At 44.1% G+C, this 72,089-nt stretch overlaps 1 protein-coding gene across 2 annotated transcripts; it reads right to left on the bottom strand.

Annotated features, from left to right (window-relative positions):
- Window positions 1-41,984: 41,984 nt before the first annotated feature.
- Window positions 41,985-51,161, bottom strand: SUB1 (SUB1 regulator of transcription). 2 transcript variants are annotated; one of them, XM_075587659.1, is made up of 5 exons: window positions 51,009-51,161; window positions 47,308-47,380; window positions 46,936-47,064; window positions 43,945-44,053; window positions 41,985-43,401 (listed from the first exon to the last, which is right to left on the bottom strand). In XM_075587659.1, exons 2-5 carry the CDS (start codon window positions 47,377-47,379, stop codon window positions 43,322-43,324), a joined length of 390 nt encoding a protein of 129 aa, XP_075443774.1. In that variant the 5' UTR covers window position 47,380; window positions 51,009-51,161; the 3' UTR covers window positions 41,985-43,321. The 2 variants fall into 2 exon arrangements, with proteins under 2 accessions (XP_075443774.1, XP_075443783.1); XM_075587668.1 differs by having other exon boundaries at window positions 51,021-51,086.
- Window positions 51,162-72,089: the final 20,928 nt, after the last annotated feature.

The following is a 72,089-nucleotide window of genomic DNA, read 5'->3' as shown; positions in this document are numbered from 1 at the left end:
TCACCTGTGTGGTACAGAAGGCCTGAGGGCTCCGCTGGTGTCATTTGGGAGCAGCAACAGGGCAGGCTTTCTCTTAGTTCTACTGTGCAGCGCCTCCATTTAATAAGGATGCAGGATGGTCCTCACGGGGAATCCTTCTCTCCAATAACTACACATCATAGCGGGTCCAACTCCTTAACCCTCTTGCAGGGGAAGGGTATCACACTGTCTCAAAACACACACAATTTTGTAGAGTGTCAGCTTTTATAAACGGGGGGAAGGGCTTGTAACCCCACCCGATAACAGTGCAGGTCTAGTTACTGACAGGCCTCACACCATATATAGGGTGAACCGATTTTCAAATGTAAAAACCGGGACACATTAAAAAATATTTATAAAACAAATTAAATCAAACTGCGCCCCCCCCCTTTTTTTTGTGCTTTTTTCCCTCTACCCCCATCCTCTCTCTTCCCTCCTTCTCCCCCCATCCTCCCTCCTTCTCCCCCCATCCTCCCTCCTTCTCCCCCATCCTCCCTCTCCCCCATCATCCCTCTCCCCCCATCCTCCTGCTCCCCTCCCTCTCTCCTCCCTCTCCCCCATCCTCTCTCCTCCCTCTCCCTCCTTCTCCCCCATCCTCTATTCTCCCTCTTCCCCCATTCTCTCCTCCCTCTCCCCATCCTATCTCCTCCCCCCACTCCCTCTCCATCTTCTCTCCCCCCAACTTTCTCCATCCTCTCTCCCCCCACTCCCTCCATCCTCCCTCCTCACTCCCTCTCCATCCTCTCTTCCTTCCCTACTCCCTCTGCATCCTCTTCCCCCCCACTCCCTCTCCATCTTCTCTCGCCCCCACTCCCTCTCAATCCTCTCTCCCCCCACTCCCTCTCCATCCTCTCTCCCCCACTCCCTTTCCATCCTATCTCCCCCCACACCCTCCTCTCTCCCCCCAACTCCCTCTCCACCCACTCCCTCTCCATCCTCCCCCCTCACTCCCTCTCCACCCTCTCTTCCTTCCCTACTCCCTCTGCATCCTCTCTCCCCCCCCCACTCCCTCTCCATCCTCTTTCCCCCCACTCCCTCTCCATCCTCTCTCCCTCCCACTCCCTCTCCATCCTCTCCCCCCCCACTCCCTCTCAATCCTCTCTCCCCCCAATTCCCTCTCCCCCACTCCCTCTCTATCCTCTCTCCCCCTCCATCCTCTCCCCCCCCACTCTCTCTCCATCCTATCTTCCCCCCCACTCTCTCTCCATCCTATCTCCCCCCCCCCCCCCCACTCCCTCTCCATCCAATTGACTTGAATGGGAGTTTTCAGATGATAACAGTGCAATTGGCCACTTCATCGTTTATTAAACAAGCCCCTTCATGTTTCCTGTATAAGTTCTGTTGTCTTGTGATCTTGAATACAAAAGAAAAAGTACACTGGACCAACGCACATTCCTTTATAGCCCTCTTTCACCTTTTTTTTTCTTTTCTTTTGCATAATGTTAGATATATTGCATATTAGATAGATAGATAGATAGATAGATAGATAGATAGATAGATAGATAGATAGATAGATAGATAGATAGATAGATAGATAGATAGATAGATAGATAGATAGATTGACCCAGAGTGTAGGTTCTCACTAGCAGGGCCCTCACTACCTCCTGTAGCTGTTTGCATCTGTTTGTCCTTATCTGTATCTCATTCTGTGTATGTAATATAAATAACTCTGTACCCCCATTGTACCGTGCTGCGGAATATTTGGGGATTTTACAAATAAACAATATTAATAATAGTCAGTGGTAAACAGATTAAATAGCTGACAATATCATATAGATCATTGATGCTGAAACCTCTTCTCAGGACCTCAGCAGCTTTTAGGAATAACCAATGCACTTGCACATTTCCTGAAATCCTTCATTCGTTTTTATTTTTATTTTGGTGGACTATTGATGTAAAAACATTAGATCCTAAAATGACAACAGAGACTGTACATAGTACAGAGTATAGCATGCTGCAACCCATTAACAATATTACTCGCTTTGGTGTCCAGAGACTTTCACTGAACACTATGTGAGCCTTATGACGTTTAGTGAATGTCATTACTTTTTTGCTTGTTTTCTCGATGAGATCCCATTCACTGCTGCACAAGAGCAGGACCGTGCATCACCGCTGAGAAGAGATCACCTGGTTAGAACTTGCAGGAAACGTGTTAACAGTAAAAGCAGATTTATGTCCAGTCACAAATGGGTCTTTTGCTCTTAGGATAGATGGAAGGTAAGTGGAGGGAGATGTTGTTATGCACTGCAGAAAATGTTCAGTGCCATACAAATGTAACAGTGGTTCTCCCACCCGGTGGGAGATTTGGCCATTACTGGTCGTGTGATGCATGATACCTGCTGGTAATCGGAGGGCTGAGTCGTCCGCCGATGGTAGTGGGGGCACAGGACTAGACATATTCTTTAGAAGTGCAGCGCCTCCATCTGCCGTAGGCTCCAGGGAACTGAAAGTGATCTCCCACGGTAGAACGATTACCTCAAGTAAGGTCACACACCAGGCAGGAGGTATAACAACAGGAAAGGTTTATTGTCTTCACTGTACAGCAGTAACAAGGCAGAGTCTCTCAGCTACCACTGAAGGATGGTCCCTAGACCTTAACTACAGGCCAAGGACACCCGCAGCAGTCCCAGCTCTTCCCTCCCCCGTGTGTTTCAATGTCTTGCTGCTGATAGAAAGGTGTCAGTATGGGCCATCCTGCTGCTATCACAGAGGATCCATGCTGACTGGAGGCGCTGCACCAAAGAACTAAGGTAACCTGTAAACCTGTCCTGTTCTCCCCACAACACCGTGGAGAACTCAGCCCTTCGGTTGCCAAACAGGTACAGCACACCACCTAAATGGAGTAGCAGAGAAACAGATGACCCCAATCTCACTTGGGGGGACATGTGGGAGGGGGAGGGGTGTACAAGGGCTACACTATAGTATAAGGAAATGATTTAAATTGTACATTTGTGTAATTGGCATTGCTTCCTCTCTGCGTGAGTTAAATGCTCTACATCTGAGATGGCGGTATCCTGTCCCTTTCAGAGCTTGGAATCAAACATAAGAAAAGACATTAGAAACTTTGTGAGCTTTGATGCCTGAGCAAATAGATGTTAGAGGAAACTCGTGCTTATGTGCAACGTGCTTATATGAGCAACTTGTCAGATGTGTATATTGGTGTTCACGGGAGTGCATGTCCGGAATCCATTTTATGTCCCTCAGTGCCAGACTAGAGGTGCCTACGTAACTCCAGAGCAGTTCAGTTTCAGGTTCATCAAGCACTTAAGGAGTTAATAGAAAATCATTACAGGAATAGTGTGTCCAACGTTTTCTTCCATTTCTTGGAATAACAGTGACATCTACTGAACATGTTAGGTAATTGCAATCAATACCGATAATACAGGTGTGTAGCAAATAGAAAGCAGCGATTTCTGCTGCTCACGCTTTTTTTTCGAACCTTTTCCAAACGGAGGAATTCCCTGAGGCATTAGCGCAGGAATGTTTCAAGGACTCACAGTTCCTGACAAAATGAACACTTATTTCTCCTGAGAAACAACCTTAGTGACAGAAGGACAATATGGCTGAAAGGGTCAGTTGAACTCCGGCGGCCAATAGAATGCCATGACTTTATTGTCACATGATGTGGCAACTTTCTGTTGGGGACTGTGGCAGCCATTCTTTTTTTTTTTATCTACTGGCAAGCAAAAAACTAAATGTCTGGAGCCAGTAGGCCCCTGAGAGCTGTAAGCAGCCCAGAGGGCTCCTGTAGTTCAGCGAATGGTGGTGTTTTAATTCTATCCAGCACTGGTTGTAAGTCTCAGCAATACTTATGGAAAATTTGGACATTTTTCTGATAAACAACCGTTTGTGACAACAATAGTTAATAGTTATTTTTTTATTATATTATTACTATCATTCATTTTTATGTGCTGACACATTCTGGGGTGGAAAAGTAATAACTCATAATTATTTATTAGCAATGTAAGCAAATATAGAGTATAAAATAATACCACACTGCGAGGTAAATTCAGTCTTATCATGAATTAATGCACATTAAGTACATAAAAAAACGAGTTTAGTCCGATAATCTGCATTATAAAGGGAATTCTTACATATAGTAGTAGTCCTCCCTGTGTACATAGAGTAATATTTTAAATACTAGGTATTATTAATTCTGAGGAGCAGGGAGATAAACTGTTTGCCAATAAGATAGCATGTACATAAAAAAAATCATGGGTAAAAAGTGACAAAACAGTACCATACAAAGTACAGTAATAATGAAGTACACTTATAAGCACATTCCCATGTCTCAAACAGGTCCTCCAAACTTGCCTAATCACACACCATATAGTGCTTCCACTGCATCCAGGGGTTCTGGGTAATGACATGCAAATGAGCACTGTTAGTGTGCCATGTTTTGTTTTTAAGTCCCTTTAACTTGGATCAGTTTAAACGAATGCCTGCTATTTCACACAGATTTTAAAGCAAAGACTGATTCATAGAAGTGAACGGCCAGTAACCCCACTCACAGACAGCTATTTCGACCATATGGGCCTTGTCAAGGCCCAGTTCTAGCCATGACGGGTTTTGAATCAGTGTCCCTGGATCTGGTTTCAGTTGCACTATCGGAGTTTGCTCAGATGCCCAGCACCTCTACTGCTGCACTTGCTGCTCCATCTTTGGCACGGGAAGCATCATCAGTTGGAGATGTGAGGGTTCAGGAGGTGCAACCACAGGCAGGAGGAGTAGGTATCAATTGGCAGCACTTCCAGCAATGAGGAGGCAGCGATTGCTGTAAGCCCGTCTAGGCCAAGGAGTGCGTCAGTCAACGTTGGAGAAGGTGAGGGTGACATTGGTGATGGTGGCTCTTCTGCTGAGCTTAGTGAGGAGCATCTTGGAAAAGGTGAAACAGAGGAACGCAGATGTGTCTCTTGAGGACGTCATGGTGATGGACCCAAGGTTGGCATTCCACCCTCCTCCCCTACCTCACAGGGATCACAAGGGTGCAGTCGTCTGCCCAGAAGATCCACATACATGGTGTGGAAATACTTCAAATTGCCTTGCCATGGGTGTAGCAGTGAGTGACTGAGGTGGTACAGTGTGTTGGGGCAAGAGTGGAGTTCACCTGGGGATGAGTGGCCTATGGCAACACTTGCAGAGCAACCACTATGACGTCTGTAAGAGGCAGTGTCAGTTAATAACCTGTGTTCATTCTAAGAGGTCTCCAGACATAATTATCATGCTCTGGGTCATCGTGGAGTAGCCCTCTTTCCTACTGCTCTACAGTGACTACTGGTACTGCACACACCTGCTGGCTCAGGGAGATCTGAGCCTCCACTAGCAGGGAGCCTGGGGTAATAATAATAGTCTTGGCAGCGCCTCCACTTACCCAGGATACCCAATAAGTGAGATTCCCCTAGGCAAGAACAATGGTAACACACATCAAATTGTAACTGTTTACTCATACGCATTGGTAGAACCTTATCTTATAGTTATAAGCAATAACACACATAGATATAGTATTAACCGAATGACATGCAATATAACAACTGTGGCTCGGCCACTCTCCTAAAGAGAAATGTCACTTTCCCGTCATTGCGTGCACCCCACACCGTGTCCACATATTTCTATATATATAGGCTCAGTCCTTTGGTCACTCAACCCAGTGTCCCCAAAGAGTCCTCCCTCAAGGCGGGATCAGCGCCTATTGATACCGGTGTTGGTGCACTTAGTAAATACCTTCCAGTCACTGCGGTGACCGGCAACAAACTTCAAAAAGGATCCGCCGATCTAGCGCAGTCTCTCACGAGTGGATGATGTCCAGCAGCTTGGGCCCAAACAACTGTCACCACCGCAGCTCCGCGACACTGTTTCTCTGTCTGTATATACAGTAAGTGACTAGGTGTCGCTATCGATATAGGGCGTCCCTGCAGCACCACAAGCTTATGGTGACTCAGGGTATACACTGGGGCTTTAGCGGAAATCTGGCCTACGCAGGTGGGTCACTGACACCCTGCACACACACTACCTCTCCCCTTGCTCCTCCAGTGCCTTCTGACTAGCGTGGTCTCTCTCCCACGCTACCCTTTCCTGCCTGTCAGCAATCCTTGCAATCCTATTTGCTCCCTAGCATCAGGTGACTTCGTTGAGGCTCCTGTGGGTTGTAGTTTACTGCCGAGCCTCTTTGTGATTGGCCAGCCATTCGCGCGCTTTGCACTGCGCATGCGCGAACTCTCTCCACTCTGACAGTCGCTCCTGACTATTGTGCAACAACATGGCGGCACCCTGTGCTGCCTGGCCGCTGCGGAACCTTCCGAACACTCCCTCTAGAGACACGCTGCAGCGAAGGTAGAGAGGCAAACCAAGACATCCCTAAATTCTCCCCCTCGTAGAATCCAATGTCCCCGCTTGGGAACGTAACTATACACATATTTACACAATAAAAATGCATACTTGCGAAATACATCTTATCACTGTATACTCAACATGAGGTTATACATTTCATTGAACATTCCAATTACAGATCTCACTTTATGGCGAGCCCACTGCTGAGCCTCATAATGGGGTGCCCCAAATTGATCGTATGCCATCCTCATGGGAGGTTGACCAGTTCTTTGGCTTCTGTGCAGGTGCTCTTCTGTTACTCCCTCTGGAGAGTCAAAAATCTCGCTTGGCATTTCAAACTCTGCCCTTGAGGGGCTCAATGTTTCTACACAGTCTCTTTGGGGCACAAAGTATGGGCTCTGTGGATCTAGCGGCTGGCTCATTGGAGTCAGCGTATCTGTCGTTGGTCCAAGGGGCCCTTTACCCATAGCTCCTTCGGGAGATGCCCCCGCGGTCGAAAGGCCCCTTTGAGTGGTTCCTTCCATAGAATCCTCAGAGGTGGCATTTACTACAGTCTCTGGGCCATCCTCTGTACTATCAGATTCTCCATCGAAACAGTGGGCACTTCCAATTCATTATCCCCTACTTGAGGTATGGGAAGGAGATGATTTCTATGCCATACCTTTACCCGGCCTTCTGAGTCTTTGATGCGGTATACCAGGAGGCCAGGCATCTGCAACTCCACTTCATACACGCCATCTCTCCATCGGTCGGCCAGTTTGTGCTTTCCAGCGACACCCAGATTGCGAAGGAGGACTGCATCCCCTGGACGAATCTCCATGTGGCGCACTCTGTGATCATAACGTTTCTTATTGCTCGCATTTAGTTGCGCCACCTCCTTCTCGGCCAGTTTGTATGCCTGATGCAAGCTGTCTTGTAATCTCTGCACATACCGAAAATGCATCCTGTTGGATACCCCATCGGTAGATATCCGCAGTCGCACGTCCACTGGTAGCCGAGCTTCTCACCCAAACATTAGGAAGTATGGTGTATAACCTGTGGACTCGTGGCGAGTACAATTATAAACATGCACTAACGTCTCCACGTGCTTACTCCACTCAGTCTTCTGTGGGCCCTTCAGGGTGCCCAGCATGTCGAACAGCGTTCGATTGAAACGTTCTGGCATAGCATCCCCTTCCAGATGGTATGGGGTAGTTCGTGACTTGAGCAATTCTCGAATGAGGTTACTTTCAAAGTCCCTGTCTTGCTCAGAATGCAATCGATTGGGCAGTCCATAATGAATGAAGTATTTCTCCCACAGCACTTTAGCCACAGTCACCGCCCGTTGGTCTTTGGTAGTTAAAGCTTGAGCATATCTTGTATAGTGGTCTGTGATTACCAGTACATTCCCGATGCCCCAGGTGTCAGGTTCGATGCACAGGAAATCCATACACACCAGGTCCATGGGGCCTGAACTTTTCAGATGGGCCATGGGTGCCGCTCGGGTGGGGAGTGTTTTCCTCTGTATACAACGGGTGCACTGCCTACAATGTATCTCCACAGACTCTCGCATTTTGGGCCAATAGAATCGATCACGGAGTAGACCGAACGTTTTGTCAATGCCAAGATCGTCATGTAATGCCCAGAGTACCATGTTTTGCAGAATTTTGGGCAGAAATAACTGTCGCCTGTCGGATGATTGTGGTACGGTATGATCCGGTACAACAGACAATTGTCCGGTTCAAATTTTCCTAGCTCCTTCATTAATAGGGCCACTAGTTCTTTGGGAGCTCGTTGAAGTATGGAGGGGTTCTCTTGTTGCAATGCTTGCCGAACTAGTCCAACTACTGGATCCTGAATTTGATATTGCACCAATTCCTTCCATGCAATAATCTTATCCTCAGTGATATTCATCCCTTCTGGATGTCGGTACGCCCTAGGAACTGCTCTGGACTGACACCTAATAAGTCTACGATCCTTAACTCCGAGAAAGCTACTCGATCGTCGACCACTGCTGCTAGGGAGCACAATGCCCATACGCCAGGCCCCGGAATCTCCTCCCATACTTCCTCGTCAATAGTAGGGTTGAGCCCAGGTCTTCGGGACAAAGCGTCCGCCCCTATGTTGGTAGGCCCCGGTTTTTATTTAAGATTGAATCGATAGTTCGACAGCGCCGCTGGCCAATGGTGGCCTGTCGCATCCAGCTTCGCAGAGATATTGATGTAGGTCATTGGGTTGTTATCAGTCCTGACCACAAACTGAATACCATACAGGTAGTTGTGTAGCTTATCCACTATAGCCCACTTGAGGGCTAGGAACTCCAGCTTGTGGACTGGGTAGTTTTGTTCGCTTGGTGTCAAACTTCGACTAGCATACGCCACCGGTCGGAGCCCAGTGTCATATTTCTGATGTAATACTGCTCCCAAGCCGTTGAAGCTTGCATCCACATGCAGGACGTACTCTCGGTCAGGATCGGCATACGCCAACACCGGGGCCTGGGTTAGATTGGTCTTCAACCCTAGAAACGCCTGTTCACATGCAGGAGTCCACTTGTCTCCAAATGGTGCTTGGGTGGAGGTAGCTTTCCTTTCCGTGTCTTCGGGGTATATTTTTAAGAGATTAAGAACTTTGGCTTTACCCGAGTAGCCTTCCACGAATCTGCGGTAGTACCCGCAGAACCCCAGAAATGACCGTAACTCTTGGACGTTATTGGGTCTTGGCCAATTCACCACAGCTTGTATCTTCCCGGGATCGGTAGATATGCCTTCAGCCGACAAAATGTGGCCCACATGCGGCTGAACCGACACTTGTCCATAGACAGCTTAAGCCCTTCATTGCTGAGTCGATCCAGCACCTTCAACAGCCGTTCCTCATGCTCCTCCAGTGTCTTCCCGAACACTATGATGTCGTCAAGGTACACCAGGCATTCCCGAGGGTTCATATCCCCGATGGTCTTTTCCATCAGACGCTGGAAAGTGGCTGGGGCACCGCATATGCCTTGAAGCATACGCGTGAACTGGTAGAATCCCAAGGGGCAGATGAAAGCTGTCTTTTCTTGGTTTTCCGAGTCCATGGGCACCTGATCGTACCCGGACCTCAAGTCGAGCACGCTAAACCACTTATTCCCGGATAGGGCGTTCAAGAGGTCCTCAATTCGCGGAAGGGTGTACTGGTCGGGTACAGTACGATTGATCAACCTTCTATAATCCACACATAGGCGTACAGTCCTGTTCTTCTTGCGCACTACCACGATAGGCGATGCATAGGGACTACGCGATCCTCAGACAATGCCGGCCTCCTCCATTTTGGCTAACAGCTTCCTCACATCTTCCACATCCCTCGGTGCGATGCGCCGAGACCGTTCGCGGAACGGCGTCGTATCGTTCAGTCGGATGGTATGCTGGGCACTGCGACTGCACCCCACATCCATATCGCTGGTGGATAACACTTCACATCGGTTTTCCAGCTTGGTCTGTAGTCTTCTCTTCCAATCTTCGTCAAGGGTGAATCTCCGAACTCAAACGCCAACTTTGGGGTTGCAGCGTAGACGGTAGTGGCCGGCAGCCTAACTTCTGTCCTCCCTTCCGGCATCACTGGATATATCCGGCCCAGCCGCTGCCCGTGATCAATAGGCACGGGATAAGGGGAAAGATTTCTAACATACACCTGCGTTCTGCGCGGAATTCTAAACGGCCACTCCTTCATGGAGGCCAACACCTTGTAGCCGAGCTGTTGGTCGTCAATGGCATTACTCTCCAAGGAGAATAGCTGGTCCTCCTTGCGTCTCTCCGGGTAGTAACATTCGGCGGCCATCATCCGTCCTTCTCCAGGAGGAATTTCCAACAAGCCACACTCCAAATTATACAACACCCCGTGCTCCTCTTCGGCCGCGATCCTACCGCAGGCCTCTTGTAATGCTGGGCATGCGGCTAGCGCCAGCAACGGTAGTTCACCCGCTTCCTGCAAGTACATACGGATCACGGCTTGTACTATGTCCGTATTCGTCCCCATGATTATAGGGGCGCTGGGGTGGTCTTGAGGTTCCGGACACACCAACGCCTCCACTTCCATCGGGTGATGCTTGCCGGTATTCAACTGTGGAATGTCCAGGTGTACTCTTATCACTCCATCGATAGGGTAGTCCTCATGGCTTAGCCCTCTCAACCTCATGGATTCGGCGGACAGTAGAGGCAACCGATGTAGATGCTGGTCGTAGAAGGGTCGATACACAATGGTTACTTGGGAACCAGTATCCAGTAGGGCCGAGGCATAGGTACCTTCAATAACAACCTTGACGATGGCCGGCGGCCCAATGCGGCTACTCATCGGGGATGGGACCGGCGCTTCACTGGCCTGGGGAGTACACAGCATGGATTTGGCCGGTCGGGGCGCCGTTCTTCGTTTGGTAGGACATTGCGACAAGATATGCCCCATCCTGCCACAGCCGTAGCACTGGATGTTACTTCTTAGTGGGCTACCCCGGAATGCCGGGGGAGATCTCCCCGAGGTGGAGCCTCCACTTCCATCGTGTTCCTCAAGCTCGTTATTTTCTAGAATCGCATCCCCAGCAGGCCCTGCTTTAGCCTCTGGTTTCTTGGCCTCCTTGGGGGAAACCCCCGTCTTCTTGGCAGGGTTCAAGTCCCGACCCAACAGCACGATCTTATGGGCCTGTACTCGGTCCATCGGTTCGTCGAAAGACAAGGCTTGTCCCGGTACCAGGCAGCCGCTGACTCTTACGGACACCGGATGTAGCGGAAGAAGTCCCCTCAGCAGTTGTGTGGTTCGCAGTCCATCTGCATCCGCCTTCTGTACCACCTTCCTCCTCACCAGGGTCCAGAGATCCAGGTGTAGACGCCTAAGGAAATCAGACACCATTTCTCCTTCTTTCTGGGTTAGTGCATGGAACTTGGCCATCAGTGCAAACGAATCCACCGTAATCCCATAGGCTTTTGTGAGTGCGTGAATTATGCCGTGCGTGTCGGCCTCAGGGTGGTCGTCTCGGTACCAATGCACCATATGGGAAGCGGGCGGTCGTAGACATTCAATTATGCGCTGCCACCTCACGGCGTCAGTTCAGGACCATTCAGGGAGTACCTGTTCAGCATGATCCAGCCATTCTTCAAATCCAACTTCTCCCAGGGGTGTCGGTTTGTCCCCGGAGAACGCCCACTCCTTCTCTTCGAAGGCACACCACTCAGGCGGGCTACATTGTGTGAACCTGCTGTGGGAAGTGACTCTATTGCTTCTCTGTTCATCTCCCCACTTGTGGAACCTGTTCCTTCTCCCCCAAATCCAACACCCCGGAGAAAATAGTGCCACGGAGTGACAGAGAGATAAAAAGTAGGCTTCAGAGTGGGACAGGTTCCGGTACCACAAAAAAGACATGGAATCCCTTCACGTAGCATTGTGTGAGGGTTCATTACCTATATTGTAGGTACATTGTTATTATTGGTGAGGTACTTGTCTGCTCTCCCCCCTGTCTGCTCTCCCCCACTGCTCGCACCCCACTGCCTGCTCCTCTCCTACCTTTTGTCCATAGTCATCTGATGTCACGACATCATGTGAAGTCGCATTGCCATAGCAACGCGGCGTCATGTGACCCCACAGCGACATTTGACGCTTCGTTGCCATGGCAACACGTCGGCAGAAGCCACCAGAGAGAAAATAAGTAAGGCAAACAGAGGCCTTGCACGCTCACCCTAGCATGTAATTTAAAAGCTTTTGGGAAGATGGCGGGGCCGATCCCCCCAGAAAATGTCATGCCCCCCAGTTTACGCACCCTGACATAATCTATAACCCTGTTCATTTAATGTAACCATGTATTGTTACCATAATTCTGTGCCCAGGACATACTTTAAAACGAGCGGTAACTCTCAATGTATTACTACCTGGTAAAACATTTTATAAATAAAAGCGCCATAATAGCAAAAATCAATGTAATTTATTTATATTTTGAAAAACATTGAAAGGATACAGAAAATAAAAGGGAGGGGGAAGAGGAGGGAGGAGGAGTGAAGTACCACAAAGTATAATATTAACATCGTAGTATAAAAGTCAGGCAATAACAACCACAACAACCCACAACCCACAACCCACAACCACCAAATCTTTAAATATGATTTCAACTCTCTACCCAGTTCTACTCATGTATATCCCCTTGAGGACCATGGTTCCAAGACTTTGTGGACATTTCTAGTTTTATATCTTAAAAACGCTGTTAATTTCTCCATTGTTTGGAACTCATTTAATCTCTGGATAATCTCTCTTCTAGACGAGGGTTGATGTTTTTTTCCATGCCCCTGCTATTGAGCGTCTTTCCGCGGTCAGAATATGCAACAGTAGTTTACTTGTGTTTCTGTTTAAGTTTTTCAGGAGGTTTCCCCAACACCAGCATAAGTGGGTCCAGAGGGATCCTTAACTCAATAATTTCTTGTATTAGGTTCTGTGCCATTACCCAGAATCTTTGGACAGAAAAAAACAGATATGGGCCATATCCCCCACACCTCCACATCCTCTGCAACAGAGATTTATGGTCCATGGGAAGATCTGTCTTAATCTTTGAGGGGTGTAGTACCATCTAAAGATAATTTTATATATTTTTTCTTTTGTTATTGTGCAAATGCGTGTATTTTTTACATTATCTCAAATATCTTCTCAGTCCTCCCTCGTAATCTCCACCTGAAAGTCGTGGGTCCACAGTTCCATATACTGATGAGTGAAGGAGACATTTATATCCAGGGGGGAGAAATCTCAGTATAAAATTGAGATAAGCCCCCTTTGATAGTTACATCACCCTTCAAATATTGTGCACTCCGAGAAAATCCCGCCCGGTGACATCTGCCTTACAAAGTGACAGACTTGTAAAAATTCTAAACAAATCCGATCCCGTAAAATCATATTTATGACAAAATTCCTTGAAATTCATTAGTTTACCTTTGAGTAGCAAATCCCCAAATTTTTAATATTCTTAGCCTTCCATAGGTCAAAGCCATTAGTATGCAAACCCGGACCAAAATCAGGATTGTCAAAGATGGGGACTGGTCTCGAGGGAGCTGATTTTATTTTATATTGAGATTTGCCCTTTGCCAAATCTTAAGAGCAAATTTTATAACCGCCGAGTCAAAGTGGCCCGGTCTAAAATATTTTCCAAATTTTCCATTCCATAAAAGAACGGTAGTGCCACTGAATTGTTGACATTTTCTTTTAGCTCTACCCATCTGTATTGATTTGTCCGGGAGTGCCAAAAAATAACCTGCTTCAAATGGGAAGCCAAATAATATTTTTTAATATCTGGGACCGCCATTCCCCCTCTTTCTTTGGGTGTGAGCAAAATGGATCTCGCTATGCTTGGTCTTTTATTACCCCATATTAATGGCATGATTTTATTTTGTAAATCCTTAATAATTTGTATCGGTATAAGAAACGAAAGTGTCTGGAAACAGTACAACAATTTCAGCAGTACATTCATCTTGACCGATATAATACAGCTCATCTGAGGTCCATTCCACATTAAGAGATCACGTTTGATTCTCGTGAAAAGCTCTGGGTAGTTATATTTGTATAATGATTGGTAGTTTTTGGTTAAAAAAAATACCTAGATACTTTCATCTTGCTTTGTTCCAGTGGTAATTTAAATTTCGTTTGATTAGTTTTACTTCAGAGTCTGAGAGAGTTCAATTAAGAGCTTCTGATTTAGCATTACAGTATTAATTTTATATCCAGAGAGGGAGCCAAATTCAGACAGAACTTCTTGTATGTTGGGAAGGGAAATCAGAGGGTTTGAGATAGTTAGAATGATATCATCCGCAAACAGGGATAGTTTAAAATTATCTGGGACGATTTGGATGCCTTGTATATTTGGGTTCTTCCTGATTGTGGAAGCAAGTAGTTCAATCATCAAGGCAAAAAGATGTGGGGATAAAGGACAACCCTGTCTGGTACCATTTCTAATTTTAATATGATTTAGTTCCCCTCTTGGCATTTTCAAAGTAGCTGTTGGAGAATCATATAAAGCCTGGACCCCTTTCAAAAATGGGCCTGTGAAATCATACGCTACCATTGTTCTATCCAAAAACACCCATTTAATTCTATCAAATGCTTTTTTAGCATTTATGCTCAATAGCATCGCTTTAAGTCTAGAGTAATTTATGTCATTTATCATATTAATGATCATTATGTATTAATCGGGGGAGAATTGGGTTTAGTCTGTTCGCCAAGATTTTACTATAAAAAAACTATTAAACCAATCTAGAAGATGTGGAGCTAGAGTCTTGTGGAACTTATATAATAAATATTTGAGAGCCCGTCCGGGCCTGGAGCTTTAGAGGGTTTCACACTGTTAATGGCCTCCCCTAATTCTGATATATTTATCTTGGCATTAAGACCCTTCAGATCTTCCAATGACAACCTTGGAAGTCACAGTCCTGTAAATATTTATCCATTTGTCAGGTCCATTTTAATGCCTTTTCCGTGTCTTCTAATTTTAGTCTTTGTAATTCATCTCTGGCCTGATGTAGAAGTTTGTTAATCATTTTGCACAGTGGCTTTTATGCTTCTGTTCAAATTCGATTATTTTTGCAGTTAGTTTTTCTTGGTTAAGGTTTTTAATTGTCTTTCTATGTGAAGCTATTGAGATAAATTGCCCTCTAATGGTTGCTTTATGAGCTTCCCAAAGAGTTATCGAGGACTCAACTGAGCCCTTATTTATTTTAAAATAATCTACTAGCAAATTTTCTATATCCTTCCTAATGTCAGTCTGGATCAAAAGTGAGTCATTTGAACGCCACTGAAAGAGTTTAGGACTATAAAGGGGGGGAGGGGGTTCAGTACCCTTTCTTCTGGGGCCTGGTCAGACCAAGTTATAGGGCCTATATTTGTTTGGGAGACATGCTCAAGAAGATTTGTTGATACAAATATATAATCAATTCGAGTACGTGTCACAAGGGGAAGAATAAAACGTATAGTCTCTTTGATTTGTATTTTTTATTCGCCAGGCGTCCTCGAGTGGGAATTCCTTTGTACGGTTCTTAAATCTTTTTTGCTTTCTGAGATATTTTCTTAGTAGAACTTTGGTTTGATTATGAGGACCTACAGTAACTAATTCTGCATTCTGAACCATATTAAAGTCTCCACACAATATTATGTCTCCTGGTGGGGTGTCCCCATCGCTTCTAATCTTGATTTAAGAAATTCAGTCTGCTGATCATTGCGGGCATAGATGTTCTCTAAAGTCAACCTCACTCCTGACAAGAGTCCTCTTACCATGAGAAATCTACTTTCCTCGTCTCTCTTAATATCTTCCATTTGAAACGATACATCATGTTTTATTAACATACATACTCCTCTTTTTTTCTTTGTAAAGGAAGAATAGTAGGCCATTGGGTATGTACCTCGAAAGGTATTAAGTGGATCCTGACTATTATATCCACCTTCATCTTCTTAAATTCTCTAAGTGCCGGTCTTTCTTTTTTTATTTGCATTTAGTCCTTTAACATTTAATGTAACTATTTTTATGAGTAGTTGATTAGTTTAAATGTTAGACCTATCTTACTTCTTGTGATCATGTTTATTTTATTGTGTGTGTATGTTGGTGTTGCTGGTGTTGTTACCCGATCTTGCTTACAGACCTCTTTAAGAAAGGGGAGGGAACTCCTCTTTGTTGATTAATGGTGGTACTTGGGGAAGGAGGACTAGAAGGGAAGAAAAAGGTTAGGGAAAAATACAAAAAATAAAAAAAGATTATAGGGGGGATGGACCTTACTGTCCATCCTAACACTTATTAACTATTGGTCCTTGATGACCAAACTATAGGGCAAAAAAGCCCAAATAGGGGGGGGGGCTCGAGCCTCGGAGTCCAAGGGGCATCCGAAACTCCACCTAATCCGGCTGCTTTTTACTCCCTCCTCCAAAACTCTTCATTTCTAAAATTCGGCACAATATAAAATTTAAACCCTGGCAGTTATCAACCTATATACGAGAACCATTAGAAAGGAATATATCAACATGAATAAAATTTAGACCCTCGCAGTTATGAACCTCTATACAAGATCCATTGGAAAAGAATACAGAAATATATAAACAGAGTCATATCAAGTCTTATGTTGAAAGTTAAATTCTGGAATTCTTAAAGTATCCCTGATTCTCCTCTTAGGCCCGTGAGGCCTCAGAGAGCCAAAGTGACTGACAAAGCAGGCCTCCGGGGGGGAAAGTCCATCGCAGACCACCTCCTTTGGTAAGCCACAGCTTTAAATTCAGCCACAGCTTTGCACAGTGCAATCTAAAAAAAACCTGTGCATCGCTTTAAATAAATCTCTTAGAGCTTTTGGGGTGATTTGAGTATTTTCTGGGCTTTCTTAAGACAAGAAAAAAGAGGGTGTATATAGCGCTAAAAGAATTGATAATTAATAAGTGATAATAACGTGATAAGAATGTGACCCTACACACAAATTAATTAATAAAATAATTAATGACTAGTCTGCCAGGTGACACTAACTCCAAGACTCAGTTAGTAAAACAGAACACAAAAAATACAATACAGACCGGCGCCGCTATAGTCCAATGGTGAAAAAGGTGATGTCCAATATTGAAATGTTCTCACATGTAGGGTAGCTGTAAATGTAGTTTTCCTGCTGTAACTTCACAGTGTGGACTCCATCAATATATGCAGGGAGAAGAGAAACAAGAAAAACACATCATAGTGCAGAATGCAATGATATAACATAAAGTACACACAACAGACAAGACAAGACAACACTACATAAAACAATTAAGGCTGTAATATGATAAATTTATTAAACACAATTAATTGTAGCAGATGTGGGATCCGGTTGGTTAAAACCAGAATCCTACTTACAGCACTGCCACAGATCATAAGCAGGGGTTCTCAGGTAGCTTTTTCGCCGGCTGCAGCTCCGTTAGACACGTGACTTTCAGGGATCTCTTCCGTTCCGAAACCGGAAGTGCGTCGCTCCGCGCGACTCACTGATGCGCCTGAAGCCGTCGGTCAACCTTCTGCCCGCAATGTACTCCTGGGGGCGGATGAAATCGCCAAAATCCTTCTCCAATATGCTACTGCGGCTGTGGATGCAAGTCTCTGCCAAAATGCACGAGTGATAATAAAACTGCCCAACGCGTTTCGTGCGCATGCGCACTTCTTCAGTGGATATTAGTCACTCGACATGGATTACTTAAATACTGTTTAAGCCATTACTATTGGATGATATGACCTAGAACTCACATTTCATTGGTCTATATGGCTGTCAGTCATGTCCATTATACAATCAGCCTAAATACATACATAACAATACCTACAACGAATACACTACATACAAGACATGATAAAAAATAATAACAAAGGTATATCTTAACTCATATTACAATAATAAACATACACAATTAGTTATAACAAACAGATATAATTTTCCTATACGTCATTGTAACGTATAACCAAATGTCTCAAATTCAAAGTGACACAGTATTTAAAATACTATTAATATATGTACATAAAAAATATTCAAAAAATATTTAAAAATAATAACCTTTTATTTTTGATAAGGTAAAATTTAAATTTAAATATATCTAAAAAAATTAAATATGATATATTAAAATTTCATCTTAAAAGTATAAATTTAAAAAAAATGTTTTCTTAAAAACATTTTATTTTGGGCTTTCTTGTTCCTGAACTGAGTCTGAGGGTTTTCTTACTTTGTCTGTTCCTGTACCTGCTCCTGTGCGTGCACGCCTACCCGCAATCCACCACCATTGTTGGGTAAGGGACCATCATGCTACTTCTGGCAAAGTATCTGGTTAACTCTGGGGGCTGAATCTTCTTATCCTTCTTCAGCGGCATCTCCAGTGGTTCTCGCGGTGATCGCTGTGCCTTTAAATCTTTTTAGTTTTATTTTGGAGGATATTTTCTTGAATCTGTAGTGGAGTCGGTGGAGCTCCTTCAGAATGCTCCCATCCATCCGACGCTTTGTGCGTGCACCAAAAATCAATGTTATTAAACAAAGCCTTAATCAGATTTGTGACGGAATGTCATTGAACTTGAATAAGCCAGAGATTCCTATTTGGAATCACTAAGCCATCTGCAGAAATCAACAGCAGAGCACGACAGAATCATTTCTGCACTTAAAGATCACATAGAGGATCTTGAGAACAGGGGCAGATGACAAAATCTGAGTCTTAAGGGAGTGTCAGAATCCATCACAGACACAAACCTGCAACCCTTTCTTCGGATTCTTTTGCCTATCTTTTGGGGGATGCCAACTTTGAGGAGCTGATGCTTGATAGAGCACATCATGCCCTTTGCCCAAGACCTGGCACTGATAATCTGCCAAGGGACGTTATATTATGGCTATATTATTATACTGATAAACAACTGACCTTGCAAGCTGCCAGAAACAAAGATTCCATCAAATTTCAAAAACAGAAGATCCAATTATTTCAAGATCTTGCACCAGAAACCCCAAGAAAACTGAGAGAATGAAAAGTCATCATCTCACATCTCACTGCTGATGGAGTAAAATATCAGTGGGGATTTCCGTTCAAGCTGATCAGCACCTGTGAAGGAGTGATGGCCATTTTGCGCACAATACAAGAAAAAGGGGCCTTCTTCCTCCGACTACAACTGGGAGCGCCGCCACCAATGGAGATAAGAAAACCCCTATTACCTATAGAGACTGTGATGACAGATACAACAGATATCTTCAAAAAAGGGTTGGACATCTTCTTAGAAGGGACAGGTATATAGGGATATACCAAATAAGTAAACATGGGAAAGATGTTAATCCAGGGATAAATCGGATTGCCATTATTGGAGTCAGGAAGGAATTGATTGTGTTTGATATGCTTGTATATGGTTATCATATCCCCTCTTAGACGCCTCTAGTTTCATAATGTCTTTTTAACGGAGTGGTGCCCAAACCTGTACTCCATATTCAAGGTGTGGTCTTACTAATGCTAGAGCTGAGCCATAGAAGAGCAGTGGTTGTGGGTTCTAGTCCTGTTGGGTGTGACACCATTCCAGTCATTAGGTTGGTGCATTAGGCTCAAGTCTATATAGTTGGTATGGAAATCCTTTTAGGAAGTACCTAATACTCACAGGGAACATAGAAGATACCCAAATAACCCTAGTTAATGTGTACGCACCGAATGAAAATAAGAGACTATTTTTTACAAAATTGTTCCGACTGTTGGGTACAAGCTTCCGGGGCCGAATAGTCTTAGCGGGATATTTTAATATAGCCTTAAATGAAAAACAAGACAGATCTAAACCCGCTCTAGCTATGACTCTGGTTGCCCAAAAAGGGGAGGGAAAAGCGCTAAGAGAGGGACTTAAAAGTTTGATTTAAGGGATGCATGGAAGGAGATGAATCCGCAGAAAAGGGACTTCTCTTTCTATTCAGCACCCCACAAAGTATATACAAGGATAGATTACATATTTGTAGATTCTCTACTAATCCCAAAAATCACAAAGGCCACAATACACCCAATTACCTGGTCAGATCATGGTCCAGTTGAAGTGCACATTGAAGACATACATAAGAAACCAAGTAAAGGGACATGGAGATTAAACGAGTCACTACTAAAGATGCCAGAGGTCATAACGGAGATCAGAAACGAGGCAACCAATTACTTCCAAATAAACGAAGGTAGCGTGGAGTCACCCTATATTCTATGGGAGGCCCATACGGCTGTGGTGAGAGGCAAACTTATAAGTGTCGCAACGCATAGAAAGAGGGAGGGACATAAACAAACCTTAATTCTGCAAGAAAAGATAAAGACCCTAGAAGAGGCACATAAAGCAAATCACAGTATAGCAATTGAGAAGGAATTGTGGGATCTAAGAGGGAAATTAAATTTATTACTGACTGATAAAGCTGAAAAGGCCATAGCTTGGACAAAACAAAACTTCTACGAGAAGGCCAATAAGGCTGACACAATGCTGGCCACAAGATTGAGGAAGGATAGAATGCAATCTAGAATACATAGCATTAGTAGAAAAGATGGGGCGTGTACAACAAATCCACAGACAATAGCTAATGAATTCACCACATATTACAATATTGCGCGACCTCCTGCTCCACACCTTCTGCGCCTGCGCCAACCCTCAACATGGTGGCGCCCTGATATCGCGGAACCTCCGATATACCGGAGCGTTCCCTGCCGTGTTGCAACCCTCCCACCCGACAACAACAAATGCGGGCGAGGGGAGCCCGGCTACATAGATAAAGGGAACACCACCAAGGAAAAACAGAGAACATTTCTCAGAAAAATGAATTTGCCTAAACTCATAGTACAGGAAATAAAAACACTATCCCAGCCAATAACCTCGACAGGGGTATTAGAAACAATAAAGGGGTGGAAAAATTCCAAAGCCCCGGGACCAGACTGTCTGTCCAATATATACTATAAAAAATTGGCCCACATATTAGTTTCCCAACTAGTAAAGATATTTAATAAAGCTCTTGAGGGAGAACAGTTCCCACAAACAATGCTGGAATTGAAAATAATATTAATACATAAAGAGGGAAAGACCCCACACAATGCAAAAGCTACAGACCGATATCCCTGATCAATAATGATCTAAAAATATTCTCCAAAATACTAGCCACTAGATTGAATAAGTATCTGCCACAACTGATAGATGCAGATGAGGCTGGATTTATACGAGGTCGACAGGCAGTGGATAATACACGGAGAACAATTGACTTAATCCAGATAGCCAAGCAGAATAAAACGCTGTCAATACTACTATCTCTAGACGCAGAGAAAGCTTTTGATCGCATTGATTGGGGATATATGTTTGAGACACTTAGGGCTTTTGGAGTGAAAGGCAAATTTATGAAAGCTATTGCATCATTATATGGAGAACCCACAGCTAAAGTATCCTATCTTAATATGCAGACCGAGAAAATCCACATCAGAAATGGTACAAGACAAGGATGCCCTCTGTCACCCCTATTGTTCGCACTGGCGATAGATCCTTTAGCAGCCCAAATCAGGTCGAACGTAGATATCGGGGGGATTAAGGTAAAACAAAAAGAATACAAGCTGTCATTGTTCGCCGATGATATATTATTAACAATTTCAAAACCCTTCACCTCACTCCCAAACCTATTTAGTAATTTGTCAGAGTTCCAAAAATTATCAGGGTTTAAAATAAATAATGAAAAATCCGAAGCCCTAAATATAAATCTACCTTAGGAACAAATAAAGTTAATAAAAATAAACTTTGATTTCGCATGGAAGACAAAGGCCATAAGGTACTTGGGAATCTGGTTGACCAACACAACAGACACTATATATGAGACAAACTACCCAGCACTAATAAAAACACTGAAAAAAGACTTAGAAGAATGGTCTAGGTATCATATATCCTGGATGGGTAGAGTAAACGCTATTAAAATGAACCTACTATCAAGAATCTTGTACCTATTCACACACTACCAGTGCAGGTAAGAGCTAGGGATATACACGAGTTACAGAAAAGAATCACAAAATTCATATGGAATAACAAAAAAGCGAGAATAAAGTTGCTCACACTCTATAGATCCAAGCAGTCAGGAGGGCTAGCCTTGCCACACTTACGGCAATATTATCAAGGGGCCCATGTAAGCCAACTGGTTCCCTGGCATGCTCATAAACAGAGGAAAAAGTGGGTAGAAATTGAGTCTGATATGATCTCAGGGTCATCTATAGAAATGATACTGTGGTTAACAAAGAAAGAAAGACCAGCTCTGATGGTGCCCCTGGATTCTATCACACATTCACTAAACATGTGGGATTCATTGAAACTTAAACATGGGCTGACCAACTTAAAATCTCAGATGACACCACTATTTGAAAATACTAGCTTTATCCCGGGCACGGAACCAACAGCGTTTAAAGATTGGAGCAAGGCAGGAGTCACAAGGGTAAAAGATCTATGGGCAAACAAAGAAATTAAAAGGTTCGAGACAGTAAGGAGAGAAACTGGGCTTCAGGAATCAGCCTTTTTTAGGTATCTTCAATTGAGGGATCATATACGGAGGAAAGGTCCATATAGTGACTTCACAGCATTTGAGAATTTGTGCCTCATGGGGGAGGACAAAAAAGGCCTGATCTCCAAAGTATACAACATACTTGCAGAGGGTAAAATGGGACCCGAGATAAAACCCAAATTGATGACAAAGTGGGAAGAGGCGTTGGGAGAACAACTAGATCAGGAGCAGTGGCACAATATATTTGAAGGAATAGCAAAGAGTTCCACATGTGTATTAATAAAAGAAAATGCATACAAAATGCTCCACCAATGGTATTACACCCCACTAAGATTGTCCACATTTTTCAGAAACATGTCCTCCCTGTGTACAAGGGTGTGTGGTCAGTAAGGATCGTTTGTACATATGTGGTGGACGTGTCCAAAGGTTACAACGCTATGGAGGGCTACACATGATATGGCTCAGGTAATTCTTGGGTATGCCTTCCCTCTAGACCCCTGGAAGATACTGCTATGCAGGCCAATTGAACATATGGAAAAAAATGACGATAAACTACTGACACACATATATACAGCCGCCAGATGCGAAATAGCTAAGGCCTGGAAACAGGAACAGCAGCCGGCTATAGACGCAGTAAAAGCGAGGCTATGGAGGGTTTGTCTCGTGGAAAAATTGACTGGGATACAAAATGATACAGTTCAGAAATATTTACAAGTATGGGAACCATGGAGAATCTATATAGGAAATAGATATCTTACGAGGGGTACTCTCCAATTCTGAAAATCACAAAATAGGTGAGGTAAAAACACACTAGCTACTGTAGGAAAAAAAAAAATAATAATAATAGCTTCACTATTGAGGTAACCCTGGTGTGATATGATTCGTAACTGTATAAAATACAGAGGTATGCCTGGAGGATATTCAGTATCTTAATATTTCACAAATGCACGTCTGTTAAGCTGTTATGATATACCAACAAATGAAAAGAATATTCTAAAAGCAATGACATTTCTTCTTTTTCTTTTCCCCCCCTTCTAAGTCTTTTAAGTTAATTTTCTGTATTAATTACTTTAAACACTGTCATAAAAGTGATGTCATTATGGTCTCCCCATTGAATGTGTTATACACATGATACAAATGTATGTGATTCAAAAGTAACATGTTACCCTTTTTTATGTTCTGTATCCCACTCCCCACTTTTCTTAACAAAAACTCAAATAAAGAATAAGTTTACAACAAAAAAAATGTTATAGATGTGTTTACATGAACACAACCAAACAAATAAATCAATTCACAAGTCACATTCATAGATTTTCAATGTAATACCCAAACCAAGAGACAACAGCAAATATATTAAATATAATCAAATATATCAGTCAATTTGAACATAGAATGTTTTAGGGATGGCACTAAAATCATGTACCATCCCTAGAAAGTGTAGTAACTAGTAAAATACAAGTTAACTGATATAGAAACAATTGTCCATCGTATAATTACCAATCTAGCTAAATCAGTAGCAAATAATCACCAAAAAAGTAATAATAGTGAATACGGTGGCATCATAACCACCTAGTGTGTATAAGCATAATCATGAACCAATTATACTAAAAGGCTGTAGACCCGGCAAGTACCATGCATTGTACATATGATTAAAACCACAGTCATTGGTGTCATCACAAATAAGGATAATGTGAACACCTGTTTGAAAAAAAGAAGAAGACAATAATGCCAGCAGACCATATGTATCTAAATATAAATTAAGAAATGCCATTGTGGACTATGGACCGGCTCTGAATCACTAAATTGCTAGACACAATGTCCATAAGACTATATAATATATTAACATATTATTATATAGCATTGTTTCAAATGAATTATTTCAAAGGAATACCCAAAACAAATATATTCAGATTATATCAAAGAGGAATAAAGTATCAGACATATCCGTACTTGTTAGGAATAATTAACTTTAAAAAATAATAAATTCAAACCAAAAAATGTGTGAGTTCCCAGTCGGTATTCAAACACCCGGGTGCCATAGACCCTATGAAGATCACGATCTCCAACAAGCCTTTGATAGAGCCTTTCATACAAATACAGGCATACCCCGGATTAACATACGCAATGGGACTGGAGCACGTATGTAAAGCGAAAATGTACTTAATGTAAAGCACTACCTTTTTTCCACTTATTGATGCATGTACTGTACTGCAATCGTCATATACGTGCATAACTGATGTAAATAACGCATTTGCAACAGGCTCTATAGTCTCCCCGCTTGCGCACAGCTTCGGTACAGGTAGGGAGCCGGTATTGCTATTCAGGACGTGCTGACAGGCGCATGCGTGAACTGCCATTTGCCTATTGGGCGACGTGTACTTACTCGCGAGTGTACTTAAAGTGAGTGTTCTTAAAGCGGGGTATGCCTGTAGATCTAATTTGTTAAATATTAATACAAAGGAAACCAACCAAAAACATACTCCATTATTTATAACAGCCCACAGTAAACAGGCAAGTCAAATCAGATCTATTGTGGAAATACATTGGGGGGTCTTGAGACTTGATAGAGACCTTGCAGAGTACACTAGATCTAACCCAAGGTTTGTTTTTAGGAGAGCAAGAACTATTGAATCTCATCTTTCTCCTAGTCTTTATCAATCGGATGTTGGACTCAATAGGAACAAAAACAATTCAGAAAGGCTTCTACAAATGTGGTAATTGCACACTATGTAAATACGCCACCCAGATTAAGTCAGTTACATGTAAATACACTAAATACAGGCATAAATTACAAATCTGTATAGCCCTTTTTCTGAACACCTTCCTAAGGGACTACTGGTCGCTGTCTAACACCTGTGGCTCCAGGAGATCTGAGCCTCCGCTAGCTGGGAGCCTGGGGTAATACTCACACATTTACATAGCGCAGCGCCTCCACCTGCGATGGCTCCCACCGACGGGGGAGTGGTTCCTCGCAGGACACTCAATAAACACATACACAGTATAGATAATAACTAATACTTTACTAACGCACATAGAAAACATAACACAACCTTATACTAGAACTGTATAACCTTACACACAATATCAGTGTTCCCACCCAGTGTCCGGTAATCCCCCACCCAATGTCCCGCACTCCTACGGAGATCGTGGATGAATGCGCAGTCACAGTTAAGCTAAGGGCCCGGTGGTGCACTTATAATTCAGAGTTACCTGCCGAGCACTCCAGTGCTCGGGCCTGCAACGATCTTCACAAAGGGTCAGACGTGCGATGCATCCGTCTGATCCTATCCTGGTGATATTCTCCGTGGACCCCAACGTGGGTCCGAACTCCGTCACTGGAACAGCAGCAGCCGCAGAGTCCCTAACTATCTAGGTGGCATTAACGTGACACGAACCCTAACCTGTAACGAATGTCAGGCCAGCTCTAGCTGCAGTGATGGTTTCCCAAACAGATCCCTTGAACTCAAATATCATCACAAACCTAGTTTATAGGACTGATAGAATCTAGCGATAAGGGCATCTTTTTTGCCAGAGGGGATTGAAATATGACTTCCCTGACACTAGAATAAACAGGACACTTTTAAATGTACAATGAAAGGCACTCTTTGGGGGATTCTGCAAAGTTTCATTGGGAGTGACTAAGCTGGTATTCCAAAAATAATAAATTTATTAAATATGAAGATATGATGAGCCTGATACCTATTCTCAAGAATAACGAATAGACATTCATAACCATTGAGATTAGATTAATCAAATGATGTCGAACATTTCATGATTAGGAGGTGCCAAAACGTATATCTGTTTCTCATGCAAAAATAGAAGTTATATGGTCATATTTCATATGCAAACGACGTGAATATTAAGTACACAGACGATACATGTCTAAGTATTATAGAAACAAACTTACGAAGTCTTTTATATGTAACCCCGGTCTCTTTTCAGCCCCAGAGACCCCCCATGTAGCGCTCCGAGGCTCTGCTGCACACCAGGCTAGTGGGGCCCACCATGACAGGTTGCGCGAGTGTGCGCGTTGGTCGCGCAGGCGCAGTAAGGGTAGCGCACGCGGTACCAATGCTAAAGAGGTCCTGAGTGGACTACAATTCCCAGCAGCCTCTGGGGATTGCCCTTTCACCCACATCACATGCAGCCAGCCAGCAAAGAGGGTTTTGCAGCTTCTCCTGTGGAGGAAGGCTACAATGTTGCGGAGACCACGTTTGGCAGTTGAAGCTGGGAGCAGGAAGGGGGAGGAAGGGTGTAAGGAGCAAGTGGCTCCTGCACCAGGTAAGGATCCCCAAGTCCCAGGCAGGCCCCAATCCCCAACAGGGTAGTGGGTAGTACTGAGGGACAGCCCCTAGGTTAGGGACTCTGCCCTTAGGTGTGTGAGGGTGCAGGCTTGTCAGTGTCACGGCTGGTAGTGCTGTGAGCGCTGACAAGTAGGCACAGTGTGAGCAGCGTGTGCTGTGTGTTGTTGCTGCAGGTTGCCTGTGTGTATGCAGTGTGTTTGCTGCAGGCGTTAGGCTGAGTTAGCAAACAAACAGTAGATGGCGCTCTAATACTAAAATTATTTAAGTGAATAGTATAAAATATACAAAAGTGCAATGTGATAATAAGATAAACATCAACAAGTGCAAGTAGGGGTACAAAATATCACTCAAACCCTTAGATGGACTGTTTCAAGGTCCAGAAACAGTATGCACAGGAAAAACCAGGGGAGCGGTTGCAGTGTGACCCTGAGACTGAGAGAGAGAGAACGTTGAGCCCGTGACGTCATCTCCAACCGGCCGGAATTCCGGAAGTGACGTGACGGCTGTTCGAGACACAGTCGGGTGGCGTGCAGCAGCAGCAGTGATCGGTGATCGGTGATGTGCAGTAATCGGAAGATTATCTACTCCCTATGCTGATTATCCTTTTGGATCCTGTAAGCCTCCAATTCTTTCGTTTGTGGATAAAAGTGTTTGTTTTATCCCTGTGTTTTGTCTCTACTTGAGATCTCAAGCTCCTCCTGTGGTTTTACCACACTGTTTGGTTGGTTATATGTGTTATAGCCTCCTCATTTAGTTTTCTAAGTTTCTTAGAAACCACTTCATTGTGCTAACAATATTACACCATGTAGATTTTGTTTTTATTTTAAGGTGCAACCGCTCCCCTGGTTAGGCTGAGTTAGCCAGAGGGGACCCGGGTGGGCACGGGAAAGGTAGTGTGGGTGCAGGGGGTCAGTGACCACCTGCATAGGATAGGCTACCCCGTAGGCCCTAGGAGTTTCCCTAAAGCCATCTAAGGGTGCTGTCCTGAAGGGACGGCCTATAGTGCAGCGAATGTCACGGTAGTTCACGGAGTCAGATAGGGACTCCGTTGCAGTTGCGTACCCGTGCAGAAGGTTGGGCGCTGCCCTTCGTTGCGGTTGCAGAGGCCATCTTGTTGGGGTCTTCACGGACGGTGGATCCTGGATGTCGGGCCGGAACTCGACGGATCCTTTGTGAAGCGGTTGCAGATCCGAGCACTGGAGTGCTCGGCAGGTACTATATCATCAAGTGCACCAACACCGGTCATCAGGCGCTGATCCCGCCTTAGGCTAAACCTTTGTAGGAACACTGTGCGAGTGGTTACAAGACTGAACCTATACCATATAGTACCATCACATTAATATATGAACACGGTGTGTGGGGCACGCGGTGAGGGGACGGAGACGTTGCCCTGAAGAGGGGGCAGCCGCTAAAGTTATACCGTTAGAGTATATGTATATGTATGTGTATTGCTACGTTGCATTATCATTAGTAAAAACCAGTTACAATCATAGAGTGTTGTATGTTTGTTGCCCAGGGGAATCTCACATCACGGGGATCCTGGGTAAGTGGAGGCGCTGCGCTAAGTGAATGTATGAGTGTTACCCCAGGCTCCCAGCTAGCGGAGGCTCAGATCTCCTGGAGCCACAGGTGTTGTACAGCGACCAGTAGTTCCTTTGGGAGGGTTCAGAAAAAGGGCTACATATATATTGAGGCAAACTTTAAAGGCCAAAGAACGTTTGTTTTTTTCAAGTTGCAAAATGGTCATTAGCTGATTGACGACAGGGGTGAGTTAATGTTGTTTTCAATAGAAGGATTTGGGCATAAAACTTGCATATGTGAATAGAAAAATAATAATTCAACAGAGGTGTGGTTTGGGAGCAGACACATGAATTCACATATTTTCTACTTCAGTGACCTCTCTGGGAAGAGCCTATGGCATGGGGTAACATATAGGGATTTCTGCTTATGTTGATTCTTTTATTTTAGGAAACTGTCTGCATTTATTATAACTGTATGTTCTTGTAATAATCTTTCTCTGTAACCTAAGCACTGTATTTTTTGTATCTTAAAACTTATAATAAGTAATACTTTGGGCTCTGTTTGAACGGTTGCACACTGTAGAGAGTAAATTACATTTTTAGACATATTTTGCTAAAACAGATTTTTGTGTATTAAGTGCATAGTTTTTCTTTAATAAACAGGGACCAGAAACTGCAAATAATTACATATTTTATATTTCTTTGGTGGTGGCAGTGGATATAGTGGTGTAATATATATATATATATATATATATATATATATATAGTGTTCGTCAAACCTATACATTTGCACGCCCCGGGCGAGTGGATTTAACATCATGGCGAGCTCCTATTGGCCCAAGCAGCACACGTGTGGTACTAGGTGGCGAGTAGATTTTTTTGTTCGGCGAGTAGATTTTTTGGTGATTTGTCGACCACTGTATATATATATATATATATATATATATATATATATATAACAGAGTAAGGGTAAATATTAACTTATTTTAAATACTTTGCATAGGAGAAATGTGAGGCAGTGTATATTAGCTGTGTGTATTAACCCAGGTTGCATATATAAGTCACGTGTTCATAAGTACTGTATGCTATCAGTGAAAGATGGTATACTGGGATGGATTGAGGGGAGATATCATTCATTTGAGAGTCGAGGCGTGGATCAAAGTGACTCAGCTAGATACAGTAGCTGTGTGTATTAACCCTTGTCCCATATGCAGGTCACGTGCTCAAAAGTGTGCCATACGGTATGTGACAATACTATATTGTGATAGTCTGTTTAGTTACATGACATTTGTGCGCCATTCAGGCTTCCGTAGTTTATGAAGTTAAATTATTCACTTGTTTGTGGTTCACTTGGTGCATTTTAGGGAGCGGTAATGTCAGCGCCCTATTGTAGTCCTTACACACTCTCTGCTTGTGATGTCATCAGCCACTATGGACACAGCTGTGCCCATTTAACTGATTGGATTATATGTATGTAAACATTACTTTTATGTGTGATTACTTACCTGATGAAAGGTCATGGGATGGACCTGAAACCTTGTATCCTCTAACTGTTTTCACCAAATAAACTACATGATACGTACGTACAGTACAGCTCTCTGAAGTTTTTGTTACTTCAGATGTCTTTGCAAATTTCTACACAAAAGGGGTTTTAACTTTATTTTTACATGATCTTTATTTATGGCAATCACTGCAGATGTTCTTCATACAGTGGTGCAGGGTCTCAGAGGCTCCAGTCCTCTGGATGATGCTTGCCCCAGATAGTACTGGGCATATGCTGGATTCCAATCAGATGTTCCCCCAGCCACAAGGGCTGCTGGTGAGCACCATCACCCCGGATGGGAAAGACTCACAGCTCTACTGTTCTCTTCCTCCTCCAGAGCAGGACTGACTAAATTTGGCGCTGCCCCTCATCAGGAGGCAGAAGGGACGGGCTCATTGTCTATACCTATCCCTGAAAGGCTTAAACAGTCCGTGAGTCACCACCTTACTTCTGTCCATCAGAGAGGCGCATGTAAGGGGGGTCACAAGCCCACAGAATTAACCTGTCACCGCCTGCAGCTAGCAGGAACTTACATAACAGGGGGAAAGACAGGCAGAATAGACATACCCCGTTACACCAGTAATCACACACATTTAAAAACTTAAAAAGTGGCAAGCTCTTGATTTACAGTGAAGTGAAGTAACCAATTACATGGTGGATTGTAAATTGTCCAATCGGTGAGTCTGAACTGTGAACCAAGAGCTTTTCAGAAGGTCCCCTTCAGCTCAAATGTGCCAGGACTTGACCAATTAAAGGCAGAAGAGGTGAGACTGTCCCAGACAAAGTGCTGGCAGCCGCTTGACAGCAGTGGGACTGACAGGAAATTAATTGTCACCAGGTGACAGGGAAAAACTGCCAAGTAGCAACCTGTCAACAAACCTGCTAGGGGTTACAAACGGTACTTTATAACAAAGAGTGATGTGCCGAACACAACCTCTCCCACTTCAACTGGGACCTCCGCCGGGGAGAAGAGAGAGGGGGGTGGGCAGCTGAATCATCATGCGTGGAAAGGAGGAAGGCAGCGCTGGACACACACAAACACACCCGATTAAACTAAGTATATTATATTCTCAAGTCTTTCATTTTATAACAAAATATAGAAGTACAAATAGCTAAAACACGAGTTCTAAGTCAAACTTCTTTGCGTTTTGCCACTGAAATTGTGTTTTGATTTTTAATTAAAAACATCACCATTGCAAATACAATTTCTGTGACAAAACAGTGGCAAAAGATAAAGTAGTTTCACTTAAAATGCACGTGCTCGGCACACACACTTTTTTTTTTTAAGTATGTGATGTCATCAAAAGGGAGGGAAGCCAGCCAATTAGGAAGGCTATGCTACCCTCCCTTTAAGATGATATCTCCTGATGAAACCGGAGATTCGGTGGAACGCGTAGCGTGTGGATGGACGCTGTTCACAGCACTACTAGTTCTCCGATTCAACATCCGGGCATCGAAACCAGGAAGTGCGGGAACCAACCAATCGCAGACGAGAGTGGAGAGACGCGGAGAGAGCTGAAGATATGAGCGAGGTGAACGCTGAGGGTCTCATACGGCAACTACTCTATCTCTTGTCATATATATATTGTCTGTTATATTGTGACACCAAGTGAGTGTGTTAAATTTGACTACATCACCAGATAACATTTTTATCAGCCTGCACTATTTGGGCTTTTTATTACTTTTTACAAAGGTCTTCACACGTTCCAGACGCATAAGGATACGATATTGCCACTGATTCTTGGCATGCTTAAAAGAACTAATAGTATCTGAGTACACATTCTACAGGCTACTGAAAGTCTTACCTGTCCTAATTGAGAGACATATTGCACTATTTTGTGTTTGTATTCTTTTATTCACATGTTTGCGCTCCGCATGCTTTGGACTTCAACACTACATAGGATTGAGAGAGTGTAAGGAATCAGGGAACACGTCCTTTGCGACGTGTTCCCTCCTTACCTGTCATCATTCAGACCTCCACTCTGCCACCAGCGCGTGCGCAACCCCCCCCCCCCCCACGCTCTGCTCACAGAGCACGCAGCTCTTCTAGAGTGCCACGGAGCTTAGCTCCGCCCCCTCAGACGCGCCGCGCTTCTCTCGCGCAGTGCGCACACGTGACGCCATGCCCCGCTCACCAGCTGCATGGCAAGTACTCATCTAGCCCACTTGTCTCATGCAGCCAATCCTCGCCTCCGCGGAGGCCGCGCCTCTGCTCCGCCTCCCTACTGGTTCCTACTATGCTACTGGTTCCTGTCTTCTACATATACCCTGCAGTTCTCTTCCTGCTTTGCTGTTCATAATTTATTGTAGCCTTGAGCTCCTGTGTCTGTTGTGCCTTGCTCCTTGTCGTGTTCCTTCCTGCAGTTTCAGTCTACGTGTACCGACCCAGCTTGACTTCTGAACCCCTCTGAATATTGACCCCGGCTTACCATTGACTCTGCGGACCTCTCCAACCCAGAACACGATTATACCGACTTCCACGATTCTAACCTCTCCAACCCCAGACTATGGCTTAACGAACTTTGACTATTCTGACCTCACCATTCCAAGACCTTGGCAAGTATCAGGGCTAACCCACTCTCTCCAACCCAGACCCGGTTACGTTGACAATCCGCCTGCCAGGCACGCTTCCGCTACTGTGGGTGCGTGGTTCTATACTTCCCCACCTCAGTACCAGGGTCCTGTCTTGCTCGTGGGCAGCGCAAGCATTAAAGAGAGCAATCCCAGCAAGTGTTTGAGCAGCATTTTACAGAGTTTTTTTATTTTTCACTTTTCTTCATCTCAGAATTATCTGTTCATATTATTGATTGATACATTGTATATTTCACTGAATATATTCTTATATAAGATTTGCACTTATATTTAGTTTAGAGCGGCACTTTGATAACACTCTTTTCTCACTTGTTACCAATGAAATAACTGGGTATAAGAGATTCCCAATGTGATGCACTACAAGAACAATCTCTATTAATAAAATATAACTTTTAATATACTATTCATAAAAATATATAATAGCAGCACTGAGAGTCATTTTAAAAATAAAAAATAAAATGATTGGATCTACGACCTATAGTGCCAAATAGAACAGTAGGTCGGGTAGTTACTAGAGACTAGAATATACCATGATACTGTACGTTTTCAACCAAAACCTAATAGTGGTGACATATATAATACATATAAGTGAATAACCAATTTGTGATAATATAAGTTATTTGAGTGCATCACATTAAGAATCTGTCGTATCCATTAATTTCATATTTGTTCACAGATAGCCCCGGTAGGCCGTGCTTATACCAAATGCGTCCATACGCGCGACACGTGCGCCGCCGGAACAAATAAATGTAACCTAATGCAGTTGCTTATACTTTGTGCGCGAGCGCTGCAGAGCGACCGCTCGAGCTTCTCCCAAGCACATTTTCATTTTTGATTTTGCCGTGCGGCGGCCGCGTCACGTGAGCGGTCCAGCCAATGAGGGTGAACCGCTCACGGCCACGCCTCCATGTCTCCTCCGTTTGCCTCCTACCTGCAGTGCAGGTTTCGGGCGTGCGCATCGTCCTAGTGACGTCCCGAGGGCGCGTGCACGCTAACACGCTCACACGCTCCAGGTATAAGCAAGGCCTTAGACTAGAACGGTGGACAGCCGAGCCGGTACTCTATCCGTATTAGGCTGTTACCATTGTACATTAGCATCACCAAGTAAAAGAAAGGAACGTTTTCATTTACTAGCAGACCGCTGCTTCTTGCCATCTTCCGATAGGGATGTAAAAGTGGCACATTTAGTGGGTTTACTAGCATAGCACAGCCCAGAATATCTATGTCTTCAAGTCTTCTTTCTTGGGAAAACTGTGTGGTCAAATGCCCACTTGGGTGTTTCTGTATTGTCTTTGGTTTAAAGAAAAATGTTTGTGATAATATTGCAACAGTTAAAAATAGGCCACTGCTTTCATAATAAAAATCATAGCTGAAAATGTAGCACCACCTGCCCCGGCATCTGAGTGCAGCACTAACTCAACAGCTTGCTATGTATATCATTTATGCAAGTGTGAAACAGATGGGTTAATATTAACATTTGAACACAGACTAAACAGCAAATTCAACTGAGACCAAACACATTGATTTAAACACTTCTGCACTTCAGAATGAACTTCTGAGGGTTTGTTATACATTGTTTTACATCCACAAATGTGTTAGATTTAAAAAAAAAAAACATCATAGTTTGATTTATCTTAAATTATTAATCCTACTGAAATTAGTCTATTTTTTAAAATAAAAAAACACGTGTAGGGAAATTGGCGATGGAAACCTTTTCCTGGACAAAGAGAATTCAAATGATATCTATTTCCAGCTAATTATCAGGGATTTTACCCGGTTTATAAGGAGATTGACAGTATGACTACACCAATCACATTCATATCTCTAGCGATAGAAAGGCAGACAGAGACAAATGTACTGTACACACGTACAGTGGGTGTCATTTTAACATATTGATGACCATTAGTATACCACGTAATATTATGCTAGAGTCAGCAGGAGCAGGACCTGGTGCAAACGAAAATACAGGGCCTAAAAGGACATATATACAGTATGTGTGTAATCCTCCCTGACCAGCTTCTAGGAAGGTCACGGTGGTGTACTGTGTGTGGCATAATCAATAATGCGTAAATTCAGCTGCTCTCAGTACTGAACAATATGTTGTTTTACGAATTAGTCTGGTACTCTGGCGTCGCTACATAGACGATATTTATTTATATGGAAGGGTAGCTTAGAGGATTTAGACTTATTTATTTCTCACATTAATTCCACCAATAAAAATTTAATTTTCACTTGCAAAATCAGTTCAAATAGAATTTTTAGATCTGGAATTGTCCATTAAGGACAATACTATACACACCCAGACATATTACAAAAATGTGCAAGCTAACAATTATTTATCAGCTAAAAGTCATCATAATCCATTATGGATCAAAAACATCCCCAAAGGTCAGTTTATTCGGTTGAAACGAAACAATAATAACAATGATAATTTTATTTCTCAAGCAATAGATTTTAAATCTAAGTTCCTAGATAGAGGATATGATAACTAACTTTTAGAGACAAGCATCACACAGGTAAAACAAATGAATAGGCAGGATTTGCTGACATACAAAAAAAAGGAGAGTAACATCACAGATCATGTACCATTCATAACTAAATATAATCAGATGGCACCAGGTATACGCAAAACATTTATGAAATATTGGCCAATTCTTAGAAGAGACAAAGAATTGGCTCAAATAGTTCCGGAAAAAACAAAAATTATATTTACAAAAGCAATGAATCTAAAATCCAAATTATCACCTAGCTGTCCAATAGTCAAAAATAGCAAAAAGAATGTGATGTATAAAGGATATACTAAATGTACTAATGTACAGCTTGCAAATATAGTATCAACACAAAAAAACATTTGTTCTAATGCCACGTCCAATGAGTATCAAATAAAAACATATATCAACTGTTCAAGCCCATACGTGATATATCTGCTAGACTGCCCCTGTGGTCTGCAGTACGTGGGAATGACAACTAGGCCCATAAAGAGAAGACTGTATGAACATGTGTACAATATCACAAGAGGTTTAGTTACACACAATGTGTCTCGCCATTTTAAAATAAGCACAACCAAAACCCACAAGGGCTTAAATGCTGTGCAATAGAAACCCTTGTGAATAACTGGAGAGGGGGAGATAGAACCAATCAACTGGCCAAGAGGGAACTTTTTTGGATATACGAATTAAAAACAATGGTTCCACGAGGATTAAATGTAGATTTCAGTATAAGTGCCTTCCTGAATGACTGATGGATCCTTTAGTTCTATCCAAAGCATGTATCACTTGTAGGTATCCCAAGTATTATGATATTATTTAAGTACCACATGTATATCACCAAAATTTTTAGGGAATCTGACAATCTAGTAAATATACAATATTACTTTATAAGGGAATACACATAAACAGTAGTTCCCTGGCAGCCTGATTGATCTGTAGATGTCACACAATATAGGAGTCTATTAATATAGAGATAATACAATCATATATATCTTTATTAAGACAATATATCTTTTTTCTCAAATTAAAATCAATATGATTCTATAAATTGTCGCTAAGTGGTTATAAGTGCTTTATACAGATTAAGACACAAGTTATCTAAGTATCAATATGAATTTGTGACATATATACTATGTTAGTAATAGGGTTTCAATTATGAGCAATGTATTTGTAATTGTATGTTAAAAACGATTGGAGGTTTGAAATATTAGGTTTTTTTTTAGTTATGATGTTCTCCAAAAAAGAATGGGCATGTGTGACATTGATTGCTTAATATGAGCAACATAACTACAAAAGACACAAATGATGTCTTTACCAAATTAAAATACAATTGCCAGCATATTAATACATATAAGTATGAAGTATTCAATGTTAATTCTATAAGATTAACTTGATACAATTGGATCTAATGTCACATTGAATTCCCATTTATTTTTTGGAGTCTAATCAATGTTTTTAGACAAGTCAGAGGTTTAGGATGTAAAGGTTTTGTAGTTAAGTATGTACCAATTATTAATCAGCACGCTTGATATCTCTCACACTGATGATTGGGACTATTTAAGAGACCATAGAGAATCAAGTTCCATACAGCATGCCCGAGGAAGCGGAGTGATCCGTGAAACGCGTAGGGCAGAGCTTACACATCCCAAGTCCAGCGTGTACGAATATGCAGATACATGCACTCTATCCCCTGAGAGGACGTCACGCGAGATCCCTGCTAGCAGACCCAGATTAAGCCTCTGAGTAACATCTCTCGTGGGAACGCGAGTACGAGCTGCTTCCGGGTCGGCAGGTCCTGTGACGTCAATAGGAGGAGAGCTGAGCGGACAATTCGGCAAACGGAGGATCACGCGCGCACACCAGCTGGTCCGAGTGGATCGCAGATGGGATTCTGAATAGGCCTTCCGAGTTACTGCCTACAGCCAACCCCAGTTAAAGACACCTTTATGTGATTGTATTCCTACCTAACTCTCGTAAGTAGGATTCCAATTTTTCGCCTGGTGAGAGGAGTGTTGTATCATCAGTGGTCGACAAATCACCAAAAAATCTACTCGCCACACAAAAAAATCTACTCGCCACCTAGTACCAAACGTGTGCTGCTTGGGCCAATAGGAGCTCGCCACGATGTTAAATCCACTCGCCCGGGGCGAGCAAATGTATAGGTTTGTCGAACACTGTGTATCATCATGCTACATGTTTCACTTACCTTTTCTGACTGTTGTCCTACCTCTGCTATTCACCCATTCGTCCCAATAGGTTATATAATTATCCAACAGTATTACACTATGTTGTTGTTTTCTTTTCTCTCTTTTCACATATGCCGAGTTTAATCTGGATCAAGCCTTTCCTCACATTGGACATTGATTCACAAGGACACAATTTTACATGGTCATTTTTCTTGATATTTTACTATATGCATTTGATTAATTAGAACCTTTTATTGTCACAGTTAGGCGCAGCACAGTTCTGTTTTGTCATAAGTTGGAAAGTCACCCAAAGATAGCTAGAGAATTGCTGTCTAGTTAATGCCCAGAAAGGGCTAAGATTTATTTTGATTCTTTTGTTTGCCTTGATTTTGTCTGCTGGAGTGACAACAAAAATAAAGCCTTTAAACCAGAGCTGGATGGTCCTGTCACTGTGCTTTACACTAAAAGACCGTGGGTTTTAAGGTTCCCAAACAAGAACCCTTCAGACAAAAAGGGTAATTTGTCACAATATATACAACACAATCACCAAATAGCTCTGTGAGTCAGTGTCAGTGGTGTGGTAGCCGCCCAATCCTGGGTATGTTGGCTTAGGTTGCGGCCACGCTACCGCTGAGCTCGCTCATGCTTGGAGAGAGGTGATGTCACCAGCTCTCCAAGCATGAGCGATCGCTGTCCTGCAACATTTTTAGAGCAGGAGCGGGGGGCGTGGCTATTACGGGAGGAGGTGTGTCATTGGCTGTATAGGGGCTGTCTGTGTTTCTGTGTGTGTCTGTCTCTCTCTCCTCCCCACCCATTGCTCTCTCTCCCCCCCTGCGCTCTCTCTCCCCCGTGCCCTCTGCGCTCTCTCCCCGCCCCTGCCTGCACTCTCTCCACCCCTGCGCTCTCCCCTGCCCCCCCCCCCCGCGTTCCCTCTCCCGTCCCCTCTCCCAGCCACCCCCCTTGCTTTCTCTCCCCTCTCTCTCCCTTCTCCCCCTCTCTCGCTCCACCCCTGCCCCCCCGCGTTCCCTTTCCCGCCCCCCCCCCCTTTCCCAGCCATCCCCCCTCTCCCCCCCTTGCTTTCTCTCCCCTATCTCACCCTTCTCCTCTCTCTCTCCCTTCTCCCTCTCCCCCTTTCTCTCTCCCTTCTCCCCCCTCTCTCTCCCTTCTCCCCCCTCTGTCCCTTCTCCCCATCCTCTCTCCCTTATCCCCCTCTCTCGACCTTCTCCCCCCACCACACCACTCCGTTTCCCCCCACACCCACCACACAGCAGCACTCCGTTTGCCCCCCACCACCACAGCAGCACTCCGTTTCCCCCCACCACCACCACACAGCAGCACTCCGTTTGCCCCCTACCACCACAGCAGCACTCCGTTTGCTCCCCCCCACCACCACAACAGCACTCCGTTTGCCCCCCCCCACCACACAGCAGCACTGTTTGCCCCACCACACAGCAGCACTGTTTGCCCCACCACACAGCAGCACTCCGTTTGCCCCCCCACCACCACAGCAGCACTCCGTTTGCACCCCCCCCTCCACACAGCAGCACTCCGTTTGGCCCCCCTCAGTCCGTTTGCCCCCCTCAGTCCGTTTGCCCCCTCAGTCCATTTGCCCCCCCTCAGTCTGTTTGCCACCCCCCCTCAGTCTGTTTGCCCCACCCTCTCAGTCCGTTTGCCCCACCCTCTCAGTCCGTTTGCCCCACCCTCTCAGCCCGTTTGCCCCCCTCTCAGTCCGTTTGCCCCCCCTCTCAGTCCGTTTGCCCCCCCTCAGTCCGTTTGCCCCACCCTCTCTGTCCGTTTGCCCCACCCTCAGTCCGTTTGCCCCCCCGTCCATTTGCCCCTCTCAGTCTGTTTGCCCCCCCGTCCGTCCGTTTGCCCCCCTCTGAGTCTGTTTGCCCCATTAATCCGCTTGCCCCCCCTCAGTCCGTTTGCGTCCCCCCTCAGTCCGTTTGCCCTCCCCTCTCAGTCCGTTTGCCCCCCACTTCTCTCTGCTGAATTCAGTGTTTGTGTTGTGTGAGACAGTAAAACACGCCCTCTCAATTCCCATTGGTCAGAGCAAGGTCATGTGACCCTGCTCTCAGCACGAAAGTATCTCTCCCTTGTGTCCCCATGCACAACGCTTGAGCGTGTGTGCACGCGCATGAGCACGCGAGCACAGCGGGAGAGGGGATGTGCTAATCCACATTGAAGGTAAGCGCGCCAACCGCATAGCGAGCTCAGCGCAGGCGAGGACTCGGCCTAAGACATATGAATGTGCTCACAAGTGATAGAGACAGAGACAGCATCAGAAAGACTACAGGTGCAGGGTTGGTAAAGAACTTAGCTCTCCAGTTTGTAGATAATAATTAACAGCGTAAGTTAGCGCTCCAGAGACAAGGTAGGTATTGTGTGTGTCATTTGGAATACTATAACAGGCCTGCACAACAAGGGGCCTGCCGGGACTCCCTGTGCGGCCCGCGTCGGCCCCCTCAATGCCCCTTCCCTTCCTTGGTAGGGAAGGAGCGCGCTCCAGCGGTGTGACGAGCTCCCCCCCAAACCCGCTCCAGTGCAGGGCTGTCGCGTCCTCCCCTCCCCCCCAAGCCGCTCCAGTAAGGTGTAACGCACTAATGTGCTGCACCCCCCAAGCCCGCTCCTCTAAGGCATGTGTTCCCCCCACTGAGCCAGCTCCTGTAAGATATGACGTGCCCTCCCCCCCCCCCCCCCCCCGAGCCCGCTCCAGCAGTTACCGCATCGAGGCACGGATGCGTTTCCCCCCTCCTCCTGGCTGAGGCCCGCCATAATTTCTTCCACCACCAGCCTCGATCAGGTAGGCATATGGGGGGGGGGGGGGGGGGGGAGGGAGAGAGGGGGTGGTTGATAGGGAGGATTGCTTAAAGGGACTGGGGGAGATGACTAAGGGTGCTTGGGATGATGATGATGGGGGAGATATGTTGTTTTGTGCATTTTTTTGTAAGTCTGCAGTCCCACCAAATAAACCCCATTTTGTTCAACAGTGTTGTCCTGCCTGGTATATTGATCCAAGAAGGTATAAGTAAAAGTGCTGGTCTTCCGTGACAGACATTTAAAGAAATGTATAATTTTGAAAAATAAATGCTGTTTTACCCGTGTGGCCCAAATCTGTTTTCCTTGGAGCATTTTGGCCCTTCTCACTTTACAATTTGTGCAGGCCTGTATTGTAACTTTTAATGTGTACACAAGTCATCTATATTAATCACATCTACATGTGATCATGAAGCACAGAATTTTCAAGAACTGCATTTTTTTTTACAATTATTATTTAGAAAATGCTGTACACAATAAAAATTTGTATCAGTCATAGGTGTTTGTAAAGTCATGCATAAAACCTCACACACTAGCTCTGTGTTTTTTCAAAAGGGTTCCCCCCAAGCATCCTTAAAGAGCTCCCTGTAATTTTCAGGTCGTTTTAAAATTGTACCAAATACAAAAGAATTTACAATGCATCTGATCACAAATCCAGACAGTGTAGAGGTTCCTCAGAATTTCACATAGGGTTCTTTAACTAAAAACCACTTTAACCACTGCTGCACTAGCTAGTAGTTTCCAAAACAGTGTTTGTAACCCAAAGCCCCAGGGAATCCGTCATGTTTTACTGACAAATATCGTATCATAATTCAGGTTTACTAATTTACATTGATTCTTCCCGTATGCACCCTATTTCCTACACACATTTACGTATACATATTAGGTGAGCGGCAGCCACTTCTCTCATTCTGTAATATTTACTAATTTACAGTGCAGTTGCCTCTGATGTGGCAAATGTAGTCTTCCCATAACAGTGAATCCCTAAAACAAAAAAGTTTATATTCTCAAATTGTATTTAAAAAATAAGTAGTAATTATGCCACTTTCATGTGATGTACTTGGCTCAATACTGTGTGTAAAATTGCACTTTAATTGAAGTGGGATTATAACCTTTTTTTAAAGGGTATTAATCTTCCAAATTCAATATCCTGCAGCCTCCCCTCCCCAAAATAGTTTCAACAATATTACAGAATAATCGAAAATTCCCTCCCCTCGCCTACACATGCCTATATGCAAAAATGGTGTATAGACTTGGGCGTACCCCTAGACCTCGAGGAGTGGGAGGACATCTGGGAGGCAGCCCCCAAAACTTCAATCTGCACAGTAACAAAAGAAAACATATACAAAATACTATTTCAATGGTACCTGACCCCAAGTAGATTGAGCCAGATCTTCCCCGGCGCATCGGACCTGTGCTGGAGGGGATGTGGACAGAAAGGGGACATGGCCCACATATGGTGGACATGCCCCGAAATCCAGAAATTCTGGACTAGAATCCAGAGCTTGCTAGACGAGACCCTGGGCCTGGAGGTCCCGCTGGACCCTCTGACATACGTGCTGGGCAGCCCAATGGAGGACATCCCGGCCCCCCGAGGCCAGACTGATGTCGGCCATACTCACGGCCGCGAGATGTACAGTTGCAGCAGCCTGGAAACAACTGAAAGCACCCTCACGAAGGACAGTAGTAAACAGAATAAACCTAGTCATGAGCATGGAAAGGCTAACAGCAATGCTCAGGCAAAAAATGCCACAATTCCACAACACCTGGGAACCATGGATAAGTCTAGGAATCTCGACACCAGACTAGACCCAATTACAAAAAATAACCCATCTCCCCTCACTTACCCCCGGCACTGACAATAAGAGAGGAACTCCCTAACGCTTCCCCCCCCCCTTCTCCGACCCTCCCCGAAACCTGCCCCCCCAGAACCCATCTTTTGTCGTTCCCATCTATGCCCCCCCAACCTGAGTCTCCCCCTACCCATCTATTTTTTGACACAAAACTGAGAAAAGGCTTTATTGAGACTGTCTCCATAGAACACAACCAAGTCAACTTAATCCTATCCGATTGTTAAATACTGTACTGATTGTAACCCCTGAATGTACCAACTTTTATCTGTCTCCAATAAAGGAAAAAAGATTGTTTTAAAAAAAAAAAAAAAAAAAAAAAACATGCTCTATATGGTAAAACCAGACATTTCAATTGTAAATGAAAACAGACCAGTTGGATATGAAAACATTTTAATTGAGATACTGTTATTGTACATTCAGTTGTTAAACTTTAATGTAGACATCAAAAACATGTTTCCCCCATACACACCTAATGTAAAATACCCAACCATCAAGAACAAGAAAATAAAAATCAGTTGCTAGGTTGATGGTTTACAAGTTTCTTGCTTTTGTCATAATTGTACAATATTATTCAACCAGCAATACATTATTAATTGACCTATGTCCAAAGAATGAAAAAAAAAATTGCCTTCATCAATGTTCTTTGGGAACAAACGTTCACTCATTGCATATTGCAGTGGGTGTGGTTCTCACACTAGACACTGGTGATTATTCATTAAAATGTGTCGATCGGGGGACTTTTGCTTGGAAATTCCCATTGAAGTCAACAAGAGCTTTCGTGTGATTGTGCAATTGGCACTACTGGAGTTAAACGAATAACCATAGTTGAATTTATAATGGTGGTCATGGATGCACAATCTAATAACTCCTGCAAGAAACCAAAATAGTTCAACCTAGGCTTACTGCTTTGTTACAACAAATGAAGCTTTTATACAAAAAAGTACAAAACATAACAAGAGTTACTTTAATGTGCATTGGAAAAGAGTCCAAAAGAAATGATTGTTTAGATGCTGCTAAATCCTTTTAATACAAAAACAATTCACTATGAAAAGAAATGGTTCTGCATAGCTGACAATTCAGACACTGCAGCCATATAGGAAAGACAGAGCAAAGAAGAATTGACACTGTTCATATATCGCTGCAACATAATGTATACTTAGAAATGCATATTAAGATTTGTGTAACATTTTAGACTAAAAATTACCCTAATACACTATTCTCTCCTTAGTGGCTATTCTACCTGTATATCATTAAAATCTAGAATCTGCTCCTTAATCTTGACAGATTTGACTGGTGACGAATTTGCCCTCCACCCAACAATTTACAAATATCTAAAGAAATGTGTAACCAATATCAATAACCAAATTTGCAAGATTGCATATAAACTAAGCAGAATTGTAAAGAATATTCCAAATGATCAGGAGGGTATAAAAACAGTTAATTCTGGGCTAGAAAACAAATGTATTCTTATTGTGTATTTCAGGGGAAATGTTAGCATCGCTTTAATAACAAAAAGCTTAACGTAACAGATAAGTGCACATTTTAATGCACATAAAAATGAATCCTCTTACAAATTGTTTCGCAATCCAAATGTACAATAGCTTGTAAAACAGAAAAAATAATGTAGAAAACAAATAGCCAATGTAAAAAGAGTGTTTAAAATGAACACGAGGTGGGTTTTTTTTTTTTTTTTTTTTAAATGGATGGATTTTACACTTTCCTTACAGCATCATCAATTTCAGACATTTGCTCCTTCAGTTGGTTCCACTGCTCAGGATTTAAAGAAATACCTAAAATAAAGTTACATTATAATAAATTAGTGTGTGTATATATACACATACATATACACATATATATTACACATACATAAAAAAAAAACCACGATTGAGTGACCTCCACAGCTGCAGCTTAAGGGTTGCAATTTTATGTAACCCAAGTTGAACATTACAAAACTTCCCACATAAAAATGCTATTAAAACTAGAAAGTATATACATACATGCAGTGTAACAATCCAAGTCAGAGGGCAAAATTACAGGCAAACTAATACCCATTATGAAAATTATAATGAAAACAGACAACCCCCCATTCTGATTCTCTCTGCGAGCACCCAAAATAGAGGACCATCTGACACTAACGAACATGTCGCAACTATAAAAACCAACAGTAAATCTTTTTTTGTTTGTTTTTAAAACAAATGTGGCAGACAAATATAAAAACAAGGTAATGGGGGTTCATAAAACAGCTACATGTTTGCATTTAGGATGGGGGTAACTTTTACAAAAACTGAACTAGAATGAGAAAACAAATTCACACGCATAGTAATCTGTGTTACCTTTTCTTCCTGGCTTCATTTCTCCTTCTTGGTCCATCCAATATTCTCTGATGTCAATTAGGACTTTTCCTTTAAAGTCCCTAACACTGACGTACCTCATTTTTCCAATCTGTCAAGTAAAAATTAAAAAGGTGCGTTATACTCTTGTTTTATAGTAGGGTTTATTCATCAAAAAGAATGAGCAATGGGGAGAATCCAATCAGTGAAGATGAATCTGTTACCCAGGCTGCTCTATCTTTTCCAGACCCTCCCCATTTCCATCCCAACGTCAGACATAGTCAAACTCCAATCCTTAGTTTCCAAATTTATTTGGAACAACAAGAGACCCAGACTTAGCCGTAGGTTGCTGAATAGACCCACTAGAGCAGGCGGCCTAGCACTCCCTTGCCTTCTCTCATGCTACAAGGAAACAAGCTGGTCAATGGATATAGAAAAAACAAAAAGACAGGGCGCACAACGCACATAGTGAAGCACAATTAAAAGAATTTTACTAAAAGATTAAAGGTTCTGCGTGTACATCAATATAATGAATATCAAACAGTGGGTTAGTGGGGTTGCCACACGGAAGAAATGATCACAGCTCTCCACTGGAACGGACGCAAGGCACTGGATAACCAGCAGACCACATCCAGGGCAGCAGCTTCTGTGAGACCTTCAGTCACGGTAACCAGATGTTGGGGACCGGTGAAGAGTCCCATGTAAAAGTCCCGTTATGGGGCTCAGAAGCCTGATGAAGTAACTGTGTTACGAAACTTGTTGGATTGTTCATCTATCTGACCATACTGTTTGTCAAGTATATTCTTGGCTTGATCCTCCAGGTCCCCTGCTTCACTGCCTGTCGGTACGGGTGTTTACTATTGCTACCTTGCCTGCCCTGTGTGTTGTTCGCCTATGCGCTCTCTCCCCCACTCCATGTTAGGAGTGTCGTGACGTCATCAGAAGGCGCACCACGGGTCTGAGCGGCGTGCTGTTGGAGCTGCATTGCTGTAGGACTGACAGAGGCTTCTGAGCCCCATAACGGGACTTTTACATGGGACTCTTCATCTGGTTACCGTGACTGAAGGTCTCACGGAAGCTGCTGCCTTGGATGTGGTCTGCTGGTATCCAGTGCCTTGCGTCCGTTCCAGTGGAGAGCTGTGATCATTTCTTCCGTGTGGTAACCCCACTAACCCACTGTTTGATATTCATTATATTGATGTACGCAGAACCTTTAATCTTTTAGTAAAATTATCTTTTAATTGTGCTTCACTATGTGCGTTGTGCGCCCTGTCTATGTTTTTTCTATAGCCCTAGGGGTGTCGAGCCACCCCTCAAGAAAGGCTGCAGACGTCACAGTGTTATTCCCCACAAGGTCAATTTATTGTTTATTTAAACTTTCACACTGCACTGTTTCATCATGTTTTAGCTGCGCACTTTCACCCTTTTGGTCAATGGATACCCTGGCATGCCAACCCATTACTTAGAAGATGGTCTCCTTAGAGGCGCACCATATAGGTCCAACCCCCATAGAAAATATTCTCTGGCTCTCTACCCAGGTAGGCCTTCTGAAACTCCCCACCTTGCAGACGATCACACACTCCCTCAGACTGCGGGACAGGTATATGTTTCAATATAATATTAGTAGCCCAAATTCTATAATTATCCCTATCTTTGGGAACAAAGATTTTTCCCCGAGTTCCTCCAAACAAATCTTTGCAAAATGGCGGTAGGCAAACAGCAGACATTTTGACATTAGCCATGACCTTAAGGTTACTCCCTTTGACAAACTGGTAAAGGACAGTGGAATACCGTCGGGTGAGATCTTCCGATCTCTCCAGATAAGGGCCTTTTATGCTTCAGTTCTGCCACTAGTCCTATCTTTCTGTTTGAGACTCTGCCTGGGAGTAGACTCCCACCAGAGGCTGATTTCGGAGTTGCACAGTCAATTCTCTCTACCAATTGTAGACCCCCAGGGTAAGCTTGGTGTCATGAAAAAATTATCTGGGAGAGAAGCTAGAGGACAAAGTTTGGGAGGAGATTTGAGTCAGTATCTAAAAGCTATTCGAGGAAACACATATAAGTGTCATGACTCGATGGTACAACACTCCCAAAAACATTGCTAAATATGTCCCAGGCTACTTCCCCTTGTGTCCCGCTACTGTGAAGTAGTCTCCCTCCTACATATGTGATGGTCCTGTCCAGAGTGCAGGACCTCTGGAGATAGGTGGGATCCTGGAGATCCTGGGTTCAGATATTCCCCTAGATCCGTGGTTGTTTCTGCCGAATAAACCACTCCAAGACCACACAAGGGGGCTGAAAATAAGTTAATATCCCACATTACTACAGCAATAAGATGCATCATAGCGAGTCTGTGGAAACAGGACAAGCTACTGCCAGTTCTCGTTCATTAGAAACAAGGTATGGTTTATATGCATGATGGAAAAACTGACTAGTTTCCTGAACTACACATACAACTTCCAGAAGGTTTGGCTGTCCTGGATAGTGTACGCAGGTAGTCCACGTGTTGACCTGGGTTCTGTGAGCATGTAGCCCTGTGGGATCAATTAATTATATAGCTCGGCCAAGGACTGTTCAGGTATCTCCCCTGCACCCTCCCGTAGGCTACCCACTATGTTCTCTTTCCATCTATCTGAACCCCCTAGAGTTGGACTCCATATTAAATACTAGTTAAACGGCTCTGCAATGCTCACGCATACCATTCAATATTAAAACGGTGTAAAGTATCAAGAAATTTTGATTCACCATGGGTGCTGTTCATGTGATTTGCTCAGCTGGCACTTTGCATGCTGTCTGGAGATGAAGAGGGCCTCTCTCTCTCTCCCCTGTGCGTGGCTGAGAGAGGAGGCGTGAAGTCCCCAGGCAGCGCAGGGGGTGCCAGCTAAGCAGCCAGCAGTTTTTACCCTGAGGCCATGACACCAGAGAAATACACTGCTTTAATATGTTGCAGGTGCCTTTGAGAAGGATGATTCGGGCAGATTTGATCCATTTTACCTGGAACATATTGTCATCTCTGTTACTACTGCTTTGCTTGGAGGAAGCGGCTCCTTTAGAACTTTCCCCTGTCTTCTGCTTCTTTACAGGCTTTTCTTTTTCAGGGGGTGGTTGCTTTTTTCTCTTAGCCTGAAGGATACAATAAGTAAATTATTTATACCACTCCAGAGAAACTGGTCGATTTGATTCACATCCTTGTTAAGATAATACTGTATGACAGAAGCAAACACGGTCTTGGGTTAATATTGATGAAGCTTATAAAAAAATAATAAAAAGGAGGGAAAGAAAATATATATTTAATTCATTGTAATTGTATTTTAAAGAGAAAGCAGTACTAGGAAGTCATAACTGGAAACTTAATTATATACGCACCTTTTGATCAACTTCGCTATCCGAATCACTTCCAGATGTGCTTGATGAAACTAGCTCCTTTGATTTAGGCATTCTGGGAAATAAGAAAAAATTACCAGTGTCCACTGTAAATATTGCAGCAGCAGAAATGTTCTCTAAGCCTGTTTACAGCTAAATTTAAAAAATATTGTTGCAACTTTCAAGCAATGCCTAAGATAAAGCTAATGACATTTGTATTTTAGCTCTTGTTCCGCGATTGTGTTCTGGCAGCGACTTCTAATTTCTGGGACCATCATTTTTAGGGCTTAGTATCTCAGGAATAGAAAATGGAGCAGACATACAAAAAACAGTAGTTATGACACTGGGACCACCAGTTTTAAAGTGTATAAAAATATATTCGAGTCTCACAATGTGAATTGTTTCTTCAAAACACTGCATTGTCGACTCCTTTATAAATATAAATAAATATATATATAATAAATAGGAGCACAGCTAGTGCAATATAAGCTCTTCCTATATATTTGAACACAAACAACAACGGCACTCTCGTCCCACGTGACCTCCAGCACTCTAAAGATTAACCGCAATGGTGGCCATATATAGATGTCACCAATTCCAGCAGTTGTTACAGTACTGCCATATCATATAAAATGTCTATTTACCAGGCAATCGGATCTATAATCTCCCTTAGTCAGCAATTATTTTATCTCTGGTTTTCTGGACTCAGGCAGTGCTGGTAACAAGTCCCTTTTTTACTTGGCTGCCTGTTAAACAGGGCTCCAGAGGGTGAATATCTCCATCGTAACATACGCCATATTCCCCACAACATAAGCACATTTTCACACCACGTGTTCCTCATAATACAAGAACAATATTGTATACATTTGTCATATACATTTGCCATGCTCAGTAGCACTCATTTTGGCACAAATATATACTCATGATGCGGTGGGTATAGGAGTTTGAGCTAGCTGGGAATGTGTGCGTGTTGGGCTTTGTCCCCGTTGGCGCCGAGCGCGCTCATGCTTGGAGAGCTCTGCAAGCATGAGCGCCGGGTGTCTTTAACATTTTCGCAAGCGCTCGTGGGGCGGGGGGAGACGGACGACGCTGCAGGTGTAGCTGAGCGCGCTAGAAAGTCTAAAAAATGTGTTTATCTAAGCACCAATGAGCTTGTGCCCGCGAATACGCGCGCGGGGACACACATACACATATATACATATATATGCAAGTCACCTCACCAGGCGCTGCCTTAATCATAATACAAGAGTACGGTCGCGTCCTTGGATAGTGCTTGCAGGCGGAGGCGCACTTCTGCTCAGCACTGAACCCCTACAGCCGCAATAAGAGCGGCTTTAGTAGGGGCTCGCCTACGCTTCCGCAAGCGCGCAGAAGCGTAGGTCTTAGGAAAATTTTACATTTTCCAGCTTGCCGGAGCGCAGGGCCGGTCACGTGAGCGGTTCGCCCAATGAGGGCGAACCAGCTCCGTGACGTCACTGGCCCGCCCGCCAACGGCGTGCCGCCTACGGCCAGGGAAAGCACCCACTTTCCCTCAGCCTCAGTGCGCCTCCGCCCGCCAGCAATAACCATGGCCGAGCCCTTAGATGATAACCCTGGGGCTAGATCAATATCTACAGTGCCTCAAAGCCAAATAACTTAATCACATAATAATCCAACTCCTACAATTTATAATCCAGTCACTGAACTCCCCGTTCAAATTGAAGGGATTGATAAATTCCCAGTTACTGTACATGTTACCTCATTCCCGTTGAAAACCCACAACCTTCATATAAAAGGCACAGCTGCAGCACTTGCGGGTAAGGTGGGGGGGAGATGTCTGTATTGAAACTGACTGCAAGTAACACATCTTTGTCAAATCACTTTACATGTAAATGCCTCCCATGGGGGGCCTGACAATGAGATTAATCACTGAGCCATCCCCATTCTTTGTTTCATTTACAAAGGTAGCAGTGTGCTTAAGATACACACGTATAAGTAATTTTATCATAACTATATACCCAATATATCAGCGTATACAAGGCACACTTTGTAAAAGACAATCACCTAACTGATTAAATAAAGCAACAGCCCTTTAACACGTGACTGATCAGGGAAGAGTTCAAACAAAGTATGCAGTCACAAAGGAAAGTAAATGGGACTATAGGACAACTTCAAACCACCTTTATAAACAAATTAAAATATGTAGTAGAGTTGCATACTCCATAGAGGAATGTCCCCTTGATATAGCAATGTACGTATATTTAGTCACCAAGCAGAAAGATTCTGCAAACTGCACGGAATGTGGCATTTCATATGAAATGCCACATTCCGTTTAGTTTGCAGAATCTTTCTGCTTGGTGACTAAATATACGTACATTGCTATATCAAGGGGACATTCCTCTATGGAGTATGCATTTACTTTGTGACTGCATACTTTGTTTGAACTCTTCCCTGATCAGTCACATGTTAAAGGGCTGTTGCTTTATTTAATCAGTTAGGGGATTGTCTTTTACAAAGTGTGCATTGTATACGCTGAGATATTGGGTATATAGTTATGATAAAATTACTTATACGTGTGTATCTTAAGCACACTGCTACCTTTGTAAATGAAACAAAGAATAGGCAATTAGCCGTGCTTTAATAATCAAGAATGAAAAGAACGGTATAAACTATTTATTCTAGAAATGTGTGTGTGTGTGTGTGTATGGGTATGAGAGAGAGTATGTGTGTGTGTGTGTGTGTTCAAAGTATACTAATCCCCCTTTCTGTGGGATATTAGAACAGGGAGTTTCAAAACTGCCGTTGACTGCCAGATACTGAGAGCAAACGTTAAATAGCTCGCATGCTTCATTCAGAGTAAGCCCTGTTAAATAACAGACTGCAGAGGTTTTCGGACACGTGTTTGCTATATTTCCTTTCATATTTAACGCCCGCAGCTCCCCCTGCCTCAGGATTTCCACCCAGTGCAGAACTGTGTGCGCGGCTCCCGTTACACAGCGAGACTTCACACACAGGCACAGCGCAAACTGGGCGGCCCCGGTAACAAAGCACTGTCTCTCTCTCTCACATGTGTCAGTGTGCCTGTCATCCCATAACTATGTATCTATCGCTTCAATTTCATGTAACTACTGCACCGTATCTTTAATATATATTTGGGAGGAGCGGCAGTGTGATGCTATCGTCCATTTTACATTGTCTCTCTGTGGGCCATGGGAATAAATGTATGGGAAGCACACGAGCAATTAATCCTTATGCTGTCGGAGGAGCCTGCAGTGGAGGCGGGTTAGCGCTGCACCCTGTGCATCGGAGGCCATCGGATCTCTCCAGGCAGACAGTAATGAGAGAACAAGACCTACATCCTCCTCCTCCTCCAACAAAGGGTGCCGGGTATCTCCTCTAACAAGCGCCATCTTCTCCCGCTAATTCCCTCCTTCACATGGCACCGCCTGAAGAGGCCTCCTGCCGGTGACCGGTCCCTTCCCCCGCAGGGAAACCCACACAGCTGCGAGCCCCGGAGGCCGCCTGTCCGCGAGCCCTCCCTCCAGCGCCCAAGCAAGAAAAGCGGACCGCTGGTCATCAACCGAGGCCTTCCCCTCCCCATCTTTACTCATTCACTGCTCTAGATAACAGAAGCCTTTTATTCTGTCTGTATTACGCACCAATAATAATAAACGTGTATTTAAAACGGGGGGGAAACAAAACATACATCCATATAAATAACGCACCTGAGCGCTCACCCTCGCGTCCGATTACAGGATCCTCTGCAACAGGAAATGACGTCGCCGGTCCACGCACAGTAGGGAGGAGGGGGTAAAGACGTCACGACGCAAAACCCCGCAAATTCGCTTGGCAGAAGGCAACGTCAGGGTGGGCGGCCATCTTGAGGCTGGCGAGCCGCCATAGCAACTCGCGTGGGCCCAGCGCTTTGCGGGCTCGGAGGGGGCATTTGCTGGGCTGCCAGCAACGTGACGTCATCGAGCATACGGCAGCGGCGGAGGCGCCGCCACATGTGACCACGCTGTTTGAGATTGTTCTGGAACAAAGCGCGGCAGATAGGAGAGGACATTAGCGCGAGCACGCGGTGGGGGACTGACGTGCGCCGCAGTGTAGCACTCTGTTCCAGAGAGCAGGAGCTGTGTGTGATTAGGCTGCGACCAGGGTGGGAGAGCGCTCGGGCGCCCGCCCGCCCTCCCAGCGGCACCCTGACCGAACATTATGCTAATAATTGTTGTGTCCCGCCACATGACGCAAAATAACAAGAAAAAAAGACATATGGGCACAAACATGAATATTAATAAAAAATACAATACAAAGTATTCTGCAAAAATAGAGGTTCAAAGTGGTATGTAAAAAATATATCTGAGGGCTGGTTACAAACAGCAAGACGAAAAAGGGGGAAAGCCCAATACAAAAAATCCTGAACAAGCAAAAGGCATATAACAAAATTCAGTAAGTCCAGAAAACTAGGTAATAAACACAACAATATAATGGCCATTGTAATATTGAAAATACAAGAGCAGGGACATAAAGCACTGCTTATCTGGAAGGGATTACACCAAGCCTGCACAACATACGGCCCGCGGGCCCCTGGACTCTGTGCGGCCTGCTATGACTCCGGCCGGGCGCCAGTTAATTGAATAAATTTAAAAAAATGGCGGCGATTCCCCGCAGTCCTGGCTGATATGCACAGGGCCCGCTCTGCCCCCACCTCCCCCTTCCCCCCCCTGTCACCCAGTCACTGTCACCCACCCAGTCACTGTCAAACCATTCACCCACCCACCGCCATTCACCCACCCACCGCCATTCACCCAACTGTCATTCACCCACCCACCCAGTCACTGTCATTCACCCACCCACTCACCCAGACAGGCAGTCACATGTCTTGTTGAAAATATAAAAAATAAACAGGTTGCATTGTAATGTTTTTTCTGTATCACAATAAGAAAACAGTTAAGTAAAAGTTGCGCGCTAAAAGATATTTTTTTGTGGTAGGTGCGCTATGGGTTCGGGGGGGGCTGCTCCTTTCATTTGTCCCGGGCCCCATGATTTCGGCCCTGTGGGTGATGTGAGATGCAGGGGGGGAGGGTGATGGGAGGTGCAGGGGGGTGATTGGAGGTGCAGGGGGGTCATTGGAGGTGCAGGGGGGGTGATTTGAGGTGCAAGGGAGGGTGATTTGAGGTACAAGGGGGGGTGATTTGAGGTGCAAGGGGGGTGATTGGAGGTGCAGGGGAGTCATTGGAGGTGCAAGGGGGTGATTTGAGGTGAATGGGGGTGATTTGAGGTGCATGGGAGGTGATTTGAGGTGCAAGGGGGGTGATTCGAGGTGCAAGGGGGGTGATTTGAGGTGCAGGGGGGTCATTGGAGGTGCAAGGGAGGTTATTTGAGGTACAAGGGTGGGTGATTTGAGGTGCATGTGAGGTGCAAGGGGGAGAGTGGTGTGAGGTGCAAGGGGGGGGAGAGTGATGTGAGGTACAAGGGGGCAGAGTGATGTGAGGTGCAAGGGGGGAGAGGGATGTGAGGTGCAGCGGGGATGTGATGTGTGTGCTGTGCAGGGGGGTATTGTGTGTGATGTGGAGGGGGAGTATTATGTGTGTGGGTGAGGGGGAGAGTTGGGGGTGTGTGAGATAGATGGGGTGTATCGCAAAGGTTGATAGGGGTTCTGGGGGAGATATGATGATGATGGGTGCTGGGGGAGATATGATGATGATGATGAGGTGCTGGAGGAGAGATGATGGTGATGATGATGATTTTACCTGTGCGGCCCAATTTTTTTTTCCTTGGAGCAGTTTGGCCCATCTCACTTTACGAGTTGTGCAGGCCTGGATTACACCTTAGTGCCTGTGTCATGCTGCAGCAAATACAAACATTGTATGCATGCTGCTGGGTGTCTGAGGCTGGGGTGGGGGCTGCCATTCCTCTTGCTGCCATTCACTGGCAGTCACCTTGTGGGATAAGGCTTGTCCTATAGTAGGTGCGGGCGCCTGTGCGAACGTGCATGCTTTTTGTGTGTGTGTACATAGATTGTGAGTTAATAATGTATTAAAAAAACATGTTGCGCAATAAAAATAATTTTTATTTATTCAATTTGACACATACACTGACACATATACACACATATATTCACACATACAAACATTTCAGCGGCGGTAGCAGCGCGAAATCTTTTCCCTGTCTTCCCCCCTATCGGCCGGCTCCACGCTCACTGCCGTGCGCGCGCGGCACCATTCAACGAAGGAATAGCCCACATCTGTCCCAACAGCTTTTGAGTCAATTGTCCAATTACTTTTGTTCCCTTGAAAAAGAGGGGGCTACATATTAAAGAGATGTAATTCCTAAACCCTTCCTCCAATTTGGATGTGAATACCCTCAAATTAAAGCTGATAGACTGCACTTTAAGCCCATATTCATTATTTAACTGTAACTTGAATTTATTTAGTTACACAGCCGAAATAACAAAACTTGTATCAGTGTCCAATTATTTCTGTACCTAACTGTAGTATCATTGAATACAGATTACAACAGAGACTCTTACAGCATACAGTATTATGGGCACTCTCAATACTATAATGCTAATAATTTTAGTGTCCCGCCACGACGTAAAAAAAACAAAAGAAAAAGAGACATGGGCACAAACATGAATATTAAAAAAAAAAATACAATACAAAGTATTCTGTAAAAATAGAGGTTCCAAGTGGTATGTAAAAAAATATCTGAGGGCTGGTAACAAACAGCAAGACGAAAAAGGGGGAAAGCCCAATACAAAATATCCTGAACAAGCTTGTTGGGTATCTGTGTGTTTACAAGCAAAAGTCATATAACAAAATTCAATAAGTCCTGAAGACTGTAGGTAATAAGCACAACAAAATAATGGCCATTCTAATAATTAAAATACAAGAGCACACTGGGCACTAAAGCAAAAAAGATATAATCGCACAAAAATGAACAAGACATACTGTAATTCCAATATTTCGGTCCTACATTTGACCTTCCTCTGGGTAAAACGAAACGTTGGTAATATGTCTTGTTCTTTTTTGTGCGATTAAATCTTTTTTGCATTAGTGCCCAGCTTGCTCTTTTATTTGTATTGCATGATTTATGTCTCTTTGTTCATATGGTGTTTGGTTTTCCATCACCCGCCCACATGGTTTTGCCTCACCAGCACCTCCTTTACACCACTTTGAACAACAAGCATTTTTCCACCATGCTGGGATGTTTCCGGGTCATTTGAATGAATCAACACACTACTTCATATTTATACTTTTCAAGACCGTACACTAGTGATGAACCGGGTACCTGGAAATGACCCTGTACCCGGCCATATTTTCAGTACCCGAAAATGGCCCGGCACCAGGGGGCTGGAACCCGGTGCCGAGTAATTTCCGTTCTGCTCTGCTCCCTCGGTCCTCCTCTTGGAGAACGGGAGGAGCAGAGCAGCAGAAGACTTACCTGCAGACAGCGGCGGAGGGTGAGGAGGACCATGGCAACATGCTGGGGGCGGAAGACATCCTTCAGGCGGTGGCAGCAGAGGACGTCACTAATCAGCCAGTGGGAGCAGCTGAAGACATCCTTCACAGCCGGTGGGAGCAGAGGAACGTGACCAGAGCAGAAGCATTACTTGTTACTTTTGGACACCCGGGGAGGAGCTGCATCGGAAGTCGTACTCCTCCCTGGCTGTCCAATAGTAATGCTTCTTCTCCAGTCACATGTTCCTCTGCTCCCAAGGGCTCTAGCTGTGAAGGATGTCTTCAGCTGCTCCCACGGGCTGAAGCGTGATGTCCCAAGCCGTCACCGCCTGAAGGATGTCTTTCGCTGCTCCCACCACCACCAGAATGTCGCTGTGGTCCTCACACTTCACCGCAGTCCTCACCCTCCGCTGCAAGTAAGTAAAAACTACCCGGTGCAACACTACCGTACACTGATTACAAATTATTTACACAAATAACAAACACACACAAAAAAAAGCATTTCCTCATTGAGGTCACATGGTGTACAGGTTTCCAAATTCTAGTTTCCATTGCAACAGAATTTATTCCAAATCTTTTGAATACAGGCAGTCCTCGGTTATCCAACGGAATCTGTTCTGGAAGTAGCGTTGGATAGTGGAACTGTTGTAAAGTGAGTCCCATGTTAATCAGTGGCAGTGAGCGTTGGATAACGCATTCCGGCGTCGAAAAACGGCCCGTAGGGTTGCATTGTAAAGCAATATAGTGGAATAGAAGGCTCCCAAATGGCAACTCACAATATAGTAGACAAAAAGGAGCAGAAATCCAACTGTGGCAAAAGATGATTCCAGGCTGAAGTAGGTAGGAGGACATCAGATCTCAAAGAAGAGAAACAGAATAGTGTAGATAGTAACATAAAATATTTATCACAAGAATAAAAATGGAGTATTACAGTATTCAGAAGACAAAAAAGCAGGGTAGATATGGTAATAACTGAGTTGCGACCTCAGAATCACAGCACACCAACGCTGCTGCAGGTCTCTGTTCCGTATCCCCGCTGGGGCCGATGCGTCACTTCCGGTCTCTCGTCCTGCCGGAAACGGACGTCACGGGATCTCCCAGCGCTGCCTCTCCCTCTCGATCTGAACTCTGGGCTACGCTCTACGCGTATCTCCGTTCTGGATGACGGCTTCGTCAGGAGAAGCTGTAGCCTACTAAAAGGGTCTTTATATACCCAATAATCTACCAATAAACTCTCCTACCATAGGTTAATTGATAGAGTTGTCCCTACCCAATGGGCATTGACTATGTACGCACACTAACAGGGAAAATTTATGCTATCATATACATAATAACACACCATATACAGTATATATAAAAATCTTTATACAATCAAAATTAAACATTAATAAAAATATATAATAAAAGCATATAAAATATAAAAAGATCCTGCTTCACATACTTCAGGAAAGAATCATATAACTCACTATCCCTAGACAGAAGAATTATAATCTAATGATATTTATAAGTCGATTGGGGAATCTCGGAGACATAAGATAAGAAACATTGTTAGTTTTAAAAACAACAGAGGAATTATAATCTCCACAAACGTCTTAATGACAATATATGAGACAGCAGGTATTACGCAGAATATATATATATATAGGTGGAAAAGCGCCTAAGCGCCTAAGCGAAACGGCCATTGGGGGCTGCTGCTAATTACCCCATGGGCATTCACGTGGAGCATTACATGGACTCCATTATGGATTGAGCTTACTGTTTTCATATGTACACTGCATTGTGAGCATATGCAGGAGCTTCTTTGAGAGACCATTCGCAAACGCAAGTATTATACTTTGTTATTGCTAGTGTATGGGTCTCTAATCTCCTCGCCATTCATGCAGGAGTATCACACTAGAACTCCAGTGTTTTGTTGTGTGTTTAGTGTTTATTGCTACTAAGCATAAACCTTTGCCCTACATACCCACCCACAATATGATAGTTGGTGGGCTTGTGTATATCTAGCACGCATTGTGCATCCCATTGCAGTGACCCTATGAATATATGCATTTATCTTAACATACTTACCTGATTGGTCATTAATATAGATATCAATTGTAGAGTGGTCGTGGGAGGGGGGAGTTTACTTAGGAACTCTCTTCCTCCTAGTAGGCTCACAATCCTATTTTTGTCAGGCATCTCTGCCTTAGTCATTCCCCCTTTTTTAGGGTTGACTACCCAAGCTTCATTCATTGTAGCTTGGCCCTTTGGGGTATTTTTAACACCCTCTGTTTTATACATTTTGGTACTATTAAAGTGTTTTAATTATTATCATCATTTCACCCATTTCATTTGGATATCCTAGCTCTCACCTGTATTTATTCACACACATCTCATGTGTCTGAGTGCTGTTTTATAGGGTTTCTCACTAATTCAACCACCCCTCTGGGACGCTGTTCTGTCAGTATTTTTTGTATTTATATCTACATCCTTAAAAAAAAGTTTGAATGCTAATTGACCCATTCTCAATGAAAACAGGTAGGTCAAGGAAATTAACCCTTTCCCGACTGTATTCACAAGTGAACTTGAGATTAAGTTCATTATCATTTAAATAATGAATAAACCTCACCAAACTTTCTTCATCACCTCTCCAAATAAAAAATATATCATCTATGCACCTCCACCACAGGCACAAACTCGCACCCAGATCTGCAATAGACCAAATATAGTCTTCTTCCCATGTACCCATGAAAAGATTTGCATAGCTGGGTGCGAATTTTGTGCCCATGGTGGTGCCACACTTCTGAAGGTAATATACCTATACAAACAAAAAAATAATTATGTTCCAGGATGAACTTAATTCCATCCAAAATGAAGTTGGCCTGTTCATGAGGCATGTTAGGATCCCTAGATAGTGTTCTGTCTATAGCTTCATGTCCATCCCTGTGACCTATTGAGGTGTAAAGTGAAGTTACATCACAGTTTGCCAAGAACCACCCTTCTTCCCACACTTGATTTTGTAAAGTGCATAGTATATCCGTCGTATCTTTAAGATAGGACGGAAGCTTAGTCACATACTTTTGCAGGTAAGTATCTATATAGGCAGATAGATTGGACGTCAGGGAGTCGATTCCTGCTATAATAGGTCTCCCAGGGGGGTTTACTAAACTTTTATGGAGTTTGGGAAGGTAATAAAAAATAGGTTTAATATGATGTTCCCTATAAAGGAAACTATACTCTTTATCTGTTATTACTTCATCACCCCTCCCTCTGTCCAACAGAATCTTTAACTCCTTCAAAAAATCCAATGTAGGATCTTTCGTCAGCGGTGTAAATGTATTAGTATCACCTAAGATTCTGTTGGATTCAATAATGTAATCACTCCTATTCAGAATAGCAAAACCCCCCCTCCCTTGTCGGCCTGTTTAATGACCACATTGGTGTCTTCTTGGAGGGTTTTTAAAGCTTCTCTCTCAGTTTTATTTAAGTTATGATGAAACTTGTTATCTGACAAAATAAGTTTGTCAAAATCCTGGGGTAAAATGCAGATGGTAACTTCAAACCAGAATGTACCAAATGTGGTCTTCCCTCTGGTCTTCCCTCTGGTGGTTGATTAATAGCAATTACTGGGGAGTCAATATTTGCATTCTCCCTAGTTTTCAATTCGACTTATTTTTGTCTAAAAAACATTTTTATGGTTAATTTTCTCAAAAATCTCTGAGCATCAATAAATAGGCCAAAGTTACTGGGACCCACAGTGGGAGCAAACTTTAGACCCCTCAAGATTAGAGACTTCTCAGATTCTGATAATATTTTAGAACTAAGGTTAAAGATGTTGTTACTTATCTCTTGCTTTTTTTGAGATGTTTCTTTTCTTCCCCGTTTTCTTCGTTTCGGCCTTTTCTTTTCTGAGGAGGGATCTTTTTCTATCAGGGGCATGTAACGATTCGTCCCCGGAAAAGAAGAAGACCCACCCTCCCCTAAAAAATCCTTATTTTCTCCTAATTTGGAGCCGCCTCTAGGGAACAGTCTATCTCTTTGTTCCTCTCTCTGTTCCCTTCTATGTATAACTTATATCTCTCCTTCAGAATCATTGTCAGTGCTCATTGTTCTTTTGGAGGTTTTTTTGTCTAAACATAGCTGAACTTTTGCGGGCCCATTCCCCTGTTTATAGGGGGACTTATGGTGTTTCTCCCTCCAATTATCTCGTTCTGGGCTCTTTCTAGATATTTTAGGGGTATAATCCTTGAAGGGTTTTTTTCCTTCTTTGGATTTATTTCTTTTCTTAAAAGTATTTTTCTGGGTTTCCTTTTTCACAATAGGTGTAATCTTTCTGGGAGGACCATCTTTATAGTCCTCCTCATCTCTCACAATTTTTTTAACTTTTTGTGTAATGATCTCTTTAATCTAGTTTATTTTGCAGATTTTTATCTTTCTCTTTAAATAGAGCAGTTTGGTCTAGTACACCAATTCTCTCTTGAATTTAATTTACCTCTTTGTCAATTTGTAACAAGTGTTTTTTTTTGTTGATCTATAACTAGACCCATTAGATATTGAGAACATTTCTCTAAAAGGTTATACCATTTATCAAGAAAAGTTTCATCCTCTAGGTCAAAGGAAGGATCCTTTTTAAGTCTTAGACCCATTGGGACTCTTCCACTTAGAATATATTGTTCTAAAAATGTATAGTCTCAGAACTTTTTCGTATCTTTGACAAGTAATTTCTCCAGTTTTTCAAATTCAGACTCTAGAATATTAACTTCCCCAACAATAGAAGTATTTTCTAAATTAAGAATGCTCTTGAAGTCAGCAGACCTCAAGAGTCTTCTAGAGAAAACGGTGGAGGAATTATTGTCTACCTCTATATCTTCCATATTAATGAGAGCAGTGCTGCCTATCTATACAAGAAACAAGAAACTATGTGAAAACAACACAAGATGGCGCTCTATACTCTCAAATATTCTGTGCAAAATAATACAGTAATACTCAACAGTGCATTAATATTAAAGTGCATACAGTGAAGGTGATAATGAAATGAATTACGTAATAAAGTGGAATAGGTAGGTATCACTCAAACCCTTAGAAAGGACTGTTTCACGGTCCGGATAGAAGATATCGCTGAAGAACCAGGGGAGCAATGATGTACCTTTAAAAGAAAAACACTACATAGTGCTATATTGTATGTGCAATATAGTGGAATAGAAGGCTCCCAAATGGCAACTCACAATATAGTAGACAAAAAGGAGCAGAAATCCAACTGTGGCAAAAGATGATTCCAGGCTGGAGTAGGTAGGAGGACATCAGATCTCAAAGAAGAGGAACAGAATACCATAGTGTAGATGGTAACATAAAATATTTATCACAAGAATAAAAATGGATGGTTACAGTGTTCAGAAGACAAAACAGCAGGGTAGGGTACTTTTAAAGGTACATCATTGCTCCCCTGGTTCTTCAGTGATATCTTCTACCCGGACCGTGAAACAGTCCTTTCTAAGGGTTTGAGTGATACCTACCTATTCCACTTTATTACGCGATTCATTTCATTATCACCTTCACTGTATGCACTTTAATATTAATGCACTGTTTAGTATTACTGTATTATTTTGCACAGAATATTTGAGAGTATAGAGCGCCATCTTGTGTTGTTTTCACATTGCATTGTAAAGCGTTGGATATGCCATTCGTTGTAAAGTGAAACGTTGGATAACGAGGAGTACCTGTACTTCATTTTACTCAACACGATAATGGTAACACACTAACAATTTACTGAAGAAATCCATGAAACCACTGCCTGGCAAACATACAAAACATGGGTGCAGTCACTTAATGTCTCATGGGATGGTGCTCACACAAGATATATAAATACAAGATAAACACCAAAACTAACTCCTCCGACAAGGAGGGGTTAGTTTTGGTGTTTACCTAATTTTTCTCATTCAATACCATAGACCAGAGGTTCTCACAATTAGTCCTCAGGACATGTTTTAAGGATATCCCTACTGCAGCACAGCTGGCTCAGTCTTCGACAGCCACGGTTTGGTATATCCTAAAAACCTGACCTTTTGGGGGGAGGGGGGGTATGGTGTTTCCCTGGGTATCCACAGAAAAAAAGCACTGGTTCTGAGGGATGAGGGAGTCCCTCTGGCTTCCTTGCACCATTATATATTTTTTAACTCTCTGTGTAGCAGGAGTGCCGATTCTTACTCTTTTACATGCAACAAGGGGGGGATTGCTAGATTACAAGACTAAGGCCGAGTCCATAGAAGGACAGGCCGTGCTGAGCCGTGCGGACGCTCCGCGCTGAGCCCCTGCATCCTCAATGAGGATGCCTTTAGAGGGGGCTCACGCGAGCATCCGCAGGCGTGCTGAGGCGCTGGAGTTTTCAGTCGAGCGCCAAGCTGTTTTTCAGCGCGCTGTCGGCTGAAAACATCTGATCAGCGCGGAGCTACGTCAACGTCACGGCGCCGTGACGTCGACGTCAGTGCGTGGCGGGCGTTTGGCCCAGTGACGTCACTGCCCCGCCTCCCTCAGTCTCCCCCCGCCTCCGATCGCGCCGCTGGCTCGCCTGCATGGGCATGAAATCGCGCAGATTTCAGCAGGCGAGCCTCAGCGTCAGCGCGGCTCGGAACTCCTCACCCCTGTATGTCCCGGGCCTAAGGCAGAGGTTCTTACTGTGGCGATAGGGGGTTAATTAGGCCACTAATAAAGGCATTATACCCGGCTGATTAACCCTAAATCATGTTGGGACTGAAGGGGTTAACTGTTCACTACACTGACATGTTTTCCCCTACACCATCTTTATTGTCCCCATTTTGCAGCTCTGTCCATAGCTGCAGTGAAAGAAATGTATGTAGACTGTGCCAATTGAATTTGCGACACAAGGGGGAGCTGCTAGCGCTAAACCCAGCGCTGATTGAAGAAGCGTGCCTATGTATGGGTGGCCGCTTTGAAGTACAGGGATCACTTTCTAAGCCCTAGACCTCTCAACCACAAGGTCAATTGGATAAGTGGTTTGCGGTTTAGCTGAAGTGATTTTCTGTCTGATCTCGTTTGCCCCTTAACTTGAAGGGGGAAAGTATTTTAGCGTGGGAACTGGGTTAAACCGCAGACCACATCACAGCCCGTTCAATTAAGTAGCTAATTGGCGATAGGAGTGAGCTAGCACTCTAATTTTGTGAGTGCAGCTAGGAAGAAAGAAACCATACACATACATATAAGGTTTATAATAGTTGCATAAGCAGAGCAGAACATACTTTTATTAATAAACTGTATTGTATTGGTGGTTTTAAATGTAAAGACAGGAAACTTTTTCTGTCAGCCCGGGAAGAAATCCTTTATCATGCAAATATGTTAAGGGTGAATGAGCTGAGGGATTTTTCATCTCCGTACTTCAGAGGCACCCTGCAGAGTTGGTGCCTCAATGTCTTTGAGAAGTCCAGAGTTGAAAAGCCTCAGCAATCCTAGGTGTTAGGATGGCCGGGATATTGTAAGTGCCAGATACCGGTGTAAAGTATGGGTACTTCACACTTGGTGGCCAAACCCCAGACTTAGTGTCGCCAGGTAAGGGGTTGGTCCCGGTATGCTAAGGAGCTCAGATGTGAGGTTAGCACCTGCTCCATGCAAACCGGGAAGCAATTTCTGCCCTTTTTGCAACGTACTGGCAAATCGGGGATAGGTTGGAGAAATGTTCCCACGGGCGGGATTGGTTATGCAGGTTAGGTATAGGACCCTCAACCCCTATAAAAATGCCTGTTGACCAGTCCCTAGCAGATTCACCTAAGATTTGACCAAGTTCCAGCATCAGTGGTTCTGGAGTATGAGGGGTTAATAATATCGTAACCAAGGATTGTCCCCCTCTTCTGGAATTCGTTAGAGCTAAGGGTTCCCGAACGAACCCTGTAAGGACTGAACAAACTTTTTCCTTTTAGCGGAAATATAGGGGTGGCAACTTGTGCCCCTAGCCAGGAACTGCTACACGGATCATTTTGCGCACCCACTTGCATGCGTGCAGGGGTGCCCAGAGACTTTGTTTAGATCCAAGGACATTTGAATTCATTTCCCTATCCCAGTAAGTGTTTTATCAAGTCTATATTGTGAAGATTTGTGTGTCTGTATGAAAATAAATAAATTACAATTTATTTTACTCAACCTGTGTGCTCAGTCCAGAATCCCGGTATTAATGTGTAGATAAGACCTGGTCTACCGTGACAGACTTATACTTACTGGTGGCAGCGGTGGGACGCTGACTGAGCCTATGGTATAGTCTCCTGCGGGATTCTATAACATAGTGGGGAAACTCGTAGATTGCAAACTCTCCAGACAAGTGGTAAAACACTTCACAAGAGCACAAGATAATTGACCTTGCCCTTTGCCCATACCCGTGCTAAACATCCCAACATGAGTAACCGCTCAGGAAGGTTCCGATCCTGGGACCGAGCTCGGAGATGTGAGGTCTATGGATTGCCGACGGACGGTCGGTCAAAGCCGGAACTGGAGAAGGACTTTGAGAATTATGAAGCCAGAATGGCTCCAGTGGAGGGGCCTGGCCCGTAAGCTGCTGTGGCAGCGGACACCAGTCAGCCAGTCACCAGTCATCGACAACCTTGTGCAGGAGGTCGATCCAGCTCCGGCACTGCAAGGACATGGGGAGGGAGCAAGTGACCATCTAAATAATGGTGGCGTGGCACCAGCCGGTGCGGAGGAGGTAGTCACTGCGGCTACTGGACTTACCGCCACTGGGCTCACAGCGCTCCTAACCGCATGGGGAGAAAAGGCTACCACAGCGGAGCGTATCCAGATGCTGGCCGCAGTGCATGGTTAACCATCACCGGTGGACCATCACAGCTTCAGCAAGTTCGTGGATGGCACGGATGAGATAGATGCCTTTCTCAATGAATTTGAGACGCAGTGTCTCCGGTACAGGGTCTCACGTCGGGACATGGTGCTGAGACTGCATCCCTTGTTATCTGGCAAAGCCAAGTGGATTGTGCAGGGTATTCCACGCGTGGATGCCGATGACTACGGTCATGTTAAATGTATGCTGCTCACACAGTATGCCCTCACCCCAGAAGCCTACCGGGGCAAGTTCCGAACTGGGGAGAAGTACCATCGGGAATCCTATGTGGACTATGGCACCCGCATGGCTTTGCAGGGGACCCAGTGGGTGGAGGGTTATGGGATCACCAAGTTCCACACACTACTGGACTTGATGTTCCAAGAGCAGCTACTGCAGCATCTTCCTAGGACGTGAGGGCATGGGTTTTTGACCACAAACCAAAGACTCATGTGAATGCTGTGAGGATGGCGGGCGAGTATGTGGCCAGCAAGGCTCTGATGACCAAGAGAGCGGTTCCCAAATATGTGGCCAACCCGGCCAAGGGAGTCAAAACCACCCCTCAGTGGACCCACAAGCCTGCAGCAGAAGGCAACGCACCCAAAACTGCAGAGTTTAGGCACAAGAGGCGGTGCTTTACCTGCAACAAGGTCGGTCATCTCAGGCCAGACTGCCCGGTCCGAGAGACCCCCTCAGGGGCAACGATCCACAGCTGTGAGGCCGGTCGCCCGTGTGCGACTGGCACACACAGAGTAGCCAAGCACAGCCGTGGAGCCATCCCACTGAGGGACGGCCACGGGAGAACCTGCACTTGCCACCTCGGGACTAGCAGCGGAGATCGGAGGACATCAGGTTGTACCAGTCGGAATGCAGCCCAACGATGTCTGGCAGAAGCATCTGTGGAAGGTGACCATCGGGGACCGGCAGGCGGATGGCTTGCTGGACTCTGATGCCACGTGACCCTGGTTCGCCCTGATATGGTGCGGCCAGAGGATTCGCTCCCGGGCACCGGGATGCAAGTGATCATACCCGATGGAGGACCGCGGTCCATCCAGGTCGCCCGGGTCTTTTTGGATTGTGGTGCCGGACGTGGCATGAGAGAGGTGGGGGTTTTGCCCGTGTTAGACGCCGAGGTCCTGCGTTTTTACAAATGAGCTGGCCCCTTTTGCAGTGATCACCAGGAGCCAGTCAGCAAGGATCGCAGCGGAACCAGCCACTGTCCCCCTGCATTTGGGACCTACAGTTCCAGCAGTCTCTGCGGAGACCAGACAGGTAAGCCAGACTATGTCGCATACTGACCCTGACACTGTTCCCTTTACTTGTACACAGTCCCCCCGACTTAGCCTTGACAAGCGGGTGGCCAGAGTTAGGTACCAAGTTTAGGGATGCAGTGCGATCAGACCCCAGCTTGGAGGGCATGAGACTTCGGGCGTCCGAGTCTAAGCCAGGGGACGGGTCTGATTACTACTTGTGGCAACGCGGGCTCCTGTATAGAGAGCAAAGGACCAAGGGGTTAGATGAGGTCTGGACAGGTAAACGACAGCTACTGGTGCCCACGGAGTATAGGCAGCAGTTGTTGCAGTTAGCCCACTCTATTCCACTAGCGGGGCATCAGGGGGTCACTCGGACAAGAGCCCGGATGTTGCAGCGTTACTACTGGCCGGGGGCATCCAGGGCTGTGGCAGATTTCTGACAGTCCTGTGATGCCTGCCAGCGAGTAGGTAAGGCGGGCGATCGTGTGAAGGCACCCCTGAATCCGAGTGGGTAAGACGGGCGATTGTGTGAAGGCACCCCTGTCTCCCTTTGAGCTGCTATATGGTCGCAGGGTACGGGGACCTCTGGACCTATTCCGTGAGGGATGGGAAGGGGAGACTACCAATACTGATGCGTCTGTGCTTCAGTATGTGGTAGATCTCAGGGACCAGTTAGAGATGCTCATGGGGTTGACACAGGACAACCTTAGGGCTGCTCAGACCAAGCAAAAGACTTGGTATGATCAGAACGCCTGTAGCAGAGAGTTCATTCCAGGACAGCAAGTACTTGTTCTCAAACCTACTCTGGAGAACAAATTAATGGCTGCCTGGTCGGAACCGTATCCAGTACTCCGAAAGATGAACGAGTGCAACTACGTTGTACAGGTAGATGCTGAGGCAGAGAGAAATAAGACCTATTATATAAACATGCTCAAGGAGTACGTGGCACCGAGTGTGCACTGAAGACTGCACTGGCCAGTGCCCATATCTTAGCTGCACCAGACTACTCCAAAAAGTTTTTGGTGCAGACCGATGCCTCGGACTATGGCATCGGCGCTGTACTCAGCCAAGTGGGGGAGGAGGGCAGTGAACATCCAGTGGCGTATCTGAGCAGAAAACTGCTGCCCATAGAAATGGTTTATGCCACCATTGAGAAGGAGTGTTTGGCGATCGTGTGGGCTCTGAGAAAGCTTCAGCCCAATCTCTACGGTCACGCATTCACTGTGATCACGGACCACAACCCGTTAAGCTGGCTTCAAAGGGTGTCCGGGGAAAATGCCAAGTTACTGCGCTGGAGTCTTGCTTTGCAGGAATTTGACTTTACCATCCAGCATAAGAAAGGCAGTGAACATGGCAATGCGGATGGCCTTTCCCGCCAGGACAATCCTTGCGAACTAATAGCCTTAAGAGCTGCCAGGCTAGCCCAACCACCGGACGAGGTGGTCGGGACAGGGCCTGCACTTTGAGGTGGGGAGCTGTGGTGGTGAAGGGGTTAACCAGGCTAATAATAAAGGTCTTATGCCCGGTTACCCCTAAACCTTGTTGGGAATGAAGGGGTTAATTGTTGATCACCACAATGCCATGTTTCCCCTATACACCAACTGTAATGTCCCTGTTTTGCAGCTCAGAAACAAGCTGCAGTCCTATGAATGTATGTTTAATGTACATGTTGTTTTTATATCACCCACATATACAGAAAGTACATATAAAAATAAAATGTGTTTCAGGTATGTTTTAAAATGTAAAGGCAGGAACCCTTTCCTGCCAGTCCGGCAATGAATCCATTAGCATGTCAATATGTTAAGGATGAATGAGCTGAGGAATTTTTCATCTCCATACTTCAATGGCACCCTGCTGAGTTGGTGCCCCAGTGTCTAGAGAAGTCCAGAGTTGAAAAGCCACAGAAACCCTAGGTGTTAGGGCGGCCGGATTATTGCAATGTACCAGATATTGGTGCGAAGTATGGGCTATCAACATTTGGAAGCCAAACCCCAGACTTATTGTCGCCAGGTAAGTGTCTGGGCCCGGTATGCTAAGCAGCTTAGGTGTCAAGTTAGCACATGTTCGTAGCAAACCGGGAAGCAACTTCTGCCCTTTTTGTGAGCTACTGGCAAGTCTGGGATAGGTGGGAAAAGGTGTTCCCACGGGAGGATTGGCTGGGTATGTTAAAGATAGGACCCTTAACCCTATAAAAATGCCTGCAGCCCAGTCCTAGTTAGATTCATTTGAGATTTCACCAAGATCCATCCAAGTACAGCGTCAGCGATTCCGGAGTGTGAGGGGGTTAACAACATCGTAACCAAGGATCGTGCCCCTCTTCCAGAATTTGTTTGAGCTAAGGATTCCCGAACGAATCCTGTAAGGACCCAACAAAAAGATTCCTTTCGGCGGAGTTACAGGGGTGGCAATTTGTGCCCCTAGCCAAGGATTGTCGCACGGCTCAAATCGCGCACACACTTGCATGCGTGCAGGGGTGCCCAGAGACTTTGTTTCCAAGTCATTAGTTCCGTGGACATTTTATTTAGTTTCCCCATCCCAGTAAGTGTTTATTAAGTGTAATTGTGAAGAATTGTGTGTCTTAAAAGGAAATAAATTACAATTTATTTTGTCCGCCTTGTTGTGCTTAATTCAGAATCCCAGTATTAATGTAATGATAAGACTTGGTCTCCAGTGACACCATCTCGGTAGGTATTGTAGGAAGGTGTAGGGGTAAGACGTCCAAACTTTCATTAGCTGCGACTTTAATTCCCCGGAACTGGATACACTCAGGCTTCACATTCCTCCTTTAAGTGAGCCCACGGGCAAGGAAGGTTGGTTGAAATGGAGTAGGATAACAACAACTTGGAAAAGGGCTCACCCGAACTCCTCAGAAAAGTTCAGGGTGGAGCAACTTTTATCCTTGAAATCCATTCGTAGACTTCTTCTTTCAGGGGTGTAGTTCTGTTGTCAGTCTCCTGTTTTGGTGTTCCTCTGGCTGGCTAAGCGTTCCGATGCCCTTGAAGGACCCGAAAAGCTTGGGAGCCTGTGGTCTTCGTTGGCTTTCCGCCTGTCTTTCTGGGACTGGCAGTCCTAGAGATTTGAGAAATAAGGAGATTTCTTCTCGGCGCGATATAGACTTGTATTTTCCATTTTTTTGCACTACAAGTTTGAAAGGAAAGCCCCATCGGTAGCTCATTTTGTGGTCATTGAAGATTTTGGTGAGGGGTTTGATTTCTCGCCATCTTGCAATCGTAACCTTTGATAAGTCACTGAAAATTTGTAAAGTCTCACTCCTAAATTGTAGATCTCCTCTCTCCCTGCTTGCGAACATTATCTTTTCATCTTTTCCTTTGTGGTGTAGGAATGGAGCTTTACAATGGTGCCCCTTCACCTCCGTGGATCTTCGGACCTTGGGCCCGGTAGGCGCGATCTATTTCTAGGTCCTGGACACGGAGCTCCGGAACCAGCAGGAGGAACACATCGTCTCCTCCAAATCCCAGGGGAGCGATTTTGTCAGCCATAAAAAGAAATAAACATATATATATATATATATATAGGGCAATATTGCGAAGCACAGTGAATGTGAACTTAAAAAAGGGCTCCAAAATGCCTACTCACACTTGAGTAGTAGTATAAAGGCACAAATACATTCAGTGGCAATGATGTTGCTGGATACAGGATAGTAGATTCAGCAGATCTCGGATTCAAAGAGATACACAAGCCATAGTGCAGATTAATCACACATTTATCAAAATTAAACGCTTTACAATTGGAGGCTTACAGTGTAGCAGTCAATCATGGGCACGGTATGCATCAGGTAGAGACATCTGGCAAGTCGCAACCTCACCGCCCCACCACCCCCGCTCCTATCACTTCCGCGTCCTCGTTCCGCTGACGTTATGTCCGGTCCGCAATGGAAGCCTTCCGACACCGTCAAGGGAAACCTCAGGGACACCTCTCTTCCAGGATCGCGCCGCAAGCCACGCTCTATGCGTTTCGCCGTGCAATAGTGACGGCTTCCTCAGGAATGGCTCTCTACTCCCCCACAAGTGGTATAAATACCCACTATCTAATCACCACGCTTTCGCTATTGGCTATCAGATTAAAGGCACACATGTATTCAATGTTAAGCCTAACAATGTACTAATAGTACACAATAGTATACAATACTAAAAAATAATAATACAATTAATAATTACAATTTAAATTTATACAGCTTAAAAATTATAAATCTTATTTTAAAAAATAGCTTAAAATCATAATAAAATATCATAAATAAAATAATCTGCACTAAAAATTCGACGATTGATATTTCTCCATAAAAAGATAGAAGAAGAAGAAGAAGAAGAAGAAGAAGAAGAAGAAGAAGAAGAAAGAGGGGTATTAGTATTAAAACAGGACAATCGTTTTACATATCTAAACTATTTAAATAAATGAAATCCCATCAATTATAAAACTCTCACAGGAAAACTCCTAACTCAATATCTACATTAAGTCCACATGGAGCTATTGTCCTTAATGTAAAAATCCAAAATGTCTCACGTTTGATAAGTTCCATATCCCTATTGCCCCCTCTCCAATGGTGCAACACATGCTCTATTAAAGTAAATTTCAGGCCTGACGTATTTCCTTGGTGGTGGGTAATAAAATGGCTTGAAAGAAGATGTGTAGTCACTGTTCTCCTAATATTCCCAATGTGATCTAGGATCCGTATCTTCACACTTCTTGTAGTTTTACCCACGTATTGTAGCCCACATGGGCATTCAATTAAATAAATTACTTGGTTTGTCCTACAAGTTATATGTTTATTTATATCAAACTTTTCTTTGGTGACATTTGAAAAAAATGTGTATTTATCTGAATTCCTAAATTTACATGCCTTGCATGTGGTGCAACCAAAGAAGCCTTTTATTTGTGGAAGCCATCTATTTTGTTCTTTTACAATTTTCATTAAAGCACTTGGTGCTCATTTGTTTTTTAAAGTATTAGCTTTTCTGAAGATAATCGATGGCTTATCTGGGACAATGTCACCTGAAACTGGATCATTTTGAACAATATGCCAATGTTTTTTGACAATGCTTTTAATTTTTCCTGCTTGTCTATTATAAGTTTTGGCATACTTTCTTTTAAAAGCTTTCCTCTTTCTAAATTTCTGGCCTTTCCCATTGCATCTTTTACATTTTCCTTTTTATACTGTCTATCAGAAAATCTTTTTTCAAGAAATTCTGCTTGTTCATCGAAATCTGCCAGACTGGTGCAATTTATTCTGACCCTTCTAAATTGCCCGTAGGGTACATTCCTTATCCAGCTTTCATGATGGCAACTCAATTGCAATAGGTAGTTGTTGTATCCACCTCTTTAAAGTGCGTTTTTGTTTTAATCTTTCCATCATCAATAAAAATGACAAGATCTAAAAAGTTAATATGACTTTTACTGTACTTGCAAGTAAACTTAAAGTTCAGCTCGTTGTCATTAATATGATGTATACATTTTAAGAGGCTCTCTTCATCTCCTCTCCATATAAATATGATGTCATCGATAAATCTCCTCCATAGGGCCAAGCTCTGCAATAGACCAAATTTGGTCTTCTTCCCATGCTCCCATGAAAAGGGTTGCGTAGCTTGGCGTGAACTTAGTACCCATGGCGCTTCCACACTTAGAGGTAAAATTTATTTTCAAACCAGAAATAATAAATGAAATTCGCCTGAACGTGAGACATTTCTGGATCCTGTGACAAGGCCCAAGGACTTAGTGTCCCGAAGATGAGATTTCATTAACTTAACATACTTCTGGAAGTAAATATCTATGTAAGTTGATAAATTAGAAGGGAATCTATGCCCGATATAGTAGGGCGTCCCGGGGGATTGATCACATTTTTATGTAATTTGGGAGGTAGTAGAAAATGGGGAGTTTGGGGTCTCTTTACATAGAAAATTGAATTCATTTTCCAGTAATACTCCCTCATTTTTACCCTTATTTAGTAGTACCTTTAATTCTTTTAGAAAATCACCTGTTGAATCTTTCAACATTTTCTGGTACGTCTCCTCATCTCCCAATATTCTCTCAGATTCTTTGATATAATGTCTCCTGTTGAGAAAAGCAACCCCCTCCCTTGTCTACCTGTTTTATTACAATATCTGTATCATTAGTCAATACCTTCAGGGCATCTCTTTCAGCTTCACTAAGATTATGATTAAATCTTGTTTCCTTTGAAGTTATATTTTCAAAATCCTTCAAAATCAATTGTGAAAACACCTCCAAGTTTCTTCCCTTACAATGTTTGGGATAGAACATGGAAGGCAACTTCAAACCAGAATGTACAAAATTTGGTTCGTTATTAGAAACTGGCCAACGTTTGGGTATTTAAATTTTGATTTTCCTGTGTTCTGATCTCAACTTCTTTGGTCCTAAAAAATCTCTTTATCGTCAATATCCTCAGAAATCTTTGAGCATCAATAAAAAGACCAAATTGGCTCATGTCTGTGGTAGGGGCAAATTTTAAACCTTTAGTAATAAGATTTTCTTGTGATGGAGTTAGAGTTTTAGAACTTAAATTAAAAATAGTCCTCACCTCATTTGTTTTTTTAATTCTTTTTTTCTTTCCTCTCTCTCTCTTTTTCCCTGAGGAGGGGTCTTTCTCCATTAACGCAGCGGTGCGCAAACTGGGGGGCACAAGATTATTTAGGGGTGTGCGGGCTGCGTGCGGGGAAACCTGGGGGTGGGCAGAGCTGTGCACGGGCGGCCAGAAGCTCCGTGCTAAGGCTGCTTCTCTGTGTCTGTGTCAGAGGGGACAGGGCTTTCCTTCCCTGCACACAGACATCCCCTCCTCCTCCTGTGTTACCATCCAAGTTTTCAGCAGGACAGGAGCAGGCTTACAGTAGTACTTCCTCCCCCCCCAGGTGAAAATCTGTGACTTATGATTTTGTGTGGTGTCTGTGTGTGTTATGCCTTTGTTGGTTGTGATTGAGTGTGTGTTTTTTTGCGCGCACACTCACAACACACTGCACACACTCGCAGCACACTGCACACACTCGCAGCACACTGCACACACTCACAGCACACACTCACTCCCAGCACACTCACAGCCCCCTACCCCCCTACCTCTGGTGTCAGCTGCTCGGGCATCGTGAGGCTGCCTGTGGGGATCGGGGCTGGGGGGGGGGGTGATTGGTGAGGGGCTGTGGGGATCAGTGCTGGGCTGGGTTGTGGGGCTGCTGGCTGGTGGGATCGGTGCTGAGCTGGGGTGCGGGGCTGCTGGTGGGGGGGGGATCGGTGCCAGGCTGGGGTGCGGGGATGGGG

Source organism: Ascaphus truei, chromosome 1, assembly GCF_040206685.1.
Source record: "Ascaphus truei isolate aAscTru1 chromosome 1, aAscTru1.hap1, whole genome shotgun sequence".
Taxonomy (NCBI): Eukaryota; Metazoa; Chordata; class Amphibia; order Anura; family Ascaphidae; genus Ascaphus; species Ascaphus truei.
Note: the sequence above shows the minus strand (reverse complement) of the source record. Positions and strands in the feature narration are given on the sequence as shown.

Excerpts from the sequence above, each read along its gene's own strand:
- SUB1 (XM_075587659.1), bottom strand. The coding sequence starts at position 47,379 with ATGCCTAAATCAAAGGAGCTAGTTTCATCAAGCACATCTGGAAGTGAT. Across the intron at positions 47,065-47,307 it reads ATAGCGAAGTTGATCAAAAG|GCTAAGAGAAAAAAGCAACC; the intron begins GTGCGTATATAA and ends TGTATCCTTCAG. Across the intron at positions 43,402-43,944 it reads AATGAAGCCAGGAAGAAAAG|GTATTTCTTTAAATCCTGAG; the intron begins GTAACACAGATT and ends ACTTTATTTTAG.